This window comes from Metopolophium dirhodum, chromosome 9, assembly GCF_019925205.1.
Source record: "Metopolophium dirhodum isolate CAU chromosome 9, ASM1992520v1, whole genome shotgun sequence".
Classification (NCBI taxonomy): Eukaryota; Metazoa; Arthropoda; class Insecta; order Hemiptera; family Aphididae; genus Metopolophium; species Metopolophium dirhodum.
The window spans coordinates 19571271-19632218 of NC_083568.1; the positions used below are offsets into that span (position 1 = coordinate 19571271).

The 60948-nt window shown below is 28.4% G+C and overlaps 2 protein-coding genes across 2 annotated transcripts; one reads left to right on the forward strand and one right to left on the reverse strand.

The window, feature by feature from the left end:
• Window positions 1-42747: 42747 nt before the first annotated feature.
• Window positions 42748-50011, reverse strand: LOC132952996 (beta-centractin). The gene is made up of 8 exons (XM_061025535.1): window positions 49832-50011; window positions 48128-48192; window positions 47718-48044; window positions 47501-47644; window positions 47273-47438; window positions 46714-46887; window positions 46591-46653; window positions 42748-43784 (listed from the first exon to the last, which is right to left on the reverse strand). The coding sequence occupies exons 1-8, from the start codon at window positions 49877-49879 to the stop codon at window positions 43641-43643; spliced, it is 1131 nt and encodes a 376-aa protein (XP_060881518.1). The 5' UTR covers window positions 49880-50011; the 3' UTR covers window positions 42748-43640.
• A 178-nt stretch (window positions 50012-50189) lies between these two features.
• On the forward strand, window positions 50190-60686 carry LOC132952995 (ubiquitin-protein ligase E3B). The gene is made up of 19 exons (XM_061025534.1): window positions 50190-50414; window positions 50488-50646; window positions 50729-50860; window positions 52119-52449; window positions 52509-52697; window positions 52803-52997; window positions 55257-55543; window positions 55608-55753; window positions 55815-55986; window positions 56054-56172; window positions 56253-56431; window positions 56496-56644; window positions 56706-56842; window positions 56901-57064; window positions 57134-57396; window positions 58443-58572; window positions 58633-58797; window positions 58865-58976; window positions 59051-60686. Exons 2-19 carry the CDS (start codon window positions 50489-50491, stop codon window positions 59221-59223), a joined length of 3201 nt encoding a protein of 1066 aa, XP_060881517.1. The 5' UTR covers window positions 50190-50414; window position 50488; the 3' UTR covers window positions 59224-60686.
• The last annotated feature ends 262 nt before the right edge of the window (window positions 60687-60948 follow it).

Sequence of the window (60948 nt, forward strand, 5' to 3'; positions counted from 1 at the left end):
AATTTGAAAAAATTTAACTGTATGATTACACATTACAAAGTACAAACTAAAATCCCCAGAATCTTAAACAGAAAAAACTATTTAAAATATTTATTTCATAAAACAAGGATTAGTCAAAAAGGTACCAGATTGTCAATGTTTAAAATATTTGTCTAGAGGTAAAATCTAAAAAAAAAAAATTGAAGGAGGGTGTTGGCGCCCGCGGGCAAATGCTTTTTAAGAAACCAAAAAAAATTTTCGAAAAAATTTAACTGTAGGAATTCACATTACAAAGTACAAACTAAAATGCCCGGAATCTTATCAAAAAAAAACGATTTAAAATATTTAGTTCATTAAAGATAAGGATTATTCAAGGGTACCCGATAGTCAATGTTTAAAAAAATTGGCTAGAGGTAAAATCATAAAAAAAAATTGAAGGAGGGTGTTGGCGCCCGCAGGCAAATGCATTTTAGAAAACAAAAAAAAAATTTGAAAAAATTTAACTGTATGATTACACATTACAAAGAACAAACTAAAATGCCCAGAATCTTAAACAAAAAAAACCATTTAAAATATTTAGTTCATTAAAGATGTTTAAAAAAATTGGCTAGAGGTAAAATCAAAAAAAATTAATTGAGGGAGGGTGTTGGCGCCTGCAGGAAAATGCATTTTTAGGAAACCAAAATAATTTTGAAAAAATTTAACTGTAGGAATTCACATTACAAAGAACAAACTAAAATGCCCAGAATCTTAAACAAAAAAAACCATTTAAAATATTTAGTTCATTAAAGATGTTTAAAAAAATTGGCTAGAGGTAAAATCATAAAAAAAAAATTGAGGGAGGGTGTTGGCGCCTGCAGGAAAATGCATTTTTAGGAAACCAAAATAATTTTGAAAAAATTTAACTGTAGGAATTCACATTACAAAGTACAAACTAAAATGCCCGGAATCTTATCCAAAAAAAACGATTAAAAATATTTAGTTCATTAAAGATAAGGATTATTCAAGGGTACCCAATAGTCAATGTTTAAAAAAATTGGCTAGAGGTAAAATCTTAAAAAAAAAATTGAAGGAGGGTGTTGGCGCCCGCGGGCAAATGCTTTTTAAGAAACCTAAAAAATATTTTGAAAAAATTTAACTGTAGGTATACACATTACAAAGTACAAACTAAAATGCCCAAAATATTAAACAAAAAAAACTTTTTAAAATATTTAGTTAATTAATGATGGATTATTCAGAGAGCACCAGGTTATCAATGTTTAAAAAGTATGAAAAACTACTTGAGTTGAATAAACAAATAAAAAAGTTAAAAAAAATCATATGGCACCAGGTTGTAAATGTTTTAAAAATATATATATATATATAAAAAAAAAAAAGTTAAATATATAAAAAAAATTAATTGAATGGGGAACGTGAGAGAACCTAGCCAGCTAGTCTCTTTTCAAATTATATATTATGTACACAGGTACTCCCAGGTATAGCCGGTTAATCTTGAAAAATTTTGATACAAAAAAATCTACTGGAGTTCAATGAAGTGAAAAAAAAATTGTTTGAGAAATCTGGGTGAAATAACACTAAACAAAAGAATACGCTGGAAGCTAAATACTGCAATACATATTAACTACAATCCAAAAACTAGGTGTTGTTTACATTTTAATAATGCGAACAGTTATTAAGATCAGAGGTGTATCACGGTAATATATGTATTAGAAAATGTATAAAAATGAATGTAAATTATAAAGGATGCAAAGAAATTAAATGAGAAAAGGTCCTGCACGGACTCTACTATATGATTGTAATTTATGAAGGACATAAAATGTTTAATTTAAAATAATATTGTGTTTGGTGGGTCTACAGTCAATATTAAATTACAAACTATAAAGTCTAAATGCAAATGAAAACATAGTCAGATATCTGTTTTAGTCTTTGTAAATATGTGCGGAAAAAAATTAGATTTAGTACAATGTAACAAATGTGGAAAGGAAACCCTGAGAATTCTTTGACAATAGGATATTAAAACACAAAACTATATATTAACTTAAAACTATTGATTTTATACATTTTCTATTTACAAAAACTCATAAGTATTGAAAACCTTATAAAACCCTGATAAAATAATATTCTGTTATATTTTAAAATACATTTTATAATTTGTTGTGGTAAAAAAATCATTATTTAATGTTGGCTGTATTTAAGTTTTTAATAACTATACTGGTACAACTCTTGCTGACAGTCTTTAAGACCGTGTTAAAAACTATGATAATTAGTTAACATCTAATTTTCTGCCCTATCCTAACCTAACCTAACCTAACCAAATTAATAATATTTAAATATTTTCTTTCATTGTTTTGTTTACAATATCGAATACCTTGATAGTTAGTAGGAAAAGATCATCGCAAAGCTCACGACCGGTGATGGTAGTCGTCTATCATAACCATAGCTTCAACTAACCATAGGTTTATCTAACTAACCTTCTTATTACTTATTAGGACACTTTGAATAAAAAGATCCTGATTTGCAGGTTGCTGAACTTAAGTGTTTGATTCTCAAGTTGATCCTATGCTTAGCACCCCCAAGTCTTAAATTAGCACCCCAATCTTCTATTGTGCAAAAAATATTTTTTAAACTGTAATTTTGCGTTTATAAGAATGAGTTTCCAGTTTGTATTGGTATACACTAACGGGACGTAAATATTTTATACATAAATACAGTAATTGGGTAATTGGGTATGTGAATTGTGATGTTGGTATGAGTGTATGATGGTATATTCCCTATTTTTAATGCATATTATCTTATCGGCTGTTTTAACACAAGTTTATTTTTAGTATTATTTAATTACTGGAAATTAGAGTACTGAACAGGATTTTGTTTTTGGTTTTGGTTTTGGTTTTGGTTCCGGTGTTATGGTTTATTGATATGAATATAATATTATTGATTGGGGGACGAGGTGGCCGAGAGTTCTAACGTGACGGATTCGGCACAGCCGGTCCTCGACCACCGGGCGGCATTTTTCTCCGTGCAAGTCACGGTGTCCGGAGAACAAGTGCCGCCATCCCCCACCCGGACATGGAAGATACCTACGGGTGCCCAATCAAAAATTCTGCCAAACCCAACACACACGTGTTCCTTCCCCTACCAACACTAACAACCCACAAACAAACCACTACAGCTAATGGCCATAGTTGCCGAAGCTTAAGATCAATAAAAAAAAAAATATTATTAATTAATATTATTTAGTTTGATAAATGATAATATTATAGACATTTTCAACCGTCTATTCTTAGTAGTAGTGTAGTAGGTACTATGAATCAAAGATAGTCGATTCTACCTATTAAGTTGTTCAATCGTGTTCTCGAGTGAGTGACAAATGACTACAGTTCTAATATTGACTAATTTTATTTTATTGTTGTTTCCATATTTCTACATAAATACCAACAATTTATTTGTGCGGTGTAAAGTAGTTTATGTGATTTATATTTAATTTGCGTACGTATATAAAATTACTTCCTTAAATATGTTTAGTATATTTGAATGTAATAAAACAAACAATAAAAACGAAAATAATGAAAGTAGTGAAAATGTGGACGATCCTGACCTATTAATTAGTAAAAGTTGTAGTTAATTGATTTAATATTTTGCTGGTATGTATTACTGTTTAGGGGGGTGTGGGGGGCTACTTTGTGCTAAAAATTCAGCACTCCCAAGTTTAAGACTGAATGTGCGCCTATGCAATCAGCATCTAAGCCCAGCCCACCTTCATATTATTCTGTATGCAAAAAGTAAATTTAAGACAAATTTGTAAATCAATGCACAGTCTGTCTATTGTACCTACTAATATTTGTGATTTCATTAATTTTCAGTATTTTGTATTATTAGATTGGGAAAACATAAGACAATATAATTTACACAAGACTGTGGCTAAAACAATCATACTTTGATAACTACGGACCCTCAACTTACTGTGGCAACTTTGAGGAATTAAATTAATTTAATTATATTACATATATATTAAATAATATTAGTTTGACGACTGTCTGCAATATACGACAATGCAAAAAGTAAATTTAAGACAAATTTGTAAATCAATGCACAGTCTCTCTATTGTACCTACTAATATTTGTGATTTCATTAATTTTCAGTATTTTGTATTATTAGATTGGAAAAACATAAGACAATATAATTTACACAAGAAAACTTAACTCTTAATTCAAGAGTTTGTAACTAATACAATCATAATATAAGATAAGTATAGTACATTTCATAATATTTTTTTATAATATTTACTGTTAGTGAAATATTAAGTTTGTATTTCTAATATAATATATTTTATGATATTTATGGACGACACTTCCACCATGGCCCCTCGATATAGTAATGTGGCGACCCGGCACATCTCTTTTAGATAAATGATTAAATACTTAATCAAGTCTTCCAATTTACTAAACATTTATATTTTGTAGATGATTTGAAGAAAAAATTAAAATTGAAGAGAGACTGTGTGAATTAACAACATTTTTGGTATGAAATGTTTATTTGAACACCTGTTATAATGTGTTATATTGAACTTAAGTTAATTTTTTATAATGTACTATAGTAAACATTTGAACATTTATTACAATATACGTATATTACACATAGATTTCAAGTATGATTTTTTTTAGTTTTTTTTTTTGAAAGTTATCTACCTACTACAATACAAGACACTTTATTTTTATATTTTGAAGCAATATATGTTTTGGATTATTTAGATCTATATAAACTAAATTTCAGACCCATAGTTTAGTATTTAAAGTTTGTATGATCAAAGTCGTGGAATCAAATTTTATCAGACTCTACTAGAATGTTGTAGTTAAATTAAACTATAATAAGTATGTGGAATAACAGTACCTAACCTTCTATGATAATTTGTTATGAATATAATATTTTAAGTAATAGCTCAAATTTAGCACTTTTACGGTACTTAATACATTTTCCTAATATTTTAACAGAAATTATGGAGCTAAAAATATAGAAATACCTTAATTATGTCACGGTCCATAGTTCATAGTCTTGTTTCATTTATAATAATAATGCTTTTTAATATACTTTTTCATAAATCAATATTTATTACAGTTGGCCTTTATGATTTGTTTGAACTATTAGTACGTATTTTTTTTTTGGGAGATCCCTATTATTACAACACCGTTACCAATATGCGTTTTTTTTGGGGTAGTTAATATAATTGCATGTTTTCATTTTTTTTCGTATTTATGCTTATTTTCTTAAAATGTTTTTATATTTTCGGTTCATCCGTTACCTACCTATCTACATACCTACCTACCAAGTGTGTTAATAAAGAATTTTTTTTGTAAACCAATTTGAATTATAATTTATTAATTTAAAAAAATGTTAATAAAAACGTTTTCATTCAGTATTATTTTGAATTTTAAGTACATGCTTTTAAATATTTCAGTGCATATATTTGTCTGTTTTTAGTGCATACATGCAGGCAAATATTTAACACTTTTTCATTGCATTAAATTCACAGCCCTGCTAATTACTTTTACTTCCAATCATAATACCTACCACAGTTAATGTTAAATGTCAAATTGTCAACAATCAACTGCTTCTTCAACTTGATAACACTAAGAGGATGCCAGATTTTTAACGAGCGTCTCGGGAGCAAAATTGCGCCACCAATCAGAATCGTTCAGATTTGTTATCACTATTTGTGGAAATCACGTTTCTTATCATCCTTTATAATAATTATAACGTGATAATATAATAATCATCAATCATACAGGTTAATGATGGGTACTTTCAATTCATTTTAGTGAACTGATTCATGTGATTCAACTCATTAAAATGTCATTGAATCACTGAATCAATTCATTATATTTACATTTTATAATTGTGACTAATATTTTAAACCTAGGGGCTAATAATTATTTATATATAATTATAAAATCATATAAAATCAAATTGACAAACGTAAAGTATAATATTAAATGAAAAATGAATCACTGTCACTCTGTATTATTTATGTGTTAGTATGTTATATTTATTTATATTGAAAATACAAAACATAAAATGTTTAATATGTTGTGGTTTTTTGCCTTTAGTTATATTTAATAATTATTATACCAAAAACGATTATTTATTTATTTTTTATTATTTATAAAATCATAAAACCAAACAACAGTATAATTTGTTGAGTACTAAAATGAGATTGAAGACAGAATATCTTTTTGTAAATTTATTTGGAAAATATACAATACCAGTTTTGCAACATTTTTCATTTACTAAATTAGTATAATTAGTACTACAGTACTAGAGTACTATAATATATAAAGTTACATATTATTTTGAACCCTAATTATGTCATATATACTCTAGTCTTATCTTAATAGCATCAATGACAATAGATGCACCCAATCGCCAATGAACTGTAAACTGGTTTTAATATAGTATGAACTATGAAAGCGCTAAAAGTGATCTAAATTGATGAGTTGTGGCCAAAAAAAGAAAAATTGAATTACTCAGTGGTAGAATAGAATGTAACGAAAGGAAATCTCTGAAGGAAGGGTTGGTATTGGGAGAAGTACAAAACATACATACTTCCTACGATCATACTTCCCAGTAATATATTTTAATATCCACTTGCTTTTTTTTTTACTATGATTTATTTTTATATTTTAGGACTTTAGGTTTGACAAATATTTTAATGTACCTATTTATTTAATGATGACATATTTTAATTTTACTGTAACTATTATATTCTATTTATATATATATATATATATATTATTATTTATCATCTATGATAAGAAACGTGATTTTCATAAATAGCGATAACAAATGTGACGCTCGTGATTTTTAGCGCACCATTTATTTCTCTCTCTGACCCAATCATTTTAGTGTTTTCTTAATCGTACATTTGGTATGCTACGGGTGGGTCAAAGATGGAAAACAAATAGTGCGCTGACATCCCAACCGGCAACAAGTTTACACGAGTGAGCTGGGTATGGCTCCATCATAGATAAGGATAGGACATAATGGTCTTATCAGCGGTCTTCGAGGGGAACAATAAATTGAGGCCAAATAAAGTATACTTATATCGAGTATCGACTATCGACTACCAATATAAAGGAGCCTCAATTGCGTTCCCGTCCGGGAACGCGGCCTCAAATGTATTTAACATAGGCGTGGACTATCCATATCTTTATTATCTATGGGCTTCATCCATAGCATGGATTAAGGTGTCAACAATCAAAGGATCAACTTGATAATCAAACACTTATAAGTTCGGCAACCTGCAACTCAGGATCTTTTTATTCAAAGTGTCCTAATGAGTCATAAGAAGGTTAGTTAGGTAAACATATGGTTAGTTGAAGCCAAAGAGTCAATAGGGCCTTTGCAATTCAAGATCTTTTCCTACGTATTCGGCATTGTTAACATAACTATTCTACCTTTACACTTTTTCTTCCCCCGTCTCTCACAGCTATATTCAGGTTCAGCCACTCTCATTCCCCACCTCCATATGATCGGTATTCTGTCTATCCATCTTTTCTTCAGTCTTCTCGTCCATCATTTCTCCCCTAAATTAGCTTCTATAGCCACTCTCACTAACTCTTATCATACAGTGACCGAACCACCTAAACCTATTCTCTCTTGTTTTCACTACAATATGTACACTACCCTACACTACCCTTAATTAATTAATTTCTTATTATATCCTCTTTTGTACCTTAACACCTTACTTATTATTTTCATATCTGCTACTCTCACTCCACTTACCTACCCTAAGCTTACATTTCTTTTTCATCTTTCCTATGAAATACACCAAACATTCTGAAATCCTGTCGACCCATTTCCTTATCTTCGCCATATCACACACTTCCTAATTCCTATTCACTCAGTCTCTAGTTACCTACAAGTCATCGTACTTGATTATCGGTGAAAATATTTAAATATCATTGAGCGAATTCCCTACTCGAAAGAATTGCTTAATAAAAATATCATACCTCACCAATTTTCTAATTTTGAACACGACTTTATTGATAGCCCGAACAGTGTTATACCAGTATAGTTACAATACAAATAATGAAAATTTTCGGGCAATACATCCCCTGATCAATTAACTATAATAAAAAAAAACCTACTGAGAAATAAGAAAATACATACCCCGTGACGGAATCAAAATCTGCTACGAAACTTAGTCTTCGAAACACTGAAACGTTCACACATTTCAATCTGCGTATGATATATTATTCCCAGTTTGAAAATGTTCACTGACGAATACCATTTCTGAAATAACACGCGTCTTATGCAGTAAAATGTTCTACAATATTCTAATGACCTATGCGTTACAGTCTACAGATATTATATAAACCTACCAATAAATACCTAATATTAATATTTATTACACAGAGTTTGTATTTTTAAATGTTGTATTCAAGGATTTATTAGTTTTATTTTTATACCTAACAATAATTACATTTATTCACAAGTCAGTTATCAACTAGAACTCGACTACGAGTAAGACAGCGTTTGCATGGCGTATAATTTATTATTATTATACATTGCGCCTTTGGTAGGTAGAAGTAAACGTATAATATGATTCTACGTTACCGGGTTAACAGATTTTCCGTGACAATAAATATTTAATTCAAGTCTAAAAAGTAAATTTAAGCCTATAATAATATGAAAACAAACTTAGGCATAAACATCGACTTTCAGTGATACCTAACTGTACTACAGCACACGCTATCGCCGAAGACACAGCTATCTTCATCCGTCTACATCTCGCTCCATCTCCATCTCTCTCTACATCTCGCTAATTGAAACTTATCTAGTATACAATACTAGTATCTTTATGATCTGTAATATATTCTGGTGTTCGATGAAAAAGATTGAAATAAGATAAAAATACATATTTTTTTGGTTTTGAATATGAAAGCTGTGAGATGATCGATATGAATTTTGTGAGAAATCTAGAGGTACTAGAAAACTGAGACGAGTGTGTTGAATGAAATAAATTAAAAAATTGATTAACACAACAATCGCTTAAAAATTAATTTAATTCAAATAATGAGATGAACCTTATTAGATCATTTAAATTTTCCAGAACAAGCCCCCAGTTGTTGGTCGCATGCCAATTTTAACCATATACTAGACCACAAGTTTATAGACATTCTATAATGCATTCTGCTGCCGGTGGCCCTAGACACTGTTGGGGAAATTATATTTCTTTAGTAATTAAATTACGATACGAATTTATAAGTTACGTAGGTACTTGTCCAATACTCGACTACCAGAATTTAAATTAAAGAATGTGATATACCTAGGTAAAATATCGTTCGATTCTAAAACAGAAACTTAACCTAGGTACAAATAATATCACAATATCAAATAGTGAAATGTGAAAATTTGAAGAAAATTTCCTATAGGTATATCCCGTAAAACCCCCAAAATAAAACGTACTTTTGAGGTGTTCTCTTAAAACCCAAATATTTAATGCCCGTATCCCGTATGCATAGAAAATGTATGTTTCACATTTAACGAAAACTAAAACTATCGTGACGGAACTGAATTACGAAGAAAGTATAAAACAAAATTAATCGTCACCAAATGATAGGAATAATCTGCTATGTACTTACAAATCATATTAAATAACATTAATCATTATGTATTTTCTTATTTTGTTAGGTAGGTATAAAAACCTACCTTCCTACTTATAAAAGCATTACCTAATCATTGATTTAAAATTTTAAAAATTATTCTACTATAACAATAAATTAACAGTTGTAGGCAAAGTATTATAATTTAAGGTATTTTAATAATATCCTAATTTTTGTACACCTATAACAACTGGATTTTAAAAACTACTCTACGTCTAGCGGGTATATAAGTTTGTCTGGCAATAAATATGTACATTAGGTCTACCGCGTCAACAGAGTAGTAGGAAAAAACTTACGTAATTGTTTATTCTTCCGGTGAAACGCGGTGCCTTTGAGTGTATAATATTGTCTAGTGTCAGAGCTGTGTGTCTCCGCCAAGCAAAATGAAGAGCACGTCTTCATATCTCCGATCCAAAAGTTCAGTCTGGAAGTATTGAGATTAATGACATTTATAAAAATAGGCACCGAGCTTAATAACCAGAATGGAACGAAATATGTGAGTACGTATTGGAATCGCTGTTCGTCTCAGACGATTGTCATTTGCCATAGATTATTTATAATTATAACCTCACCATCCTAATCATAGAAAATATATATATGGTCCTAACCGATGGATGATGGATATTTTTACATTATCTTCAAAAAAACATTTATTTGTTTCTACTAGACGCAAATGCGGTAAATTGAATTCAAATTTATAATATAGATAACGGTTTTTTTTACTTGGTAACCATTTATTTATTACTTGGTTTATAAACAAATTCTAATTGATATAAAATTGTAATTATATAAAAATAGTTTTATTGATATTTTATTTGATGTTTTATTTGAAATTGTGTCACTCCTCCTTAGAGTGGTGCGCCCCTTAGGTTAAGAGCCCTTGATATAGTGCATGTTAAAAAATCAGCCATATCCTCCCCCCCCACCCCTTGACAAAATCATTTGACTCATTTAGCTACTTTATGAATTAAGAACGATACATTGAACGTACAAAACTGTACCTACCTACATAATAGTTATCAACCTATTAACCCATCAATAATATTATATTTTTTATTGTGTACACTAATCGATTGGTATATACAAAATAACGTTAAGTTATAAATAGGACGTGGATTTAAATGCATTAAAAATAAGAAAAATGCCTTAAAAATACGATTTAATGCACTTATATTACAAAACTTAATAAAATGCCCAGAAAAATTAAAAGTCCCATTTAAACGAATATAAAATAGAATTTAGATAAGTGTACCTATAGGTAGTGTATTCGTTATATTTTGAGTTTCATTATAGCACATCAGTCCATCAGATGCTATTTAATATTTTAAAATTAAAAAATTCGACAGTAATTCAATATTGCCAAGTGTTGTTTTCTATAACTGAAGACTGAAGTTATAGTATCGAACATAATGGGTACGTAAAAAAATAGAAATATAAGAAAAAAAATTACCTTTATTTAATTGTATTTAATTTTTTTCTAATAAGTTTTTATAAAATTGACTTTATCCCATATAAATGTTCTAATTTCATTTTTCAATTCGTTGATAATATATGAAACGAATTCTTTGCTTGAAAAGCAATGTTTTAGAAAATTCAGAAAATGCAGTTTATATTTAAATATTATAAATAATAATTTCTGATGCATTGATGCGGAAGCGTGAGGGGGTGGACAATCAGCCGAACCGAAATCTAACATCTTAAACACTTAATATAAACAGTTTTTCACACACGCGTCATGGTATGAAAAAAAAAAATTTATAATTCATATTTATACCGATTTTCTACCGAAGAAATAAATTACTTTAATCTCAATATTATTTATTAGTCAACCATATCTTTGCTCAGAATCGTTTTTCGTTTGTTCGTTTTGTATTTTAATAATTTATACGTGGATATATTATTATTACTAATAATTATAATAGTTGTGTTTGTTTTATTTCATTAATTTATTTAGTACTATACCAATAAATTATATATTAATTAATAATTTTTAAAACATTGTGTTCAAAAAAAAAAAAAAAATGTGATTTTAATTAGAGTCTTGTAATGTACCTACCTATATTTAAAAAATAAATAAATATAATAATAACTGATGAACTTTTAGGGACATAATAGGTAACACATTCGTGTATGTAGTATTACACTATTTATATAGGTATATTATTCATAAGTGCGCACACGTCAGGATAGGCAGTTGACCATTCCGTGAATATACTTTTATGTGTACATGGTTATACATCCCTAATCCCTATGATATAGAATATAGATATTAGGTGAACAATAGAAGTTAAGTATGTGACACTAAATTAATAGTTACCTATAACTTATAACGTTGTATTTGGAAAAAAAATTACCAGTTATTAATTAAAATTGTATCTTATGACTATTATCAGTTATAAGTCATAACATATATTTCTATATATTAAACCAAAATATTTGTATACTTATATTAAGTACCCTGTATAGGTATGCACCTATTAATTATAATTATTCTACAAAAAGGGACTGGAAAAACAACGACGGCGTTTATATCTCGCGTATTTTATACATTTCTAGTCTGGAACTAAAATATGCGCCTACGCACATTTTTCGTGACATCAAATATTTGTTTTAAGTCTTAAAAGTAGATTTAAGCCCCAAAAGAATATAAAAACAAACTTACTTTAATTATCGACTCTTTCGGCGGAATCCGTGACGTGTGTGAACTGCGACGCCCATGAGGAAACGCTTCAGAATACAGCCCGAACTTAGAATATTGTGATTTATGAAAAATAAAATTATACGAAACGCAGTAAGTTTTTTGCTCATATCTTCTTTGCTTATTGAAGTTTTAGAATTTTTAATCGTCTGTGTCTTCTGCAACGACTTTGAGATTTGCCATAGATTAAATTAATAAATGATAGATATTATACTAGGTACGTCAATATGATGAATCCACGGATATAATATAATGCAACTTTTTATATCAAAGAGTTCTGTATGAAAGAACAATTTGTTCATTGAAATTTGATAAGACAATAAACCAAAATAGTTTATAATTTTGAATTTAAATTATAATAATATGATATAGGTATTATTTAAATTATTATTTTCGTTTATCAATTTAATTATTGATTAAGGTGGTGAATAGATATCAGAAGCACAAGAATATTTTTATAAGAGCATATTGTATTTTATGAATTAATAAATAAAAATGTGATTACTGGATTTTAGAGTAAACATAAAGCCATAAACGTATACAGTAAATTCATCAAATAATACTATAATACCAACTATATTTTTACAATGATGTGTGTTTTTTTTTTAAAATATTTTTAATTATTTTTTCTTGTGATCTGTGTAAACGATAAGTATTCGTAATAAAGATTCAATTTTCATATATAGTATTATATTATAGGCACTCAGTATGTAATCATATGTTTATTTTTAGTTTAATTTAATTGTAGGTATTTAGTAAATAATAATAGGTATACGAAATTGTGTTTTCGAATAGCAATTTATTGTTTGTATAATAACTACACCATAATAGGGAACTAAAATTTTGTAATGATGTACAAATGTATTTTTGGTGTTTTAAGGCTGCTGTAAGATCAATTTATGAGAATCCTTGCATTAAATTGTTAGGGTTATTTGATATGAATAATTATTTTATTACATATAGGTTTATTACATATTGGTAAGTCGATCAGAAACTATATTTACACTGAATGTTAATAGTAAAAAGCTATTAAAAAATCTATTATTTGTATTTATTTGTTAATAATTAAGACTTAAATATTAGCAGTAATCTTATTCCTTTCACAAAATGTTTTTTAATTATTTTTAATTTAATTTACATTTATCCCAAAGTGATCTCTGAATAATCATTCAATGATGAATTTAATAGTTACATTCTCGGTTACATTAATTGGATTATAAATTAAAATAAACTACAGTATCCAGCTTCTACTACAACATTATTTTATATTTTATTTTATGTTTTTAATTTTTTAAACGCAGTCTGCACCTTGTGTTGGTGATTTTACACGTAATATAATAAAATTGATACTAGTGATGAGTAGGTAAGTACCTTTTTGTTTAATCAAATTATTTACACGATTATTAACTAAAAAAAATATCTATGAAGTATAAACATCCGCATTTCCATTAACTATAAATTCATAATTGTATGAGCTATACATGTTACATATATTTTTCGAAAAAACTATTTAATAAAACAAGAATAATTCCTATTTGATGTCACACGGGTTGAACTAGCAACTGACTGCTACGACAACTGTGCAATTTTTTTTAAGCATAATACGTTTTGAAAACGTCCAGAAAAGAGTTTGTTTTAAGACTGTCTGTCTTGATAATAACTAATTTAATTTAGAGTGTATTGTTATATTATATTATAATGAAATTAATAATTATAGTAAAATATATAATTGCAAGACATTTAATACCTATATCTTTAGCCATCTAGGGTATAAACTACACTAAAAAAGGTGTAAGTATGCTAATAAAATATATGAGGTGTATAATGTATTTATGTATATAAAAATATAAAATATAAAGATTAATAACATTATATTATTTTAAATACTACGCGTAAACCTAAGGTGATACCCGGCGTATAGTATAACATGCAAAAAGGTGCGTATTAAACTTGGCGTGGTGAAACGAAGACGGTCTCGCGTATTTTATACATTGCGCTATTGGGATTAAACTTATAAATGCTTCTACGTCACCTAGTTAACAGATTGTCCGTGGCAATAAATATTTAATTTAAGTCTAAAAAGTAAATGTAAAATAGTAGGTAATAATATGAAAACAAACTTACTCGTAAACATCTACTCTTCCGGTGAAACGTAGCTAGAGTGCCGCCACCGCCGAAGAAACAGCTATCTTCATCCATCTTTATCTAATCATCTCACTCCGATGAGCTGAAACTTGAAAGTATCGAAATATTTTATGAAAATAACCTGATCAAACGAAATTTGCGAGTTTTATTACAACTTATCCGGTTTAACGAACTGTCCGTTTATATTTGTGGCCTATAATTTTTTTGTTCACTGAAATCAAAATATACAATATATTATATTTATAATACAATAGTATTGCTGAAATTATTAGAATTGTTAACCGTCGCCGACGAATATCGACAATTGACGATTGCCATAGATATCATAAAATATATTATTTACTATGATAAATCCAAAGAACTTATATATTATTATATGCGTACTCAGTAAACCTATACGGTATATTTATAAATCGTATGTTCTTTTACAGAAATCTTTGTGATCTGCAATGCACCTATTCTGGTTTTCTATTTCAATTATAGTTCGCATGCCAAATTTAACTATACAAACTGGTCCGCAAGTTTATAGACATTCTAATACATTCTCCCGCCAGTGCCAATAGACAAAGTGTTTGAGAAGTTATATTTTTTTGGTACCTAATTAATTTACAATATGAATTATTATAAGTTACCTATGTAGGTACTTTTCCAAAACTCGACTACCTGAAAATCATTGGTTTTTATGGTATAGCCTTACGAAGTTCACGATTTTCGGTGTTTTACGCACCCGTACAACGCTTAAAATTTACCGAGCTTAAGTATTACAAATTAATTTTTTTTTAATCTAGGTAAATCAACGTTTTAAAATTGATGATGCAAAAATAATTCTGACACCCACCCATGGTGGTTTTACATAGCAAGTCGAGTGATGTTTTTGATTTTAATTGTTCGAGCAAGCGCAGTGTGGTATACCGGGTACATATGAAAATATCAAAAATTTCAATTAGTTAATATATACATATAACTTAAAAATAAGACTGACCGCCAAGTTCAGACTTCCCTGTCGTTTTCAGTTAAAAACTAATGATTTCCGGCAATTATTTTTTGCAATATCGTTCTTAATTCGTTGTTACTTGTAATATATACATATGCCTATTTTAAAAATATTATTCGTGGGAAATTGAAACGTCTAAAATATATTATCATATACAAATACGATAATAAACAAATAATAATAATTCAACTTAACCGGCTACGGTATTAATAATATTTAATAATATCAATATAAATATAGTATACAATATCCTAGGCTGACAAATCGTCTCCACTTAAAATCATTTTTCGTATAGGTACTATAATATTATATCATTGAATTCAAATTTAACACTATCCATAACAGTCACCCACTTGTAACCTACTGTTCAGCAGAGTCACTTCCAATTTTTTTTTTTAGATTCTGAGGGAAGCGATGAATGTATTGATTTTACAATGATGTGTGTTTTTTTTTTTATTATTTTTTGTGTCTGTCATCAACTTTTAGGACAGTAAAAGTGCTTGAATTTTCTTTAACAGTAACTTTTCTGATAGGAAAGTGAATCTTGTTGTACTATGGGGGGTCAAAAGTAAAATTTTCCCAGTAGTTTTCAAAAGCGACGTGAAAAACAAAGGAAAAACGGGAATTTTTTACGCAAAGTCCGTTTTCGAGAAAATTGATTTTGGTTTTTGGTGTAACTCTAAAACAAATGACCGTACATTAAATTTTGACTGAATGCTTATATTAGCATTTTCTATACAGCATAACAATTTCCAAATATTTTGACTTATTTTGAGCTGTTTACGGACATTTTCAGTTTCCATTTTATTTTAGTTTTTTTTTCTATAAATATCAATAAAATGTTATTTGTTGGTTAAAAAAGCTTGAAAATTTAATAGAAGGCTCATAGGTTATTGTTTCAAAGGCAGATGAAAAAAATTAAAAATCCTTAGTCACGGTTTTTATTTATAAGCATTTAAAGTTCAAATATTGACAAAATACGGAAAAATCACGAAAATTATCAAATTATTTTGAGTTGAGAATTCATAAAAATTTTTCTTTTTCAATCTAAGATTCGAAAATGTAATACAAGATTATCCATAAGTTTAGGTACCTATCTATATAAAAAAAAAAATGTCTACAAGAAAGTCAAATTAAATTTTTATGAACGTTTGATATTCATATTTTTACAACATTTGATATTCACTCGATTTCTCATGTAACGATTTTCTTATTTTGTTTTAATTAAAAAACGTATGACTGTAGATACTTGAAAATTTCACTGAATGTTTATATTAGCATTTTCTATACACGATAAAATTTTGAAAATAATTTGATTCTTTTTGAGCTGTTTACGGACATAGTCAGTTTTCAATTATTTTAGTTTTTTTTTCTATAAATATCAATAAAATTTTATTTGTTGGGTAAAAAAGCGTGAAAATGTAATATAAGGCTGCTGATATATCGTTCTAATAGCAGTTAAAAAATATTAAAAATACATAGGCTCAATTTTTATTTATAAGCATTTAAAGTTCAAATTTTGACAACATTTATCAAATTTATAATTTAATAATTATTTTGTAGTTAAAAATTTATAAAATGTTCAACTTTTGTAGCTAAGGATTAAAAATTTAAAACAAGGTTCCACGTAAATAGGTTATATATAAATTACTCTATTCACTATAATATCATCAAATATACTTGGTAATATCATAGGCTGACCGTTGACGGACCGTTTTCGCTCAGAATCGTTTTTCTTATACAATGATTTTATATCATTGAATTCAAATTTAACACCATCCACTACAGTGACCCACTTGTAACCTACTGTACAGCAGAGCGACATCCACTTACCCACCATTTTTTAATTGATCTCCCTTTTTATTTAATTCCTGATAAACGAGTTTTGGATAAGTTTTGAACCTACCTACGTAATAGGTATACCTGTCCTACCTATATTAATTAAAAACTATTTTTAACACGACATATTTACTTATTATTTTTGTCTTTTAGTTTATCTAATTTTGTATGATTAAAATATGTTTCCTTTATACCCAAATAATTTACGATGCACAAACGTTTGGCGTGGTCAGAAGTTCAAATTTCGAAAGTGGGGGGGCCATTGAAATGGACGTTATTTTATAACTAAGAACAACAATAATAAATCAAATTAATTAATTACCTTTACAGAGTATAGGTTCTTACTAACAATATTAGCATGGACGACAAATAAAATAAGTACCTAGGTATTTTATAACCGATATACTTTTATAAAGATTTAACAATGATGATATTATTATGTTAGATCTCAAATAAAATTAATGACACTTGAAAGACTAAATGTTTCAAAAACCCTCAACTATACTGCTGTTGTTATATTTTTCTTTGTGGTGCGTATACTTGACCGGTACATCGCATAATTACCGCAAATTCTTGGACTCAGTTTATATATGCATTTTGGCATTTCGAGCACATCGTGTCCAAAGGCACCTGCAATATGATATGACCACATGGTTAAATTTGGAACGGACCGTTATTCATATTTTTCGAAAATTGTCGAGTAAACGATTTGTTGCAGATTATTTTGTTTTACCTGTTTTTTAACCGAAACCTCGACCTTAACCTTTAAAAAAGATGAACACCGTTGTGCCAAAATGATCATTAGCTCGTTGGTTAAATTTAATGTATAATATACAGTTCTGCCAAATTTTCAGCTGTACTTTAATAGTTATTAAAGGAAGGCGTTCATTTTTTTTTTAACTTCCCTGTACGTCATATTATAATAATATCATTCTGTATAATATTATGTTGCTTACCTATTTATTTTTTTACATACTACAATTTTAGTAATTTATTTCACAGCGAGTAAAATGTAATACAAAATAGATAAAAAAAATAAAAAAGAACTATTGTTTATATATTAATATTTATTTTGTTATTTTATTTTTCACATTTATTATAAATTATAATTAAAATACATTGATTTGTATCTAAAAATAGTGCACTATACGTTTAAAACATATGTACCAGTATATACAGTATATTGTGTATAGTACTATAGTCCATACATGAATAAATTATTCAAGTGAGACAGTGATATTAGAGTAAAATCAACCAAAAGTTGAACCTATACCTACTAGAAATTATGCAAGTAGAAAGTACAGACTAATAAATATTTTTCTTAAATTATAATGGGAAAAGATAAGTATTGACGATGACGCCACAACATTCATTCATTGTTCCAAATGGGAATCATTCTTGTTTAGTGTTATAACTTATAATATTTATAAAGCAGATAAATTAAAAAATGTAGGTGTAAGTAGTTGAAAATAATATGGTCTCTAGCTAGACTTTAAGTGTACCTAATTAAAATTTCCAAAACTCAGAGTTTGAATAAATGTATTATTGAATTGCATAATTCAAATTTAAAAATGGTAGGGGGGGGGGGGTGAGAATACACTTGGTGTATTACTCTGTAATTTAATATATTATATTTTGATAGGTTTGTTGAATGTTTATAGTTTTCAATTTGTCTTCTATTTCTGGCTACCCAATGCTCATAATATTTTTAAATTATACAATACAAATCATAAATAATCTGCAACAGGGTAAAACAATGCATAATAATATGTACATATGTGCAATAGGCAATAATACGAGTTGATTAATTTTATTTTCAATCAATTCCAACGTAATCTATTTACTATCAGACTGTTTACAACCATATATCGGATATCCATATTCTAAGACAAACAAATACCTTTTTCTTAGGGTAGAGAAAAAATAGTCGTAAAATTTCGATCACACCTGAACACATACAATACGTAGGATAATAAACATAAACGCTAGAACATATGCACTTCAGTTTGAATGTGTTCAGGTGTGCGTTCAAGCTATAGTCTATAGATTATAGATCGATAACCATACAACCACTGCAATAAAAAATTATAACTTATTAACGAGCGATAAATTTCATTTTGAAAAATGGCAAACATCACAGTGGTTAACATTAATATCCGACCAAAATAATATTTGTGTGGGGCAATTTCAGGTTGCCCGCAAACCACATCCAACCATTTTTATCCAAACATTACCATAAATTTACCTAGATAAGTTATTTGACGGATTACCTTTAATATACCAAATAGGTGGGTGGAAAATTCAACTGTTGATAACTGCCACTTCAAACACTTTGCAATAAATTATACAAATTAAGTATGTAAAATAAAATTTGAAAAAAATATTAAATAAGATATAATAAGTATACCTACTAATAATTTGAGTTGTTTTTTTTCATAATTTATAAAATACAGTAATTTTAATGTAGGTATGTAGTTTGTACATCGCAGTGTTGTACAATGCCATTTTGAATCGGTCAATTCCAATAGTTACATTTTGGGAACCGTTACTAGTCCTCACTATAGTTTCAAAAAATCACCTGATAGCATGATCACTTGTGCACATACGAAAGACGTTTTAAGTCAACATTAATAATTATTTAAATAATATTGTTATAAAAAAACGTTTATAAACGTTGTCCACTTTTAAATGTTGCGGACATTGCACACTCATACATATTGTAGTATTTATAGGTACTATAGTTTTATTTTGGGAGTTCTCGAATCTGAGAAACGTGACTGCAGTTTCCGTCGGTGGCGTTCTTCTGGTTACTTCCCGTCATTAAAGTATCTAAATTCAAAGCGGGAAAAAATGTGTCCGGTTGGTCTACATAATAATATTATGTCGTCGTCGGCGCCTTATGAATTTCTGCGAAAAGTTTTTGTTTTCACGGAACTACGGTAACCCGTTGCCAAAATATAACGGCGCGTATATAATAATTTATGATAATATTATAAATTATTATATTATAAATAATTATGAAAGACTACCATAATGATTTACACTCTGCTATGATTGATGAACACTATAATAAATTCGTGGGCTCGGAACCAAAAGCCAAAAGGTGCCATCTCAAAATATCAAATTGTTCAAATTTATCAATATAATTTTAGATTCTGAGCGAAGCGATGAATGTATTGATTTTATAATGATGTGTGTTTTTTTTTTTACCTTTTACCCCACCTTTTTATTACTTTAGTAAAAAGTTTTGAGAGGTCGGGGGATTTTCCAATTTTTCCCTCCCATTTAGCTGTCGTTTTTTTTTTTAGTTTGATCTAGATAACATTTTAAATAATGGCCATACACGATTGTTTGTGAGCTATTGAATTGTAGAGCAATGATAAATAATGAATATACCAGCTAAATACCTATAACATAGACCATAGGGACTAGGGGGATAAAAAATCAATTAAATACCTTTTGGTTCTGGGCCCATGAAATAATGACTTGGCATCTGCAACTTCATGATATAACAATACAGTATATCTAGGTAATACTATGACAATACTATATATTATAATACAATATTATATTATAGTATATTTTAATTATATACTTATAGGTTTTTTTCCTCATGACACTCTTGCGTGGTTATCTCTCACTCGATCTCCGATCGTGTTCAAAATATATGTAATGAAAAATGAAATTTAGATCGAGGCTATTTTCCGTTGACAGTATAATATTATAATGATTACAATATAATACGAGAAAACTCAAAACCGGTGTACACATAATATTATATTGTATCTAACGTCGAGGAGGCGCGCGCGGAGGATAACACCATTCGTCTCGGATTTTCGAAGGACATTTTTTCGGCGCCCTATATTATACTATGGCCTATGATATACATTAAGAACGTGCGTAGGTATTTATGACGCGTGCGTGTATTTCGGTTAAAAGAGCTAATTCCGCCGACGACATTACATAATAACGTAACGACTGGCGGGACGACCGCGACGTCGGCACAAAATAATAATAATAATAATAATATGCAGTTGTGCCGTATATTTTATTACAATATACATATTATTATTCGTGTTACATCCGGCTGTCATCCCCGGCGATGAGCAATATAGGCCGGCGAGGGAACACTACGCGTCGTCGGATCATCGTCGCGGTCGGTCTATTAAAAGACCTATGGCGGCCTATATTCCGTTTTGCCGTATAGCATTTATTTATTCAACGGGCCCGAGTCTCGTCCATACTGTGACACTGTACCGTATATTAATATGCCGCAAGTCTGCGCTCTGAAGCGCCACGCCGCTTTGACACGGCTGCAATGCTCCAGCGCGACGGCCTCGAGACTATAATATAGGAGCTATGTTATATTGTATAGTAGTTGTAGGTACCTAATATTATTATTATTATTATTACCGTGAACACGGGGTGAGTGAATAGAAACAAAAGCAGGAAAGGTATTACATCGACGTCTCCCCGACCGAATAATCGTGTTATCGATATAATGAAACTTTCACTAAACTGAATATACATTGATTGTACGAAATTCGATGAACTCTAAAACGCTCCGTTCATTTCTATCGTCATACGGCTAAATATTGAAAAACAATAACTGATCATTATTATCCTAATAAATTATTACGAAAATCAACGATTCTTGTTGTTAACAAGCAGGGAATATAAAGGCATAGCACTTTTTTATTTTTATTGAAACATTCAGTAAAAAACGTACAAAAAAAATGTTTAAATGACAATTTTGTTCCCTTTATTTTTAAAAATCTCAGTAATTGTTTCGATCTACCCTTCAGTTAGTAAAATAGAAAAATACACCAAAAAACCATAAAAGTTTCTATTGACACCATCTTTTGGGGGAATAGAAACAAAGCTCTTAAAAAAATATATAAAATAATTTGTTAAACATAAATACAATTTGAACATACATATACTGTCTCAATAAGACTAATATTTTGATGTATTGATCGACTATAAAGCCCAAATAGAAAAGTTCTTATGATAATGCAAAGTTCAAAAGTGTTTCTTTTCACCCCGTTTTACTGTACTAATATTAGTAATATTACTATTAATAATAATAATTATTATTATTACTATTATAATTAGCTACTATTATTATTATTTTTATTATTATTATAATTATTTATTATTATTGTAACGACTACGCACACGCTGGGTCCGCGACAGGGCTCGCCAGTTTCCGCATGAACCGCGCTCAGTATTGTCCTCACGAGCAAACATGATTGTCGTTGTCATCTGACCTAGTGATCTCGCAACAATTATTATTAATAACAATTATTTAATTATTATAATTATTTTCGTCGTCGTATAGCATTACATAACACGAGCGTGCACGCGATTCATACATATTGTTACGCGCACGTTATGGTGTTATGTTCTTTTTATTATAATATTACCAAAGTCCGATGATTCTGCAGCAGAAAATATAATATCGTACTATCGTGTGTAATAACGTGTTCACACGTCTCTTTACAAAAAGACAACTGTTTTTATCTCATTTTACATGCACTGATATAACCTACGTCATTCACTTGCACTGATATAACCAGCTACGTCATTCACATGAAGCATGACGTCCCTAAATAAATCTCCATTATCACTTCTCCGTTATCACCATGACCGTTTTCCGCCAAAAGTTATATTCCGATTTCAGCCAAATAAAATTAATAAATTATTAATTTATTCATCCAAATAGTAATGATTACGACATACGCGCCTCACCAGGCACCTTGTATCACAGACGACAGATATTGATCATATTAAAATATTAAATACATATAAAATTAAAAATAGTATAGGTATGAACAGTTTAAATATAAATATTAGTAATTAGAAATATCGGAAGTTTCTCGTCCAAATAATACATTCAATTATAAAAACTAAAACTTCATAAAAAGTACAAAAATTTAAACATATTTTAACACATTAAATATTTACTATATGAAAAAGAGATTTGTGTAACGACCTCGGACCTAACTAGATGCCCATAAATGTGTTTTTAAATATAGGATTCTTTTTATTTGTCTATTTTTTATTTGTCTTATTATTTATATAATAATAATAACGTGGAATATAACTGATATTAAAGATTCTCAAAAAATATCTTAAATCATTTCAATTCATTTTTTTTGGCGGAAAACGGTTACGGTTATTATTATATCGTCAATGCTGGGTAGCGAAAAAAATCAAAAAAAAGAAATTAAAATAATATTATCAAACTTCAGTAACGCTTGAAGTAGACTCAGCACTCAGCAAATCTCGAAAAATGTTATATGTAACATGGAACAAAATCAACCAATCAAAACTACGACATGGGCCGGAAATTGAGGAGCAAACCTAGTACATATAACTATAATAGTTTCAATTTCAAAAATCTAAACTTTATTTTAAGTAAACAATTATAGGTACACAACCGTCACAACCCCTATAATAGTAGGTACCTCTGTAGATAGTTATTAGAAGATACTGTAAAAACATTTTTAGTTTTTCCTATGTAGTTAGGACATATCTTATTACCAATAATAAAAAAAAGATACAAAAGTTATTGCTTATATATATCTAGATGTCCATTTTTCATGTTACTATTATAGTTACTAAATAATACTTTTAATATTAATATTCAAATATTAAAAAATCTTCGTATTTCCACCCCCTCCCCCTACTCCACATTTATATTAAAAAGTACTTTTCCATTTTGGCTTTTGCGGTGCATCCCAAACAACTCTTGTCAAAAAAGGTTTTACGAACAGGTAAATTCTCAAACAGCTCCCTTATCAATAAAGGTTATGCACCCAAATTTCCACATCTATGATTTTCTGATTACGCATTTTATAATATTAAATAGTTTTTAATTTTTAATTCACAATATCAAATATGATTTTTTTAAATAATTTTTAAAATTTACATAGAATATACAATTTTAAAGAACACCAACACATTTTTAACAACATTTATTTTAAGACAGTCCTAAGTCTGAATGAAGTGGGAAAGAATTTGTGTAGTAAAAAACCGGAGTCGTCTTAGAATTTACCTTTTAGTAAAATAGGAACCGTTTCGGAATTGACTTTTTTGTAAAACGGATGTTGTTTAGGATAAACGACAGCCAAATGGGCTATGTCTCCATTTTCACTTTTATCCCACTAAAGCGTACCAACTATAGATTCAATTTGCTACCAAAAACCTTAAATTTTTTTAATAAACACTCTCCATTGTAAAATCAATACATTCATCGCTCATTTCAGAATCTGAAATACGTAATATTTCAAAATACAAACGTCCTCGAAATTATCTTGTTTTATTCAAAAAATAATTAAAATGATATTATATAATATATACGGTTGCTTATTGAATCGATATTTATTTTAACTATCAAATTAAATTACCAACGCGCATTATTATGAGAATAGCAAATGTAATATTTTCGTATTAAAACCTGATAAAAAACCTGTTTACTTGATTGCGGATAATTATAAACATTTAACCTATAGATGTCAAGGTTATAGTTACAACAGTTCATCAATGATACATCAAGTAGCTATAGATTAGTATTCAATTCCTCATTATATAATATCAAGTGTTCCAAGTGTCTTATTTAATTTTTCAATATACTCCGTCAAAAATCTAATAATGGTTAAGATTACATATTTTGGATATATAATAAATTCGTTGTGTTTCTACTTTCTAAACACAAATGATGCAAAACATGTGACAACATACGGTACAGCCAGTGGCTTGTTAATTTTTTTTTTAACAAATTTTATAAATAAGATTCGTGTAAATGCTTTGCAAATTGCGATTCTTCTTTTTTTTTTTTGGTATTTCATTACCAATACATATTTTTTTTAAGAAATTTAACGTAAGCAACATTTATTCACCAATACAATATACATGTCATTATATAATATTATAATATTGATAATGATAATATTTTCATGTTGTTACCGGAAGCATGTTCATTTTTGCTTTCGATTTCGTTGGATTGAAGGCTTGAAGGTTTGAAGCAATATGAAGCACTTTGAGCAAATATAGAAAATCAAACACTTTATTGAACAACACCAACATTGTCCACGTCTCATGAAGTAGGATGATATTAATTTAATGCAACTATTTATAGGGGATGATTTGGAAAACGTGAAAGTTGCCGTGAAGTGCGACGTATTTCTTAAGATTTTAGATCAAAATATTTGTATATTTCCACACCGCAGGTATGATGCTTTAAGTGTTAAAACACGTATAAACTGTTTATAAAGTAGGTAGTTGTAGTCAATATTTCCAACGTGGATAAAATAATAAAAGTACACAGCTCCATGTGAATACCGAATTGTGCAAAAATACATCTTTTTCCACCCACCATATAATTTTACGTTCACAGTTGTATACACGAGAATAGCATTTGTACCTATCAGTTATTTATGATGAGTCATGACAGTATATTTTGTACTCTTCAAAAAACATTCCTGGCCTAATGGTTAAATTAAAAAAAAAAAAGAAGAAGATTGCAACGAGTACCTATTCTTATGCGTGTAGAAACATGTTACGACAATAATTAAGTAACGGTCTGATATTATTATATTACATTATTATCTACAGTGGCATAATTGTATAGGCGCCAGCACGGAAACAACGACATCCGTCATGAGCACCTCAAAATATTTGTATTATTAATTGAAAAATATCTCTCAAAAAGGTGGGCAAGTGGATACTGCTGTTCATAGTATATGTGTCGAGTGGGTCACTCTAATAAATGTGTTAAAGTTTAAGTCAATGCGATATAGAAGTATGTAAAACCATTATTGTATAATATTATGAAAAACAATTTTGAGCGTAGATGCCAATATTCAGCCTATATTAGTAGGTACTAAGAAGTATATTTGATGATAATATACAGTTGTAGTGGTTGAGTTAATTTTTTCCAAAAACAATGCATTTACAAACACATTTTATTGTGTGTTTAAAATATTATAACATACTTTAAAAGTATCAAAGAACCCACGAATAATGTTTAGTATTATTACAATAAAATAATACTAAAATCGTATTTTTCGAATAAATATCTAATTTCGTCCGAATTTGAACTTAAAATGTCTATAAAATAAACTGCGTTCATGTATTTTTTATATTTTTGGTTACAGCGCGGACCATTCAATGGTATAGTCAGGGGGTGGCTAAGGGGGTATAGCCCCCCCCCCCCAATTGACCCTTGTTGACCTTAGAATTTTATCAAGATTAATAAAAAAATAAAAAGTGTAAATATAAAAGACATATTGTATGTGTAAACTTAACCTCCCCCCCTATACAAAATTCCTGGCTACGCCATTGGCGACTATTTATGAGAAACCTCGTAGTAAATGTTCAAGCCTTATCTATAAAAAAATGATCATTTTATAAATATTTTAGTACAAAATTAATTTTACATTTTCTAAAATGTATGGATAATAGATGAACTTTTTCCCTGTGACCTTCGACTACCTACTGTAAATTATGTTTAACAATAAAGTTGTACTTGTGTCTTTTACAATTATATATTATTATATTTATAAGCTCTGCAAATAAAATACAATTATTTAAATGGAGACAACGGACTGTGTTTTTTTACTAGCTGTTAATTTATATTTATGTCACCTTAAATATTGAGTCTCCAAATAATTGTTTTTTATCAACAATATGCCAAAATACACTGTCGCTCACCATTCATATACCTAATACAATGGCTAGATTTAAGTATCAAAATAAATATATTAGTAATATTTTATACGCGGTAGTTAAAAGCAAACATAAGCGTGGCGCTACCAGAGGGTCACTGGATCTGTTCTCCGGCCCTTGATCTGTAAGTTGTAACTGAAAAGGACACCCGGCTATTGGTCATTGGGACACAATATATGAACCTGTTTTCAAAAAGAGATTAGCAAACAAAATTGTATTATTGAATCCGGTAATTGAGCAGGCCACTGATATAATTCCGAATTTTCCAATTATATTTTTGACACTTATATTTGTGATGACTGATGATATTGTAAGCAATTGACTTGCTCTATTAATTAAAGACATCTTATAAAGATCGAAAAAACTGCAATCGAAATGTCCATGTTTAAAAGTTATAATAAATGTAATATTATAATAATATACATAATATAAAATATATATTAATATAATTAATATAATAATAACTTTGCTATAACATTGGTCAAGTATTAATTTAAATTTATCTACTATAGTTATTCATATAATTTTAATTATAATATTAATATGATTATGAAGCTTGTAGTCGCTATTCCACTCCACCGCCTCTGAGGTTCGATAACGATTTCATACCTTGGCAGCCTTCTTTCAAGAACTTTGGCGTCACGCTAAACAAGAGGCTAACCTGGGGGCCCCACATATCTTCAAAACTACAACAAGCATACCAGCGCTTCTCAATGCTATTCCCTATCCTAAACAAATATCAGTTGTACAAAAAAAAATGCTCAATATTAATTTACAAACAATTATTACGCTCATTAATTGCCTACGCCTGCCCTATCTGAGGTAACTGTTCAGCGACACACTTGAGAAAAATACATATTTTCCAAAACAAAATACTAAGAATAATAACAAAGGCACCATGGATCATACGCAATGAAAATCTACATAAAGACCTCCGAATCATTAAAACTCAAGATCATATAAGAGCCCTCGCGGAAAATTTTCCATAGTTCATTCTACAAATCAACTGCCTCATCACTACACTTTAACTTACACATACGTCTACCACCTTAAAGATGACTAAAACGTGGTCGTCTGCATGATCTTATTCGTTAATGATTATTAAATAAATATTATATTCTTCATCCACACTATTTATTGTCTATATGTCTGATCAACCTTAACTTATTACTATTGTTTGTCACTATTGTTTTTATCGCTATTAGTACTACTCATAATTATTATCATGTGAAAATAGTCAAAAATTAATATTACTAACTATCCACAGATATGTAGATAGCCTTATGACATTTTACAGTGTACAGGTATACAATGACAGAGACGTTTATTTATGTTTAATAATAATATTATTATAGAGCCTGTTCAAAACCTTGGCCGCGAGCGGCATTTTTCTTCGGACAAGTCACGGTGTCCGGAGAGAAGTGCCGCCATCCGCCACCCGAGCATGGCATATACCTACGGACTACAGGTGCCCACTAAAAAAATCTGCCAAACTGTGTAAACGTGTTTAAACCTACAGTACCCTCCCACACAGTTAAAAACCACCCAATGACCTAAGTTGCCGCGGGTTAATTAATAATAATAGAAAAAAAAAATATTATTATAGTATTATTATACATGCATTTGCGTACCGCTACTGCTGGGTATCATTATGAATCATGACAAGTAAAAACGTGTATCATGTTAATACATATATAATATAGGTAGTATTAATTATGAATACGAAATATATTACCTAAATATACATTATAATAAGTTGAACTTACAATGTGTACTTATTTCAATTCATATTGTGTTTACAATTACTTAAAAAATTATTTTCTAAACAGTAATTGAAAAAAAAATGAAATCGTAAATAATTTTCCTGTCATATTAAACAAATAATAATAATAATAGGTGTGCAAAAAAAATCTATAATCGGTCAAACAAAACAATTATTGTAGGTATAAGGTATTATGAAATATTATTGAAACCAAAACATTACACAACTATTTCTACCGAAATATACTATGCGGATATAGAGGAAATGGGACGCATATTATCTTTTGTATCTGTAAAACTCCAAACAAAAATCGTTGAAAATAATTAAAAATATTTTAAAGTAGGTACTTGTCAGTATAAATGTGTAATGGTGATGTCATCAGTAATCAACCACTCGAGGATCCTATTATTTAGTATAGTGCCATAGTGGCATAGATAATAATAATATAATATACATAAACTACGGGATTCCATGCTCTGTCTGACAGTCTTATATTAGGAATTCAGATACCTAACTATAATTAAACATTAAAATACAAATATTTTAGATTAGTTATTTTAATATAATATAACATTACTTTCACAAAAGCTAAGATTATTCAGGTATTAACTTATATCATCAAGTAGTTATTATTTATAGTTATTATACATATCTATTATAACAAGTTTTTTTCGTAATTATTATGAATTGATGTTTCTGCAAGTTTATTTGTTTACTTTAAAATTGTAATTATTATATCATGAAAACAGAAAATTACATTTCCCTGAAGTTGACAATCATAGAAAATACAACATTACCTACTACAGTCTATATCTACTGTATATATCTAATTAAAAAAATTCCTATTGGATGGATCAAATATTAAATATTAAATAATATTCACGAAATTGACTCACCGCCGTGGTTTGTCATTATTAGGGGATGGAAAATGGAGATGTATCGGAATGGTTTGTAAATTAGATACATATTATAAAAACACGATTTCACGGATTTTATCATACACATCTGAAATATTCAGTTTGACACTGATGTCTGATAACAATACCTAGTTAAGTAGGTATCTGATACTCTGATATTAATGTAATATTGGGAAAAATTTGCGGAATTTGTGTGTTGTGGGACTGGGAGGATGGTTAAAAGGTGTGAATATACCCCGATTTTAACATGGATATATGTTTTTGGGCTGCGTACAACTTTTTTTTTTTAACCGTTTTTTACTATAGAATCGCAAATCAACAATAAAAAAAAATTCGTAACAAAATGTAGTTAAAATGGTATTACAAAATATTTTTCCACTGCACTATATACCCAAAAACATATATCTAGTAGCAGGCTACATATTTTTTGAAAAATGCCTTCGTTGGCGGTTGGCCTGCCAAAAATAAAATTAAAGCTTTGATGTATGTTTCAAATCAGATATTCAGTAATTATTTTGTATTTTTTTTTTTAAATAAAATATGTTTGCTGTTGTTTCACAATTATTAACTTGCAACTATATATGAACAGAGAATCGATTACAGAACTTAATATATTTATACATTATAAAAAACGAATAATAATAAAGTTATAATTTGTATATTGCACAAGGTTGTTACAAAATAGACGGGACACAAACTAAAATACCTAATCGTTAAATCGTGATGATATAATGAATTCAATAATAACTAGTATACAATTTCTCATCAAAATATCAAACAAAAATATAGCCTATAGTAATCCAAATATCCCATTAGCCCCCCAAAAAACAGACTTTTTGTGGTATAGGATCGAAGCTCTCCCCCCCCTCCCACTCGCATTGATGTTACGGTGTTGGTAACAAATGTTACCCCCCCCCCCCCCAGAAATTTTAATGGATTTCCGCCTATGATGGTAAAGCTTATAATCAATAAATAAATTAAATACCTACCTACGTAAAATCAATTATTCAATAAACGGTGTTAAAAAAAAGTAAGTAGATATTATAATATAGCTCGATTACCTATATGCGGTGCAAGCGCAATCGAATAACACGTTTTATACATAATAATCACGAGCCGTGCCGAACTATGATACGCAATTCTTGAAATTCCTGAGAACGATTAATAGTATTTCATAAGAATAAGAATAGAAATTTTAATTTCGAATTAACATATAACATTATGGTATTATAATAAACGTCTTATTTGTCTAGCCCACTTGTCTCGAGTGGGTACCTACGTGGAATGCACATATAATTAGGTACATTTAGAGACGGATCACTGACATACATATTTTTAATAACAGACAAGTACCTGTCACTCATTCAATAGGTATTTATTACAATCACCTATATCTGAATAAATATCTTAATTAATCTCAAAAACAAAAGCAGTGGCCCGTGAAAAATCGTTTTTTAAACTTCAATATCGAAAGATACTAGACACTAAAGATACTAGATAGTAGATGCTATATACTTCGATGGTTCTGGAATCAACCTCAATGATGATAATATAATACTAATATATTATATTAAACGTATTATTATTATTATTTTTTTTTATTCTAGTTATTCTAGGGACCAAGCAGGTATTTGTATATTATTTAATTTAGTACAAAATCCTGCTCAGGCCACACAGTGTTTACTATTTAGACAAAATTGGGAAGACAATAATAATTAATGTGCTTAAACTTAATAGTCGAGTATGGCTGCTAAAATGTATGTGGATACTATGTATTTATGTATAGGTATATAGTAGGTACATGGTTTTAAGTATTTTTAATAACTCATAAATCATAATAGGTACTAAATCGTAAATCCTGGTTACTAATGCTGATATTATAGGAGTATGGTCACAGTGACCCACCGGTCGGAGACCACTGATGGGCTATAGGTAATGTGAATACTAATAAAAAAATCAAAGAGCCATCATGAGCTATTGAGCCGTATAGTGTATACATAATATACAAAACACATTACACGGCACTGATCATAACAGATGTGCAGCAACACAGTAGTTCATGAATGAAGTGCGATTATCAATGAATGACTCAACGCCGTCGTCTACTACTGTGCACTTTATCATACGCACATTTTAAATATTATTATTGATAATAAATTCCATCGCGTTAGTGACTCATATCAATTGAGCGCATTTTGCGACGGTGTGATGTTAATATAGTCGCACGTCATGCCAATTATTCATACAACGAACTTCCATTTAACGTAATTTTCTGTTCAGCGAAACGTTTTTGAGAAGCACGACCACGTTTAGAAGAAAATGTATAGGTATGTAGTAGGTACAGGTACCAAAGTTTTATTTACCAAATTTCCATCATGGTAATATTATGATATACTATAGCAGCTGCAGCAGCTGTTAGATGCTACCGTGGAAGTGACGCGTGTCTTCGGTCGCCGATTTTCGATACAATATAATGTAGTATGGTATAGTGAGGACGTCAGCGAGGATATGAGTGGGTTATGATAGCCAGATTAAAGTTAATTGAACCGTCACTTCGCGTGTGTACTCATTTGTAGTATAAATAGTTACCAATCGTTAAATTATTATTTCGAATGTACGTAATACACCATATACGTGTGTATTGTACAGCTCTGCTACGGTTGTTTTTTTACCACAGATTCGCGTAGGTGTATTATATATATTGCAACAAAAAAGAAAAACGATGCCTAGTATTGTAATATTATGTAAATCAACGAAATCGATAAAATCGATGGGGTGATGTCCACTGATTGTGCAAGTTGTACAGCTGTTAACGTATACGCGCTTGTGCGAGAGTATAATAATTATAACGTGTAAAGATCTGCTCAAAACGTGAGGTGCAGTACAAACACATCGAGTTGAATGTGAACGGACTCAAATAGTAAAATATTTTAAAAATACTCTCACGTCGATTTAAAGCGATTTGTTTGAGTATGAAATAGTACAAGACATCAGCTGGTTTTTTTTATATAGAATTATAGTTATCGCAAGACGCAAATGAACATACATCACACACATTCTTATCTCCATCATTGTATAAATTAAAATTATAATATCTACCTAATAATTGATAATATCATATAATCTTACTGCAGCGCATGACGTTTATGCTGGTGCAGTGTTTCACCAAAGTCCACTCGGACGATACCGCGTAAATTATTTAAGTACCTTCAAGACGACGTATACAACCTATATAATAGGTATAATTTAGGTTTTCAACGACACTAAAAACAGGACTTCATGCATCATAAGTGCCTTGATCCCTGGTCTGTGTGTTGTGTGTATACGCTACAAAAATATAACACGAGAACTCACGTATAGGTAAGTATGTACCAACGGGCTACGACCTACGTATAACATCGAAGCAATGACCAGCTCAAGCGAAAGAATATTATGTACATGATGGTTATTAATTTATGATATTACGTTCTAAATAGCTACTATTATAGTCTATAGATATACGTAATGTAGGAGGTACGAATACTTCGCGTAGGTATACCATATAATTGACAATAATTGTGATAATATGCCTCTAGCGTATCGTATATTGATGAGTTACGCTTGACACATTGACACATTATTATTGTGTTAAAGGTTTATGGTGACTATTATAGTTGTATACGTATTATCATAGTTCGCCCTCTCGGAACCTTGAAATGTGTACCTACAGGAAGTGGCGTATCCAGGGGGGGAGGCTAAGGAGGCTATAGCCCCCCCCCTCATTGACTGTGTTGACCATAGAATTTTATCAAGATTAATAAAAAAAATAAAAAGTGTAAATAAAATATGTATTGTATTTGTATGCTTAGCCCCCCCCCCCCCCATACAAAATTCCTGGATATACCACTGCCTACAGGCCACCCTGACGATTTGCGGAGCCTAAAATGTAATTATCATCGGTAAGACGGCATATATTATGACTTATAACTTATAAGTAAAAAGGGGCAAGGCCGCAAGAGCATAAATAGATCTAAAAATAAAGTCCCTTGTACTTACAACAATATGAATAAGTCAATAAATTAATAACGCAACAATATTGATAAATTAACAAGTCAATAAATATAGTTGGTACCAAATACAATACAAAAAAAGCGGGTAAGTGGATGTCGCTCTGCAGTACAGTAGGATACAAGTGGGTCAATGTATAATGGATTGTATTATAAACTTGAATTCAATGATATCGGTATAATATCATTGTATAAGAAAAACGATTCTGAGCGGATACGTTGTATACATAGGTACATTTTATCGTAAAAAATATATTCCATTATACAGAGACATAATATTATCGTTATTCGTTTCGAAGTTAAGGAAAAACATGCCATTTTTTCGCCAAAACAACTATAATGATATTTGATATTTCATGATATTATTGAGTTTTTGCTGCGTACAAACAGCTAACTACATTATTTCATTATCTATCATAATAATATTTACCGAAATTATTTTTCGATGATATTATAGTGTATACATCACGTAAATTCGGTGGCGGCAATCACATTTATTCACACGTCAATCGGACGACGACTTAGGTGTATTCAAATCCGCTTGAACGCAATTACGCTTTACCTGCCTGCCAAATATTTTTCGATAATATATTGCTATCATCAATATATACGTGATATTTGTCCACAATAGGTTCTGATTCTACCTAGTACAGCAGTAAACAATTTGAATTTCGAATTCATCATTGTGTTGTTACGTAAGAGATTAACTTTCCCGTTTTTTCCTGTATTTTTTTAGTGTTCTGTAGCGTCGTTTGCAGATATGTTTACGTTTTAAAATCAAATTTAAGGGGAGTTTATAAGTTACAATTTTAAAAAGTGGATGACTCAATACCAAGATCCAGACAAAAAAATCGGTATCTATCCAATTCCCTCACAATATGTTTATAGTTATATTTATATATTATAGTTATATTTTACCGATACTTATTAGTTATTAAATGAATATATAATATTATATTTTGTAACATTTCATAATCTGCCGTTCGACGCAACCATGGTTATGTTTTTATGTTAGTACACAAACAAAATTGTTTACGATTACCTATACAACTATTATAGAATACTGAACATTTACAAACCTATAAATAATACAAAAATTCCAAGAACGTATTGGCTTCTCGAACAGCCCACAATATAGGGATGTATAATGTATATAACTGTACAAATAGCTTCGTTTTTTTGATTATTTTAAATCGCAAAATTTTCTCGAAACCATCATGATCATTTAACGATTCCATCTAATTTTAAATGTATTGATTTCAACGCGACTCAAACGAGACTAAAACAATGTTCGCCTTTAAAGTGGCTAAAAATAAATCCACCGAGACGAATTTGGACTTTGGAGTCAGGTGTATTTTACACAATATAGAACTAAATCTATAAAAGTTCACAAATCACAAAAAAACCGATCATCCACATTAAATTTAATATTTTAATCACAGATACATTATACGATACCAATTAAAACATTTTATTATACTAAAATATTATAAATAAACCGTTTGTACAGACCAATAGACCATTATATTTTATTAGGTAGGTAGCCAATATTTTTTTTAATTATATTAACAATAATACGTATGCTATATATAGGTAGGTAATAATGATTACTTTTATTAATATTTACCAAAGCCAGACATTAACACTATAGGTAGTCAAGGAATCCATATTGTAACAACTTCGATTTTCCAGACAATTTTAAAAACTGTATCGTGTGTAAAGTTGACCCCCGTCCCCCCGTCTCCGTCCCGTCCCTTTCCATGGAAACATTTTCCCGGAAAAATTGTTAGTTATAGACTTTAAATTGTAAATTAAGTCCCGTGGTATTTTTAAGCGCCAACTCACAATTTGTAAACAATTTTAAACCTAATTTTTCCAATAACTTTGGAAAGGTCGACTTACAAATTCCGGAATTATTATAAAGGGCTAAAAATTCCAGGTGCATTTCCATGGTGCCTCCCACGCTAGCAGTTGTAATAAACTTCATATTCATGACACCGCGATACGTTAAGTCATTACCGTGTCCCTCGGTGTTGGTAGGATAGGGTGTACACCTGAACTTTTCTAAGTTACGCACTTGTAAAACGGAGACAACAAATATCTGTGAGGCGTCCTCTTAATTATAATAGTTTTCCACTAATCTACTGCCCGATACCTATTTAGGGGGGGGGGGAGTGAGGGGGTTGGTACAGTGTATTATACCGAAAAAAATTAACAATTAAAATGAGTGAATAATAAATCAGGCTTTGTAGAATTGTTAGATTTTAATAACTAATTTTTATCTGAAAGAAGAGGACATCCTACAGGCCACATTGAACTCAAATTTTTATTTTATTTTACTATAGTAGGTATAATAATATAATTTGTAAAAAAAAAGCTTAAAATTGTATTATTTTTGAAGACATATCACACAGTTTGAGATTAAAATATTGGAAAACGAAATTGAATGCGGCCTGTTGAATATTACCACTTCTATTAGTTCAAAAAAAAAAAAAAATATCCAATTTGGTTGGTTCTGCAGAACAGCACGACAAACTAGATATGTCAGTAGCATCACAGTTGTAATAGCTGTTTCAATATGCGCATTTCCTTTACATCCGGTTCATGCTGTAGTTCTCCATTTCAGATCGGTTGATTTGTGTCTATGTTATTTAACATTTATGTATATGATTTACAGCCAATACGAAGTGGATAACTACGATATAGGTGAAGTAAAGAGCGGAGGATATACGTATTAAAAAACTGTGTTCAATGTTGATAACTATCTATTTTGTCATGCAGAACAGGATCATTATTTCCGTAGGCATTGGCACCGGACATTTTTTAATTAGGCATAATCAAACTTACTGCGTTATTGACTGTTATTACTCTCATTTTATAATACACGCGGTACACGGCGCACTACAATACTGGTTTCGGCTAAATATTTTACCATTTGTGGGAAATTGAACATAATTTTAGTCCAAAAACATGTTTGGAGGAAAATGGAACCAGCAACCTTGTTTTGAAGGAAAATGGACACTGGAAGAAAACAGTCTCTTATAATGGGGAGGAATGGGACCCACACTACAATAAAAGTACCAGATCTCCGCTATGGGTCTGGAAAAAAAGGTCTAGACACTTTCCGTTAAGTTCGTACATAATATAATATCCTACATTTATGCCATGTTTATAATTTATACACCTATCTATAATTTAAAAAATTTGTTTTTATAATCACTCTGTATTTGAATGTTCTTTCAAATGTGATAAGTCCTTAAACTCGATTAGTAGATACCGTAGGTCCTATTATTACATTTTAATATTTACAACATCAACATACTAGAATGAGCATTACAAATTGCAAAAATGCTTTACTTTAGCATACTTTATGATACATGTGCATCATTGTTTTGTTTATCTGCGAAAACTTTTTTAAAATTATTTTTAGAAACAGGGAAATCTTAAATTTTCTATTTTTCACTCCATACGAGTACTACCTACGATTACGATTAATCACAAAGTTTTACTTTCAACCACACTGCACAATCTTATATAGGTACCTATAGATTTATAAATAAGTATCGATAAATTACACTCGCGTAGTCACGTATACAACAAAATTGTAAGAAACGGTTAATTTTTTAGGACTTTGTGTTCGTGATAAAATGTTTGAGTATAGTTACAGAACGTATTTATATAATATAATATATTATACAATATCAAAGAACCTTAAATATGACGAATTTATTTGCATATATTTCACTTTTCTGTGAAATTTATGTGGTTAGTGTTCCTGCCAAGATATATCCTCAGCGTTTTGGCTATGAAACTATCAATAAATAACCCCGGCACTAACCCCCCACAAAAAAAGTGTTCACGTAATAACAATATTATGATTTATGATAAGACGTAACTTTATAATAATCAGTAAAATTATATTGTTAATTGTTTTGTTCTTTTTTTCGGATAAGTACCGGCACATACTGTATAGAAAAATAATAGTCTTGAATTTTTAGGATTTCGCCTTTTAGGTTTCTAAATATTAAACAGAACATCTTAATAATATATCCCCGTCCGTCCGTCAGTTACTACTTATTACCAGTGGTGTATTGGTAAATATATTTATGGGTATACGCACCAATAAAATATGTATGTAACCTAAACGATTAAATTATATCATCGTATATATTATATAACGTTATTGCAGTTCAATTATAATAAATAATACATAATAATTTTCTGATTATTTTGGAAGCGTATACCCGTAAAATAAGATTTTACATTGGGTATACGCCGAAAATCGAAAATCTTCTGATGGGTATACAGCGTATACCCGCGTACCCGTACCAATACACCACTGCTTATTACCAGTATGTACATAGTTATGATTGTTGATATTAAGGTAGGTATATTATATAGGTTAAATTGTTGTTTAATGTCAGTGTTATATAATATGATATATTAAGCAGCTATACGACTATACGAGATTATAATGTTGACAAATAATTTTAATAGATTATACCTAGTTTTTTTATAAATTTGAATATGAAATTACAGACATTTTCGACAGTTAAACATATATATGATATGAGTCATTATCACTGGGTTTATTCGCGCGTACAATATCAGCATACCGCCATACCCACACACAATGCAAACAAATCAAATCGATTACTGATGGTTTTTTTACCCTCGAAACGCTTTTAAATGAATAATTTACGACCTCCTTCCTTCCTCGCTTCCTTCCGGATTCCTAGAACGGATTCGCGTCATTCGCTGGATCGTGTCCTACACTTTGCGTCAGCGCATCAGTTATTTACTATGCGGCGGCGTAAAAAAAAAAAAACACGAACACATAAAACTGAACACCGTACAATAATCGCATGAATGAACGGGGCGCCACGTGTGAATGAATCACACAACAGCAATACCTAATAATAATATCTCATATTCTTCAGAGTACATCATGGATGAATCATTCACAAATACACAATATATACCGCCACCGCCGTCACGTCATGCGTTCATAAAATAACAACCGATTGTAATCGATGTAGGTAGGTAACACTACACATTTTAACTTATAATATTTGATTAATATCACAATTGACAATAATATATAGGTACCCGGTACCTATCACTGAGAGAAAAATACACTGACATTAAACAACAGTTTAATTTAAGACCAAAGTATTAAACAATTATAAAATTGTATGGTTTTAAAAAAATTACAGTTAGAAATTTAAATATTTTAAAATGGACTCATTGGGATGACCTATTGAACTATCATCACATGACATAGAATAATCAAATTAAGTAGGTTAAAATTAGGAAAAAAAGCATTATTATTTAATTATACATTTGCCAATACCTACCTACCATAAATGTACAACAATTATTATAAAACTATTCAGTTAAAATTTGAGTTCGATAATAAATTCAAAACCAAAAACATTTGATCGACAGTGAACAACTAAATACTATATTATAGTTATTATAAATAAATCATCGTAATTAATAACTATTGTGATAATATTATGAACTAATAAAAAATATAGGTAGAGGTATAAGATAAAATAAAGTAAGTATCAGATAATATTTATATTGGAATACATTTAGGTACCGGGTACCACAAGTTTCCAAATATTTAACTAAAGTTATAATTATTTCAAATAGCTATTTCTTTATCCCTATAATATACATGTTATCTACTTTACGTGTATAGTTAACTTATACACTAGGATGCTTTGTCGTATTTTAGATGAATTTATATGCGTTATTAATACATATCAGTTGGTCATTGATGTACCTATAGAAGTGTGGTTGAAGGTGGATTTTAACGTTGACCTAGTTTTGAAAGTGTGCGATTATGATTACCCATGTTAATAGATAATATTGGTTATCTACTAACCTTGATGACGACCCCCGAATTTTTCCATAACATTCAACCATTTTATCGGGTAATTGATGGAATTGATGGGGATTTCTGGGGATTACATCTATTTATACCATATATTATAGGTATGTACTTACTTGTTAATTTACGTTAATAACTAAAGACTTTCGCTTTTTACCTAATCACGTGTTTAACCCGTAATTATGTAATATTTACATAGCATATATGCCATATGGCATATACAATAGGTATGCATATTATTATATAGGTAATAGAATGTTTTTTACAATGGTTCAAAATCGAAAAAAATTTAAAAATTAAAAACAAAAGCTTACAATAACCGCAACTATTACAGTAATTACGGATGCTGGATAAAGCTGATATACTGAAACAATATAATAATTAAACCAGCACATTACCTTTACGGCATTTACCACGTTCATAATATCAATTAAAACGTATAAATAATATAATATGGGTGTACCATGTACGAATCGCTATAAAAAGTACTAAGACAAAAAGTCCAGAATATTATATTATATACATAACAATATTTAAATTAATTAATTAAAAAAAAAATGAATGATTATAATAATGTACTTATAGTATCATAACCTAAAAAAAAATCGAAATAATTATTTTACACAAATAAAATATATATAATATATTATAATGATAATGATTTCTTAATTAAATTGAGTATTAACTAACTATCGTCATATAAAATAGAATATATTTAAAAAAAAAAATCAATGATTATAATAATTATGCACCTACTTAGTATCATTACCTATATAAAAAAATCGAAATAATATAATAAATTGAATATTAACTGTCGCCATATAAAATATAATATATTTAACAAAAAGAATTCAATGATAATAATAGTGTTTATCTACTTATAGTATTATGACTTAACAGTTTAATTAACTAACTGTCGTCAAAAAGATAATATTTTTAAAAAAAAATTAATTTTGTCAGATTAATAATTTAGTGCATCACATAGTATTTTTCCTTTTACCTAATTATATGTACCGGACTTTTTATACCACAGACTTTTTTACTCGGAGTTATTTACCTCGGACTTTTTGGTAGTATACCCCGTGTACGTGTAAATATTAATACAAACATTAATTTAAACTCATCTCACTTGCATCAAATCTTGTCGCATAGTGGTTGGCGAACCAAAGAAAGACAAACGGCTCACTTCGGGATGAACAATATTATGATGCCGCCCATAATGCCTTATTATTAATTATTATATAATAAATCCATAATCGCTCCGTACTTCTGACTATCTTATATTGCAACAATAATAATCAATACATTTCACAATATAGATAAATATTGTTTTCAATATAGAAATATTAGAAATGTATTACATATCTAAATAGTTCCATAGTACATCATACGAAATATATTTTTTATTGGTTGTGATTTGAGAACGGTGTGAGGGTTTAGGTCCCGGGGATTTGATTTAAATTATTATTATATTACTATATTTAAATAAAAATTAAATTTTTAATGATAAAAATACCGAAAAATCTTAAGATTGATTTAGTATAGGTACCTACTATAATTAATATGCTAATAATACATCTTGAGAAAGAAACATAAAATATGTTCTGACCGTTTAAATCACTAATTTCCTATATGTATACATGATACGTACACGTCATGTATTATAATATTACACTAGTTTAGTCTACAACAATAATTGTCTCACCACTTAAACGCACCGTCTATTCACCCGAGAACATGGCGTGACGACGACGTTATAATATATTGTGTACATATGTATGAATCATCCACGATGCACTTACACACGAGATATTAGGTATATACATAAATATTATTATTGTTAATGCTGTTGTGTGAATGTGTGATTCATTCACTTGCGGCGCCGCTCATTCATGCGATTTGTGCAGTGTACCTGTACAATCGTGTTCGCGTTTTTATTCTTTATCGCCGCCGGCCGCCGCCTAGTAAATAACTGACGCAGACGCACAGAGTACGATACCATAATGTTAGGTATATCGTCGACCCGATCTGCGGTGAGTGACGCGAATCCGTTCTGGGAATCCGGAAGGAAGGAAGGAAGTCGTAAATTATTCTTTTAAAAACGTTAAAGAGAAGAAAAAAATAACAATAATTGATATTATGATAATGATATGTTTGTATAATGTATTGTGTGTGGCCGTGTGAGTATCCCAAAACTGTTCACCAATATAATATCATATAGTGATGACTGGTGATGATTCATTTTGTATTTAACGGACAGAAAATGTTACAGATTTACATCAACGATTATATTTTAATGCCTAACTTATTAAAAAGTTATAAATACATATTATTATTGAGTTATAAGATACATATTATTGAGTATAAAAATATCTTACACTTTTACGATCAACACGTCTTTTGTTTTACTCATTATTTTCTATATTAGGGAGAATTAATAGTCGCCGGAAAAAGTCATAAATTGATTATAATTTATATTATATTTTTAATTTTATATTTTTTTAATTCATTTTTTTCAATGACTTTTTCCGTTACCACTATTTTTGGTCGTTAGTGCGTTACGTGCCATGTTTTGCTAAATACAGTGATTTGACTGAACGTAAATCCGGATTCCCATTGTATCACTTACTGCAGTCTCATGAGTCGTTTATTTAACGAAAATACGCTATTCATGGATATTTGTAGCGTGTAGTGGGAATGGAGTACAACAGAGAATTTCTTTTTCCTAATTATTAGACAATGCTTCTCAGGAATTTTTGCTTTGGACTCCCCAAGGACCAACTAGATTTGCTTTCGTAAAAAAAAAAAGATATTGAAACTGAAAATCTAACAATTTTAATACTTCAAAAGGTGAAGACACACAAACTTGTAAAATTAATACATAGGTACAGAATCTAAAATTTGTAAGTATCACTTATTTACCTATTTTTTTCAACCATTCCTTTATGTTTTTCACTAACTTCACTTAATATTATATACAATCATTGGGCATTGGATTATAATATTTTAAAGTATTCAAGAATTGAGTTGAAATGTTATTGATTCGTTAATATGAAAAAATAAATTGTTAATGCAGATTTTTTTTATTTGTTAAGTAACTGTATTTATTTTTGGCAAATTAATACACATTTTGTCAGTCAAACTGCGGCAGCTACACGTTCGACAAAATAACATTATAATTATATAATAATACATATTATGTAGCGAGAGTTGGTATTTACACATAAACATATTATTATAGTAACGGTTATTTTCAATAGAAATTGTTTTTTATTTCAATAGTAAAAATAAATTAATTTAATTTAGTAAATATATATTTTACAGACGCTATGAACCGATCCCGATCAACTGTTAAGACTGCGGCGACGTCGTAGATATATTATTATATTAAAATTAATTTTGTAGAACAATAAAATATTTATAGGTATATTAAAAATTACTCGTATACGACCGAGACCCTCGTCGTACCTGTATCATATTTATTTATACAGAAGTGAAGTATTTAAAACATTATAAAAAAAGATAATAATCCTACAATAAATATTATAATGTAATATATTATTATTATTATATATATATTAAATAATCATTATTAAATACACATCGATAAGCGAAACAAATAGTAATAATAATAATAATAATAATAAAACTAAGAAGTAAACGAATGGGCTGACAAAATTATGGGTATTTGTACAAGAGCTTGTTTGTTTGTGGTTGGGCGTCGCGTGGATAGGGGTGACGGAAAGGGTCGGACTAAAACCGTGTTAGAAAAAAAACACGCGTTTGTTTACGAAACACCGTCCACGTGGAATAGAATACTTTTCTGTTATACGAGACGTCATTTTGAAAATACGATAATATAATTGATGATTGATCCGCGTAAGGCAATTATGACCGTGTACCTCGAAGTGACGTTCGACCGAAAGGGTCGTAAACGTGGCAGGCAGCAGTGAGCGGGTCGGAGGCGGTGTTACATCGTTTTTCTGTGTATCACCCTCGAGCCTTCTTCGAAAAATTCTCGTTTTGACACCCACATCCGGCGGAATGTGCCCAACGACGCCAGAATGGAACCTCCGATCCACGTCGTGTACAGACGTTCCTGAGGCGCCAAAATCTTAAAAAAAAAAATAATATTTTTAATTATTTTTAAAACACGATTTGGTCATCGATTTGTGCAATATATTTTCACAAAATGTTTAAACTCTGCAGAGGACCGCGCGAATACGGGAGTGTTTTTTTTCTGTTAATCGGAGCATTATAAAATAAATAGATAAATCACAAGGTACCTCACTAATATTATATATAAAATAGTGGGCAAGTGGGTACTGATCTATTGTATAGTAGGTATCTAGATAAGTTAATTTAGAAATGTATGAACATTTGTAGAAAAAAAAACTAAAAAAAATTTCTATTAATAGATAAAAATATTTCGGAAATTTTAAATGTTCATGTATAAAAAATAATAAAATAAAAACATTTAGTGAATATTTCAAGTACCTACGGTTATTAGTTTTTGAATTACAACAAAATAAGAAAATTCCTGAGTATCTAATAATAAGTATAAAACTTGTAAGTATCCAATGTCTATCTTCAGACCCTCATAAAAATTTATTGTGGATTAACGATCAAATTTCTTTTTTTATTTCCACAAACAAAAACCTTTGAAAAACCTTGTTGGATTTTTAAGATTTTAACAAAACAAAAAATTTTTTATGGACAATAATTTTAAATAAAAATAATAAAAAAATCTAAATTATTTCCTGCCTATAAATAGCTTAAAAAGAGTCAACATATTTTAAAAATTGTAATATAAACATGCGGTAAAAACTAAAAACTTGTTAAAAACTAGTTTTGCGTAAAAAAATTGCGCAAAAAAAAAATCAGATACCACTGTTAAATCAATACAATTATCAGTCCACTAAATCACACTCAATCTAAAAAAAGGTCATGGGGTGGGATTCATCGGGCAGTTATGGGCACCAAGTACATTTTTATGCAATTTTGCAATACTCTTTTACACGAAAATATACGCGAAAGAATAGGTACAAAATAAATTGGTATACGACGACTGTCATCATAGGGTTCGACGACATTGACATAACTCGCACACTTAAACAGTATGACTGTTGCCTGACTCTCGATAACAGACACGAGTATACGAAATACGTGAAATGTTTACTCGGGCCTTGAACTACATAAATAATAATATTAGGCTCTCGTTTCATAAATTATTATGAGTTACATATTATATTTTTAAGTGTGTATAATAATTTTCTATAACCGCTGAAAATAAATGTGATTTTTTTAGGTTTTTCGTATAAAATACACACACAAGCCCTCTGCCATCAGAGGTGTCATTAACCATTGCAAAATACAACAACCGGTATGGTACCTAGTATCTACCTAATCTATGCTCGTTTATAGCGATTATGCTTGCCATAAAATATACAACAGTAAAAATATGATTAGTTGATTGATTTTTTTACTATATTAATGTTGTAAATATTAAAATTTGTAAAATTGAGAACAATGCCTAAAACATTTTGGGAAATGTGTTACTTAAACTGCGCACAAAACATACTAGCCTAATAAGAATCAAAACCTTGTGTCGATTGATAATGTTTATAATTATAATAATAAGGAAACTTTTATTTATTTGAAACGAGTATTAAAATATGGGCTACAATATTATGAGTTATGAGTATTTATGACTTATGAAAATATAATAATATTATCTATAGATTAATAAAAAAATTATTCATGAAGAACTTCAATGAGTATTTGATTAGGATAAAAATACAAAATGTTCACATATCAATTAACAAAATATAAAATACTCAATTTATCAAATATGACAAATATTGATCAAACATTTTTTTAAAAAACCCAGAAAATTGCTCTGTTGTAAAGGTGTAGTGTACCTCATCATTGAAAGAGTCACTGAATGAATGTGTGTTCAATTATAAACCATTGCATACAAAAAACGATTGTGAGCGAAGATTGTCTGTCAGCATAAAACATTTCGAAGAATATTTTATTATATATTTATATTGCAATTAGTACTTTATGTTGCGTTTTTGATTTGACAAAATAGTGTACACTGAAATTCCACTAGCACTACGCGAGTGTTGCACTAGTTTTCTATAAATCGACTATAGAATGGTGTAATGGTGTAAGTTTATGGTATAAGATCACTAACATTAATTATATAGTACAATATAAACAATTTTTAACTGAAATCTTAAAATGTATAAATAATTAAAATATTGTGCACTAAATTAGTACCCACAACTAATTCATATTATTCTAACTAAAATGTTAATTGTTCAATCTTGAGTTTTTAGTTAAATTGATTTTACATGTCAAATTTTATGGCATTATTTTAAAACAATAAATTTTAATATATATGTTAAAAACCATAAAATAAAATATTATTTTTGTAAATTGTAAGACAGACATAACACTTAGACACACTTAATAAAATTACAAAAAAAATATTAAATATAAAATTTAGTTTTTTTTTTTAAATTTTACTTGCAATTTTGTACAAGTATTTTTTATTTTAGCAATTCATTCACATTTAACCTCAACTTCTACATGTGAAATCAAACAAATAAAAGTTATGCTTATAATACATATAACAAATAGAATAATATGTATATTATTACAATAATAGTATTTCCTTTCCATGGTTTTGCACCAATGACCACAAATTAGGTGATAATGCCTCAATACCCACAACTAACAACCATAATATTTAAATTAACCTTGTTAACTATGATGGTGTTCATAAATATTGCCACTGTATCACTGTTGTGTATATAAATAATTAATTAATAATCAATGTATTGAACAAATAAAATTATAATACATAATTTATAATATTGATTTAAAATTATTAAGCATTTTTTAATATTTACCTTTAATTTCATATTTTTAGGTGCTAGTTTCTTAATTTCTGATAATAATCTATCACCAAATCCCTGAAAAATAAAACAAAATTCATAAACAAACATTTGATTTACATTTTTATTTTTACTTACAGATAATAGAGTTGATCCTCCAGCTAGTACAATACTTTGATACAATTTTTTTCGTACATCTAAATCAGATTTTTGTATTGAATATACTAATGCTTCATGTAAGCCTTCGCATTCTTCACCAATTAAATCTGGATGGAATAACACTTCTGGAGCACGGAAACGAGCTGGGCCAATCTTATAAAAATAAACAATGAAGGAAATTTAGTTAAATAAAATATAATAGCGTTTTACAATTAATGATTATTAGGTGAACCTATATTAGTTAACAGCTGATGTTATAATGATATCATCTCTTTTTCATTTTAATTTAAGTTATAAAATCTAACATCCACTAACTTTAATTTTAGACCCAAAGCATTTGTATAATTTTAGTTTAGTATATCATGATACATAGTATACATAATAATCATACAAAATTATTGTATACTGTTATTATATTATAATATGAAAATTATTGACAACAAATTTAAGTTTATCAATAATTGGTATCTATCCATGAGTGGAAGTCATTTAGAAAGAAAAGCAGGAAAAAATATTAATTTAAGTATATTTTGCTTACATCAACTTTGTTTCCGTCAGGTAGCATATATTGATATATATTACTATCAGATGATTCTTCTTTAACTGGACTTAGAGCTACATAACAAGCTTTTTCTTTAATTGCTCTAACTACTTCAAATTCTGCAGATGTAGAAAAATTTAAACCTTCTTTTCTTAGTAATAACCTAAGTATAAAATTAATATATAACAATTGCTTTTAACATTTCAATTGTATAAGTAAAATTACTTAAGATAGCGTGATATATCCCGGCCAGCTAAATCTAATCGTATAATACCATGTTTCATGGCGAAACCTTCATAAATCGGAACAGTGTGAGTAATTCCATCACCAGAATCTAAAACAACTCCAGTAGTGCGACCAGTAGCGTATCTATGAATATATATAAAAAATAAAAATGTAATATTAATATTTAGTAATTTTGTTATCATTTGCTGTTATATACAAACTAAGAACTGCCTGAATAGACACATAAAATGCAGGAACGTTGAAAGTTTCAAAAAAGATTTCTGCAGCTTTTTCACGATTTCGTCGTGGATTTAGAGGGGCTTCAGTTAACAGTACAGGATGTTCTTCAGAAAATGTTTGAAGTTGATCACTACCATATATATATTGCCATATTCTTTCCATATCATTCCAATCAGTTACAATACCATGTTCTATAGGATATTTGATATATAGCAAACCACGATGTTCTTCAGCTTTCGGTCCAATAAATGTATCTCCTTCTAAAGCACCAGCCATTACTCTAACATGCTTTGGTCGTCCAATACTATGAAGCAAAAGTTTATTTAAATATTTATACACATATTACTCTAGTTTTGGTAAAATTATAATTCTAAATTGTATACATACTAATTTGGAAAACAACATTTTGGGGTTTGTTCCCCGGCAAATCCAGCTTTAATTGCACCAGATCCCTGCAAAAATACAATTTATAAATACAAATTATTTAAAAATTAGATTTTTATAAAAGTAATTACTTAAAATGAGTTGACAATTTTACCTCTAAAAAACTGCATAGAAATTAAATACTTAATTAATTAATAGAGTAGATTTTTATATTTGCAAGAGTATTTGAATAAAAATAAAAATACCTTAAAACTTATTCATTTTTTTTTAAAAAATAAAATGTTGAAATAAGGTTTTATACATCAAAATAGGATATACTATGTAGGCACCTATATAAACTTATTTAATATAAGAAAGTTTTAAGCATTTATTTACAGTTTAATAATATGAATCTTGAAATTTGAATAGGCTTATTTTGTACTTTATACTTTATAGTTTATATAATATATATCTACAAGGTATAATTCTTAAAACATTAAAACTTAATACAAGGTAAATTGTATGTTTAACTAAGTTAATCTGCTAATAATCATGCAGTATAAGTATTCCAACTAATTAATATTGCTCAGTATAAAGAAAACAAGTATAACAGTTAGGTTAAATGTAAAAGTAAATGTATAATAACCAATACTATCTTTATGCTTATTTAATGGTTTATTCTATACAGTTTGCAAGTTTACAAAATTAATTTAACCTTAATGGGTATGACATTAAAAAATGCTGTGACAATAATAGAAAAACTTAATATTATTTAAAATATTTTAGACTTAGTTCTTTAGAAATAAACACTTTACATGTTAAAATTTGGTCTTATGTTGATTTTATTTTAAGTACAGTTTTAAGTTATATAGGTGGTAAGGTGATTCACCAAGCATGCTCTCCCTTTTTTCTTCTTTAATAACACAGTTATTCCAAATCTGGTTTTTGGAATTATTAAATATTTTTAAAGACCACAGGTTTTTCCAAATTCTTGAGATTTATTGTACTACCTACTTAAGGGATGTCATCTGGAGATAAAAACTTATTTTTTTAAATTACAACATCACTTTTTTACTGTAAATTATTAAGTGGACAATTTTACAGATAAAGTTGGTTAATTAAAATCAAAATTTGAATGACTAGATATTGAGTTTTTTAACTTTGTGTACTAAGGATAATAGGTCCATGATTATGAGTTTGGAAGATACAGATCATTTATATTAATCTATCAATATTAATAATTTATAAAAATTCTAAAAAATCAGAATTTGATTAAATTTATTAGGTTTTAAATAAAAACATAGGGATGCTTGGTGAACAACTTTGTATTATACGTTTATGTCTTAGACCTAATTGATGAGTATTAAAATAATTACAAAATGCTTTTACACAAATATCGAAATACCAATATATAAAAAATGGTAAGTAATTTTCTATGGATATGCTAGTTTAAATAAAATCTGGTTAACAAACTATAATATATTTTATATTATATTAGTCTATAATCACTAATAACTAATATGTCATACTAAATTATCAAAGCTGAATTTTTCTTAAGAACTACTGTTTGATGTAAACTTCAGTTTCAAGATGAAGCCACAAGAATAGTACAGTGTTTCTTATTATTCGAAAAATACGTAGGTAGAAAGGTAATTAATAAAATGTTCATGCTTTCATTTATATACAATTTTATGCATAAATAATAATATAATGATGACGAGGACTTACATTGTCTATGACAACTGGCTGATTAACAATAACGTCATAGGTTTCCATGATGAGCCGTCGTTAGTAACAAATAGAAAATTAATCTTTTTGGGATAATATAAAAATAAAAAATCGTAACAAATTACATATACCTAACTAATAAGTATAACTTTCTTTAAAAACGTTCAATATTATATTATTATTATTAAGTTGATAACATTACAATAAGCGTTAACATAACCTATATGCCGTTACCAACTTAACCGGTACACTTACTGATAAAAAGAAAAAATTGATTATAGATATTTTGTTTTTGTTTTTTTTTTATCATCAAAATGATAATAATTATTTTTAATTTTTATATTTAAAATCTCTGTAATGAGTCTAATCTCAGTATCTCACATTCTCACATTCTCACTTACAATTTCAATAATTCGATATTCCAAATTGTTCAATCAAAATGTAAAATACGCACAATTAATTAACATTAGTACTTGTTGATACAACTTTTGCTATAAAAGTTTAAACGATTTGATTGTTCCGATCTTCGATTTTTGATTACAAGTTTTAAAACAAAATATGAGCATAAAATATATCTAATTAAGTAAGTTATTTATCTAAGTCAATTGCATAAATAATTAACCAAATCATGTAATTTTGTGCCTTTATTTCATCAGAATGATGTTTGGTGAGCATTCTAAAATGCAGTTTATAGAACAAACAAGAGCTGCAAGAGTAGAAAGAGCAAATGATCGTAAACGTGAGCAATCTGCTATCCTTGTTCAATCTTTGGTCAGAGGATGGCTAGTTCGCAAACGCACTCGAAACTTAATTCTGTCAGTTTTAGAATTTTCTCATTTTTACATGAAAATAAACTATTCCGAGTTATTTAGTTTTTTATATGTTTATACTTTATAGGCAACAATTTGATGAAATGTTTGAGAATATCAATGATTTGAAACCCGCTATTACTGTTTATTTATCTGTGAAAAAATTTTTGACTTATTGGGATGAAAAGCGAGATAGACAAAGATTTGAAAAACTCTGCAGGTTAGATACATATTTAACTTATATTAATTATTAAAGTTAACAATTATACAATTTGATTGATTCCACTTATATACATTTTCATATTTATTTTATACATTTTACAGCTTATATACAATAAATTATGTACACAATATTACAATATGTATCCTAGATCTTAATACATTTTTAATTTCTTTCAAGTTCTAGTATAAGTTGCGTATAGTATTCAGTGGTGAATTCTCCAGGCATGCTCAGGAATTAATCAGTAATTAATAAAAATACAAAAATTATGTTGTCATCAATATAATATTACGTAGGTATTTATAAAAATCATAATGTATGACAAAAATATCATCTATTTCTGTTATACTCATCTGTGTTTATCTTTATCGTAACATTTACTGACAGAGCATGCAATAGCTGCGTGCGCAAACTATATGACGCTTATTATCGGTGAGAAATACTGGTTATTCCGAGACTTTTTATCCGCGGTACTAACCATCTAGGGCATACTCAGTCAGTTGCACTTCGTTAATGAATTTTATAATATAATTTACGAGTACGAGTATATGACAATTGTTCTTTATTTTGTTTTGTTATTTGTTATGCTATTTTTTAATATTGTGTAGTGTTTAGTACTATAATAAGTATATTATGGCTATCGTAGAAACTGAATGATGTTTTGATATTTGCTGGTTTAAATATGAGTTACATGTTTTGTACAGTTCAGCAGAATTTAAAGAGAAACCAATTTTTGAAATAATCAAATACATAAATTTAAATAAATTAGACTTAAGTGCTGAAAGAAGTATATAAACTAGATAAATGAATTGCAACTATTCCAAGTACTACAGCATCAGCGCAAAGAACATTTTCAGCACTCAAAAGAATAAAAACATATTGTGGTCTACTTAATGTCAAGACTATCATCTCTTGAAATATTATCAATTGAAAAAAAAGTTTTCAAGATTTAAAAATGAGCCCTGAATTTTACTCTAAAGTAACAAAAAAATTTGTTGATAAAGAAAGAAGAATTAATAAGAGTTAGTCAAATCTTAATTAAAATTATTAAAGTATTAAATTAAAGTCTTATTTATAAATAAATACAAATTTGTGTATTATTTATTAGTTATAAATTAAATAGAACTATAATAAATTATGATAGATGAGCATGCCCATACATCGGAGTTAGCATTCGCCACTGATAATATTGTATGTAGGTTATGTAGATTTATTAACTGAGCTATAGTTTAATAAGTTTATTTTTTTAATGATTTAGATATATAATTCTTAGCCTGGAATGTGATGCAATCAAACGTAGCTACATATCTGTAGCTTTGACTAGTGAGCATGCAGTTAACTGGATAAGTCATGTCAAAGAAATTCTGTCTATTTGCCTAACTTATCTTACTAAACTTCAGCCCAAATCATTAGACGATTCTTCTTTTTTACACACCTTACTTCACATGATTGTATCTTTTACATCAACATCAAGATGGTGTGCCATACATTCAAATATTTCTTTGCAAGGATTAAAACCTGGATTAGAGCGTTTAACAGAAAACTTGATTGCACATTTATTGAATAAAAATGTGTTTAACACTATGCAGGTATTCAAATGAAATACATTTTAATTTGTGAATTTATTACCAAATTACTTTTTTTTTAGACATTGCTAATAACTGGTTTATCGGGCATTAAAATTTTATTAAAACCTGTAGCTATGACAGCTATAATGACTATTTGCTGGAGATGTTTAGTTCTGAGCAACTTTTCAACAAATATATTCCAACTATTTGTAATAAAGATTTATTCTATACCTTTATTGGTAGAGCATTTGATATCTCTCTCACCTAAAGTGAGTATTTTAGTATTTTATATAATTGTTTATTTTAATGCTAAATTCTAATGGTATTCTATAGTTTTAAATTATCATAACATTGTATTCAATAATATATTTTAGATCATTGAAACATTTAATTCTGTTAATCTACTTGAGAAGATAATGCAGTTATTAAATGATCAAAATCAATGTGATGAAATATTTCACTGCTTACATCCAAGTTGGTCTTTGTCATTAATTGCAAACATCGTGCATTTAGCTGAATTAAGCGCAGAAACAGATGAATTTGAAAATAATTCTACATCTGTTTTTATTGTAAGTTTCAAACATTATTTTTTTATGGAACCAGTTCATGTGTATATCAATTTAATAATTTAAACACATTTTTAAGTCCCAACGAACTATGATATATGGCAGGGGTGGCCCTAACGAGGCTTGCGACCCAGTTGAATCTGTTGTGTGCGGCTCTAAGTTATTTCTATAAATAAATAAATTTTCCTTCATTTGTTATAAAATGAAAAATGTGTCTTCATATTATAATCCGTTTTATAAACATATCTAAATAATGTGGTTTGCTTCATACATTGGTGTCTCCCAAAATTAAAATTAGTAGCTACCCCTGCTATATAGTGGATGATAAAAAAATCATTTAAGTAGCCAAGTAAATTGTATTAAATCAATAATATGAAATCATATTTCTAAATATTTAAAACATGTCATTAATAAATGAACTGTTTAATATTAATTTTTACAAATAACGATGATTATGTGTTACCATTTGAAAATCAAAAGTTGGTTTTAATTAAACTTTCAAGTCATTAAGAAGCCAATAAAATTATTTAGAATAAAAACAAATTATGAAATATTAAAATTATCCTCAATATTATCATAAAAAAAAATCCAAGTGTTATACGTTTTAAGAGTAGTTTAAATGTTAAGAGGATTTTAGCACACTTTGTTTTCTCTCTGATACAACATAGCAATTTGCATTCAACAGAACCTATCTTATGTTATTACTAGGGTTTGAGAATTTTTGCATTTGCATGTTTTTTGTACTGGTCGTGGATTATGCTAGGTATGTTATAAATTTGTTTTATGAAATGGGAAAATTAAATACAAAGTTTAAATTTGCATATTTTTGCATAATTGACCAATTTTTAGCAAATTTGTGCATATTTTGTATTTTATTTATTTTTATGTACGTAAATTTGTCGGGAAAATTGGATAATATTTCTTAAAAACAATTATGATTGTGCAGGCAGCTTATGCTCAATTAGCGTTTGAGATTTAAGGAGGCTGGAGCCTGAAGCCCTACTATTATTATATAATCAGCTTAAGGCACCGATGCCATTTTGTCCTCAAAAATATACTCTGCAAGAATAACAATACCGCCTTGTAGAATCAACCAAAATTCATAATTTTTTTCTTAATTGTTAGAGGGAAACATGCATCGATCTCTGTTTTTCAATATTTTATTCTCAAACTTTAAAACATGTCTAAAAAAATACAAGATAAAAATCATTTTTTTTAGAAATTTTTTAATACAATTATTTTAAATAAAATACAAAATCAGAGATTGATGCGGGCTGTAGGACGTCTTCTTTTTTCAGATAAAAAAATAGTCATCAAAATCTGACAATTCTACAAAGTTTGAGAGTTATTCCTGTACAGTCATTTTTTTTTTCGATATAATACACCCTATCAACCCCTATAAATAGGTATCATTTATTTATCATTTAAGAATATTTTGACAATGTCAACTGAATATTTTGATCATTTTTAGTGCAACAAATCCCAAGCCCTAGTTATTAGTTATTACCGCATTAATATCAGACTGACCTATTATTAAATTAATGTTAATAACATTGTCTATGTTTATATGTTGCTATTTTTACCATATTTTAATTATAAATATTATAAATCAGAAAATTATTACACAATTTAATTGAATACATTCATGTCAAGTGTGAACTATAGTTATATATGTTATAACCGTGTTAGTAAAAATAAATCATAAATAAGAATTAATTAATGTCATAAAAGATACCTAATATCCATTCATTATTTTAAAATAAAGTCATAATTATTTTTAGGTACTGATCTTGTTGATCCCCGCCAAGAAAGTATTTCCCTCCACTCTTGTTTGGTTAGTGCCACTTACTAAAATGTATAAAAAAAAAAGGTACGAAAACTATTTGTTGGTAATTCATTTTTTTTTGTTTTAGAACTACGGTATTTTCAGTATATTATATATATTTCAGTGATGACGACGACTGAATAACTGAGATAGGTACTCCATAATATTATATAGGTATGATACCTGCTGTTATACCTACCTATCTTATATCATTAATTTTACTAACAGATTTTACCAAATATTATTCTTAAAATATCTAATAAATTAATTTCACACGAATACCTAACGCAGATATACTGCAGATATATGCAGTATATAGGGATGTAAGTGGCGGGCGTCAACTATTCCTGAGTGGTGGGGGAATACTTTCGTAACAGGGTCAACTAGACCAGTACCAATTTAAATAAGTTGAGATAAAACGATAATTTTTTTTTCAGGTTGGTTTAACAACATTTTTGGATACTATTAGAGTAAATGTAGTGAAAAAACATTCAAACGTATCTAGCGTTTGGCATCCCGAACTTGGTTGGTTCACAGCAAATTCAAATTGTCAATGTTCTCCTAATATACCACCTTTGAAAAATCAATTAATTCCATTATGGTGTGGAACTTTATGTTCCAAGTTACTTCGGTGTCATCTAATTAATGCTTTAGCACAAATACCCGAAAATCAACAAGTACCATCGCCTCCTCCTAAAACAAATAACCCAATAGCAATAATCAAGTAACTTTTTTATTATTAGAATAATTACAAAAAATTGTTAAATAATAATTATTATTCACAACAGAAAGGCATTTGATTTGAGACTATCCAGTACCAGTCAATCAAGTTATAAACTTACTGGAATTCATGGTACAAAGGTAGTTGCTGCTTGCAACTTATATTTTACATGCCTAAAGACTATCACGCAGCTTAGACTAGATATAATAACTGGTAAACATATTGTTCAATAATTATTTAAAAATTTAAATTAATAACTATTTTCTTATTTTAGGTTTATGTTATCATGAAGACACGTTGTATTTATTATGGAGGTTCTTGGCATTTTTAGATTCTCATTGTGGTCTTAAGAATCTATTGGATATTTTAGAATGTGATAAAAATTGCAATTCAGGAGAATTGCGCATGTTACAACTATTCTGTGATAGTATGTCACATTACATAACGTAAGTAATAATTTATTAGAATAATAATTGATTCATAAAGAACATTAATATTTATTATTTATTTTAGTATTCTTGATGATATAGAAATGTATGAGCAACAAAAACCATTTGTGATGCGTGACTACATTTTAATGTCTAGTTTTCTGAACATATTTCTTTATAAAGGAATATCTCAGAATTTATTTGGTAAGAAATTGTTTTTATTTTTACTTTTAACAAATTTGTATCTTATAAAAATGTATATTTTGTTGTTTTGGATATCTTAGATATTCAAGATACAGCTTCTTCATCATATAGCTTGTTTCGATCTTGTCGCACTCTTTTAATGGTACTTTATCGCAGGGATTGTCGTAGATCATTTGCACCTACAGGACACTGGCTGATTGGTGATCTTAAAACTTCTTCATTTTTTAATGAACTTAAAAAGGGTCGTAAAATATACTCGGTATTGAATTTGTTTCAATTTTAATTTATTTAAATAACTATTAATAATTGCATTTTGTATTTAGATTTTAATTCAAGAAATCCCTCATATAGTTTCTCATGAAACACGTGTTAGATTATTTAGAAAATATGTTTCTCGTGAAAAGTTTGCTTTGGGTGTACATGAATTACATGATAATGAAAATTTTATGCCACCAATAATTACAATACGGAGGTAAAATTAATTTAATGAAATAATTAAAAAAATGTAATTGAAATATTTTACAAACATGCAGGAATCGAATAATTGAAGATGGTTATACATATGTCTCTGAATTGTCACTAAAACGTTTCAAAGGTGTAATTAGAGTAAAATTCATAAATGAACAGGGATTAGATGAAGCAGGAATTGATCAAGATGGTGTATTTAAAGGTCTGTTTTCACAAACTTGATATTCAATTTTTTAGATATTAACAAATTATATTTACAGAATTTCTTGAAGAAACAATAAAAAGGGTATTTGATCCATCATTAAATTTATTTCGTACTACAGATGAACAAAGGTTGTATCCATCGCCTTCGTCTCATATTCAAGAAAACCATCTGAACTTATTTGAATTTGTTGGTCGCATTTTGGGTAAAGCTGTTTATGAGGTAATTATTTTAAACAATCTATTTTAGTTATTTAATTTATTACAATGGCATTTATTTTATTATTCATAGGGTATTGTTGTTGACGTTCCATTTGCATCATTCTTTTTAAGTCAATTATTAGGACAAACTCAAGAACTACTATATAGTTCAATGGATGAGTTGCCCTCATTAGACAATGAATTGTATAGAAATTTAACATCTGTCAAACATCATGAGGGCGATGTTTCAGATTTAGATTTGACTTTTTCAGTAGTTGATAATCACCTTGGTGAATTAACTACTCATGATCTTATACCTGGTGGAAGAGTCATATCAGTTACTAATCAAAACAAGTAATATTATTATTTATCACTTATTTGAATTGTCTTTTAATAAACTTGTTTAATAATTAATAGTATTATCAAAATTAATATTAGTGATGGGCCAAACTGTTCAAATCTTGAACCAAACCGAACCCTCGAAATTCCGTTTGGTTCGAGGTTATCAAACTCGGTGTGATAAAAATTTGAACCAAACTATCAAGCATCTTTTACTGTTCGAATTTCAAAATTCAAATATTTGACGAACCAGACTTTTTGGCCCCGATAATTACAAAAACCAAATCCTTGTACAATTCTTTAAAAGTTATTTTAAAAAATATATAATGACTATTTAATATTTACAAATAATTAGGTTATTATAGGCCTCGTACCTACATTAATTGCTATTTTTGCTTTTATCATATTCATTGTAACGGGAAAAATATATTTTGGGTAATATTTTGATACCGTGGCTGTATTGTTGATAATATCATGTTTACAATTTACATTCTATATTTCTATAATAGGTAATACTAAAACTCAAAATATAATTCTAATTATGATTTATGTTTGAATTAATTTGTCCATGTTAAAAAACTTTGAGTACGAATTAAAATGATTCTAGGTTTGGTAGAAAATATGAAAGTTCGGTTCAGTTCAGGTTCGAAAAAATAATTTTAAGTTCAGTTCAGTTTCGAAAATCCGGGTTTGACCTATCACTAATTAATATTCAGATTTATTTGATAAATATTGTGAGTTAGGTAAACTATGGTTTTGGATGAATAGGTTATTAAATATTTTCAAAAATGTTAAATGTTTAATGTATCTATTAGGTTTAATAAACCTAATATAAAATTTACTAAATAATATACAATTGTAGAAAAACAGTTGTGTAATTAAATAGATTGGTAGTGAATTATTTATAATTCTCAGACAAGTTAAATATGTTTTGAAAACAATTTTAACTATTTTCAACATTTTAACAAAGAAAGTGTAACACAATAATTTAATTACAAACCTTAATTAAGTTATAAATTATAATGAACCATAATGTTTATTATTTAAATTAATGATTTCAGGATTAATTATGTGCATTTAATGGCACATTATGTAATGCATACTCAGATCAAAGCACAAACAGCAGCTTTTATCAAAGGGTTTAAATATGTAATAAATCCTGAATGGTTATCATTATTTTCTACTCCAGAAGTAACAATTTATCATTTATTGAAATTCTTTACATTTTAATAATTAAACTTTTATTATTAGCTTCAAAAACTGATATCTGGAGACAACGCTCCTATTGATTTGCTTGATCTTAGAAGAACCACACAATATTATGGAGGATTTCATGACTCTCATCGTGTGATTCTGTGGTTGTGGGAAGTTCTTCAAAAAGACTTCACAGAAAAGGAAAGATCACTTTTCCTGAAAGTATGTGGTACATTTATAAAAATTGAAACTAAGATGAAAATAAATGTGTTCAATATTTAACTTACAGTTTGTAACAAGTTGTTCAAAACCACCTTTACTTGGATTTGCATACTTGGAACCACCATTTTCCATAAGATGTGTTCAAGTAGCAGACGATGAAGATTTTGGTGACACACTTGGTAAACACAATTACATCTACTTAAAAGTAATATTTGTTCTATTCATAGTTTAAATTTTTTTTTCTTTTTTATAGTTAGTGTTATTCGAGGATTCTTCACTATTCGTAAAAAAGACCCAAACCTTAGACTGCCTTCAGCGTCTACGTGTTTCAACTTGCTCAAGCTTCCAAACTATCAGAAAAAAAGTATTCTTAGAGACAAACTTAGGTATGCAATTTCATCAAATACTGGATTTGAACTGTCATGAATTTTGTTAGTCCAACAGAATATTTTCATGATAAATAAATTGAGTTATATAATTGCTGTTGTGTGTACGTTTATGAAACTAAGATGTACGAATTATAATTATCTTATGTGATGTATTTATTTAATTAATCTATTTATAGATATTTTTAATTGTAGTAATGTAAGGACTGAAAATTATCATTAAATCTTATGTGGTGGAATTATTGTTTTCCAAGTTATCATTCCAAATAATGAAATAATTATTAACACAGTTAATATTTGGCTGATTTACATAGATCATAATAAAATAAATTATATTCAAGAACATGCAAGCATATTAAAATGTAAATTACTTTCACATAAAGTTAATTTTAATTTGCTGACTAGATATAACATTATGATTTATATGATGTTTTAAATTTCTGTTTTTTTTTTCACATAGACCACTCTAGAAGTATAAAATTTTTCAATATTTGTTATTTCTATTCCATATCATTTTGATTTTAGTATATTATAATTTTTGTTTATAATTTTGTTGTACATTAACTTACATAAATAAAATTATATTTTGTGATAATTGTTTTATTTTTCATAAGACAATATTTTATTATTTAATACATTTATTTGATATATATATAATTTTTTTTTATTATTTAATTATCAATCATATTTGTCTTATCTGAATATATTAAATGTACTTAAAAATTGAGACTGATCATATTATGATGTTTTGCTGTTGAAAATTATTAATAATAAACATTTAATTTATATTTGTTTTTAATTTTGTAATAAACCATTAAACATAGCTATTATTTTAAAGCATACAACTATTATTTACTTATAAGTTAAAACAAACAAATAATAATATATATACCTATTTCTATTTTTGTTTTTCATACATTTATCATGTAAGTTGTTTTTATAAATATTTTATTGTCTTTTTTTTTACCAAATAATTTAATATTATTGCATTAATAATAATTTAAGTATTTATGTACTTCATTAATACAAATATATTATATCATTTTCTGATAGTTTCTCAAATTATGTTATTCTGTAAACATACTGTTGTTAAAATTAATAACTTCAAAATTATATATCGAAATTAAAAAGTAAATACAATAATGTAACCTTATTATTAATCACATGTATCGTATATTGCTATATATATTATAATAATACTCCAGTAGGTACTTATAATACCTAATATGTAAATGTAATGTGTTTAGACGTAATGCAAATAACAATTTAATATTTGAGTGGATGTTTTTTATGAACAATACAAAGGTACAATTTATATAATAATAATAATAATATATATATGTGTATTTTGTATGTGTATGTATGTTTGTATACATGTTTAACTACACATATCATAATTAATATAGTATGTACTTGTGAGTATATTATAATTTACTTTATCTGCAATGTATATTTTTTAAATTATAAAATTGCTTGAATAAAATATTATATCATTGAAAAACTATATCATGCGACACTCAATATTTTTTTGATTATTGCTTATGAAAAGCGTGTAAACTAGTCCCTGGTGGGATTTGAAACTTCTTGAGTCCATAAGTTAAATACAATTTAGGTATCTTTTCGTAATAAATCGTTACTTATTAGTTATTATACATTTGAATTTTTCAATTTCCCGCACTTGCGTCGAGTTGAACAAAATAAATGCTTCTGTAGTTTTTAAAAAGAATGCGAAATCGTCCATCGACCATCGGTTAGGTTATAATTA

Excerpts from the sequence above, each read along its gene's own strand:
- LOC132952996 (XM_061025535.1), bottom strand. The coding sequence starts at position 49,879 with ATGGAAACCTATGACGTTATTGTTAATCAGCCAGTTGTCATAGACAAT. Across the intron at positions 47,645-47,717 it reads ATTCAGGCAGTTCTTAGTTT|ATACGCTACTGGTCGCACTA; the intron begins GTATATAACAGC and ends ATATATTCATAG. Across the intron at positions 47,439-47,500 it reads GATATATCACGCTATCTTAA|GTTATTACTAAGAAAAGAAG; the intron begins GTAATTTTACTT and ends TTTTATACTTAG.
- LOC132952995 (XM_061025534.1), top strand. The coding sequence starts at position 50,489 with ATGATGTTTGGTGAGCATTCTAAAATGCAGTTTATAGAACAAACAAGA. Across the intron at positions 50,647-50,728 it reads CGCACTCGAAACTTAATTCT|GCAACAATTTGATGAAATGT; the intron begins GTCAGTTTTAGA and ends TATACTTTATAG. Across the intron at positions 55,987-56,053 it reads AGTATGTCACATTACATAAC|TATTCTTGATGATATAGAAA; the intron begins GTAAGTAATAAT and ends TATTTATTTTAG.